Raw genomic sequence first — 56,042 nt, 5'->3', positions numbered from 1 at the left:
TGTTTTACAAATAAATTTAAATCAATGAACATGTCACAATAATGAATAGATATAAAATCCAAAAAGCTAATAAAAAATAAAAAATAATAAGCTAATAAATGAAACATCACTACAAAATAATTGTATATAACACTAATAGTAAAAAATTAAGTAATATGGTAATTTTATTTTGAGAATCAAATAATGAAATTTGCCTAAGTGATTTAAAAACAAATATTTCACACAATTCAACTAGTTAATATTTATGTTTAGTTTGTGGGTATTTAAGTAAAAGTTGTCATTATAACAATAATGTATTTAAAAAAAAAATATAGAAAAACTTAAAACCAAACAAAACTAAATAAATATAATTATAGTAAAGTCAGTATACACAATGTGTAATAACTATGAAAAAATCATAAATAAACTTAAAAATGCTATAAATATTAGTTAATATAAGTAGTTAACTAATATTTATCTGAAGAAAATTGTACTAGAAATGAGATTAATATTTATTATTTTTAGTATGGTAAATCATAAATAAATTTAGAAATACTATAAATATTTATCTGAAGAAAATTTTACAAGAAATGGGTTTAATATTTGTTCTTTTTACTCTCTTATAATAATAATAATGTATGATAATTATTATTGTACTAATCAGTTGTCACAATAATTATATTTTAACTTAATTAGAAGTAGTCTATGATTGATATTCTCTTAATATAAATCTTAAAATTAGGAAAATCGAATCAGTGCCAATAATTATATAATTAAAACAATAATCAAATCAAATATTTTTATGGACCATACAATAAATATTATTATTTTTTTTTAAAACACTGGAAAATCTCAAATTTGATTCAATATTATTTTTTAAAACTTAAAGTACTTATACTTAATTTTCTACTGTATATGTTTGATTTACATTCATATGTTTGGTAAGTTTTCATCAACCATTGCAGTAGTAGGTTGTTTGGGAACCATACATGAACGAGCCACAGATTCAAAAAGTCTACAAAATCAAATAGCTGGTATTATGATACATTTTAAAACAAAAAAGTATTAAAACAATTGAGATAAATTATCATGATGTTAAATTATTTTTTTTTTTTTGTAATAACTTACTTTTCAATTTCAGGTGCACAGTGCACAAATTCATGAGTCCAAAACTTATAAGCTGGATTTTTAATTAGCTCAATGAATGTTATTAATAAACCCCAAGGATGTGGCCGGTTTACAATTAATCTCTCCAAAAGAACTCTAGAAATAGATTTTAAAAGCATATTATAAAACATAAGTGATATTTAACAATACAAAATATACATAAATTAAATTTTGATCCTATACATATAAAACATATTATGCTGAATACCAACTAAAACTGAAAAAAAAATGTTTTATGATATTTTGAATAAAACATGGGAAATTGTAATAAAATAGTTATTAAAACTAATAGTTTATTCGTTATATACAATAAAATTATATGCCACTAAAAATATAATACTAACCTTGTTATTTGTTCTTGAATAACTTCACTATTAGCCTCAGCAAATAGGTACAACAGAGTACAGCTAAAATAATGAGTATGGCTATTTGGGTAACGTAATTGATTAGCAATCGCATTCAAAAACAAGTAACGACCTAAATTAAAAATATTTAAATTAATTATTTAATGGGTAATATTTGAAGCTCAAATTTAAATATGAATTTTGATTAATAAGATATTTTTTATTATTGAAGTATTAAATAGATTCTCATTTAATAATTTTTATCATATCTGGTCTTATTAATAGCTATATAATTAAAGTGAATTAACCTTCTGTATCAAGATCAACAGATAAATTTTGAAATATATCCATATGAGCGGAATGAGTAATTGTAGAAGTATTTGGAACTAAGCCTTTGCTGCGTATTTGCTGTATCGCTTGAGTTCCAACATATAAAACAATGGCATTTAAAAGTGACAGATCATAGCGCATGCCTGGTTCACAACAACTTTGTTGCATAGTAGTTCGGATTTCAGACAAAAATGTCACTGGAGATCGAGTTTTCAAATATAAGTCTAAATCCTATAAAAAATTAAACATTTTAGATAAAGCTGATTATTCAATTTATTATTTTTATAAACAATTACTTTTTTAAAACTAATAGGCTGAATAAAACTTTGGAAATCAGGACTAATTTTCGGTGCAACAGATATTTCTTGAAGAACATCAACTTTCAAATTTGGTGTAAATGGGTCTGGAAGACGCATGTTACGAGGAAACGCTGATAATATTAAATTTCTCATCTACATATATATAAAAATAAAAATAAATACTATTATAATTATCTACAATATTTATTATTTAATGTATTGTAACTTACTTGAATGCAATTAGGAGGTATTACATCACAAAAACCATAATGATACTCGCATAAGAATTCTGGAAAGTCGTGTAGTAATATTAATAGCAATCTCAATGTTCCTCTGTACAATAGATGAACAGGTTTGGCAAGTTCAGCGTTACGTAAAAATGGTGCCAGATATTTAAACAAGTCAACTAATAGTTGAGCATAGAAATTCCAGCCTTGAAGATCATTAGTTGATGTTTGTTCGTAAGAGCGCTAGTATAATAGAATAATATGTTTTACATATATGTAATAATATATCAAAATAAAACAGTTGTTTATTTCTAATTTTTATTTTTTGTTATGATAATTTAATATTTACTTTTTGTTGAGAACTTAATCCTAAAAGACGACCCATAAATATACGATGAGATATAAGTTCTAGCCACGCATATGTGAAACCTGGAACTTTTCTTGGTCGGAGAAGGTGAAAAGTATGACAAAAAACAGCAAGTATCTAGTAATAAATATAATTATAATTACATTAATATTTTTCTTAGCAGTTTTTAAACTTACAGGGTAGTTAATTGATTCAAGTACTGGATCAGGAGCGTTTAAGTCAAGAAATAGAGTTATTAAAATTCTATGATAGGGTAATTGATGAAATTCTGTTGTTTGAATTTCATGATCTTGGTGTAAGACACCCACAACGATTCCCAATACCTGTAAATTATTTAAATTAGTAAAAAATAAATAAAATATCACTAAATAAATATAAATCATATTAATTAATAGAAATGAATATTATTATACCTTGTTCAAAAGGTTAGTTTTGGTAGTAACAGCGTTTGCATCACCGGAATGTTTAATTAATAGTACTATGAGTTTAACATAAGCATCTATAGTATGAAAAAGTTTAGCGCGTATAGTAGAAGGAGATTGTGTTTGATCAGGTATTTGTCTATAACACAATTCTACCATCATCTGGGTACCTAGGCGGAAGAAACGAGTTATAATATCATCAGATTTCAAAATTCCTTGAACATTCATCTATAAACATAATAAAATAATATTAATAACAAATATTGAATAAACAATTATATAAGTTAACTAACTTGTTGAATAAAACTGCTAAATGTTTTGCTAGGATCTCTATTAGGAGCTGTATTATAAATGGTCAACCATTCTTTCAGTAAAAATTCAGTTTTTTCCAACAATCCTGGTGGATCATCTTTGTCTCTACTCTACAAATCAATTAATAATGTTAATTTTTCAAAATAACAATTAATAACTAGAAAAATATAAAAAAAAATCACTAGGAAAATATCAAATTTTTAACATTTGACTTGGTTACAAATATTAATAATAGTATTTATGAAAATAACTTACATCAAATTAGATAAATACTAAAAAAAATATTCAGTAAGGAAAAGTAAGTTATTTTGCATGAAAAAATTATTTCAAAAATTATATTAATAATAAATTAGTAAAAGTAAAAGCGAATTTTAATAAGTTTTGAACCGTTCAATTAATTACATGCATATTTCAAATTATAGGTAACATAAATATTCTTTTAGTTATAGGCTATTTTCAAATTCTATAAAATTTATCATTTCAATTATATTTTAATTTATCATTAATAACTTACTGATAATAAGTTATGTGTTGTAGTAGTAGATGTACTACCAACCAATTGATTTATAAGACTATTATCTGTTTGTGATGGTCTTATCATTTCCAAAAGAACTGTTAAACTGTAAAATTAATTTAAAATTCAGAAACAATCAAAACATGTATTTAAAATGAAAAATATACCCTTCTGGAATAGGACGACCAATAAGCACAATATTATTTAATGCTTCAATTGTAGCTTGAAAATGGCTTTCATTAATTGGTGAATTAGATCTATTATCTATTAAATAATGCTGTAAAAACTGTTTAACATAAACTATAGACACATAATTATTTCCATTATCCATTGACATAGCTAAATGCATATCATAAATGCCAATATTCAGCATTCCAGCACGAATAAATATATCAATTGCTTCAATATTAAAACGTATGTCTTCTCTAGATTCTACAACAGCTCTGAAAAAAATCATTAACAAAATTAATACAAAAATTAAATTCAATAAATTAAATTACAAAAGTATTTTACTTTGTTAGTATTTTATTAGTCCATTGCATATTGTAAGCTCGTGGATCTTGGAAAGCTCTGATTATATTAAGATGTACATCACGGAATCTAATGCTCATATCCAAATCTTGGTTTGCAGGTGGACAAAGTCCTTCTAGGAAACTTTCAACAACCTAAAAAATATATTAAGTGTTATTAATTTCAAGAATACATTACTACATTATAGATTGTATAAAAAGTTTCAGTCAAATTATACAAAGTTTCTATTTCATATCTCAGTCAGGTTTTCAAAATTTCGATATCAATTTAGCTAGTTGTTAATGTTTTTAAATAGATAAAAAAAAAACTAATCTAGATTTTTTTTTATTGAACTTTTAATAGTAATTTATTATTTATCATTTTATATTTTGTAGTTTTACTAAAAAAATAAAAAAATATATAAAATTATTACATTTCACACAGAGTATAAAATAAACCTAAATATAATAAGAGCACTAAAAAATACCAGTCATAATAATAAACTACAGTAACAAACTATTCTAAAAAAAAATGATGTTTTTATTAATTATTAAATATATATCAAAAAACAACTTATTAAATTTTCTATCTTTAGATAATAACGTTTAATAAAAAAATGGTTTATTGAATGTATTTATTTTTATAAATATTGGCAGAAACAAAATGTAATGGTTAATGCGTAAAAAAAAATGTATAATTATTAAAAATATTCAATACTTGTTAACTTAAAAGATTAAATTAATAAAAAATATTAGTATATAATACAAGTGCATTATGTATAATATTTATACTTTACTTTGTGAATAATATTTGTTGCATTAAGAATATCACGAGATCTTCTTAAAGAAATCATAGCTTCTAATACACTATGAAGATTTGCTGGTTGTGTTGTATTGGTCATTAGTCTTTGATTGTTCATGTATAACTGTAGGAGCACTTCAATCTCGTTAATAATTTTTTCATACAAAATTCCCAATTCATCGAGTTGAATTGTCTAATTAAAACAAAACTACAATATAAAACTATACGACAAATTTTTAAAGTGTATGTTTTAATAAAAAAAAAGTTACAGTTTTTGGCATGAATAACGATACAGCTTCTCTGTCAAGTGGTAAGAATCCAGGGATGTTTCTTGCAAATTCTTCATATATTCCAATCATTTGAGGTAATGGCAATCCTATTTTGTTACGAAGAGAATCTGGAAGATATTCAGCTTGGCCACTCATTACCATTGGATCACAATAGCGACGTCCTTCCATTCTTGATACATTACGTCTATCAAATTCCTATGTAATTGATAAAAAAAAAAAATTATTTATAATTATTTAAAAAAATTTAAGAAGTTATAATTTTAAAGGAATGTCAATAATGCTTACAGTTTTTAAATATTTATCAATTTCATTAACTGCCTTTTCAGTAGCAGTTTTCTGTACAAAAGCACAAGCTAATTCTAAATTATCGTTTGCACACATTGTACAAGCTTGGTCAATCATTTCTTTTTGATTTGGGGTAGGTGTCTAAATTCAATATGGAAAAAAATTACAAAAGCTCAAAATAATTTTAATCACTATTGTTAGCATACCATTAAGACACTTAGAAAATGTTGTTTCAAGTTGGATGTTAGTAATTGTACGATTTGTTCTCTGCAGGTTATCATTGCTAAGCCAGAAGTCAAATTTCTAACCATACAATGAGCTGCTTTTCGCAAATGAGATTCATCTGGGTCCATACCAAAATCCTGAAAATTAATTTTATATGAAGTTGTTTATGTTATAATATTAATAAATTAACATACTTTTTTAACAATATTTTCTGTTGTAGTTGCTGCTATTTTTACAGATCTATCCACTACAGGATTTAACCAATCTTGAATTGAACGTTCAATGACAGCTTGTACATAATTCTTTAGTGCTGGTTGATTAACAAATAATGGAATCTAAACAACACAATTTATATACAAAAAGTTTTGAAACTTAAAATAGTTAGTTTTTAGTTAATTAATAATAAATATACACATTTTTAATAAATGAACAATGTTTTCAATAAACTTATACAATCAAATTGTACATCAACATATTTTCAATAATTATTTTTAAAATTAAAAATGTAACTGCAATTTAACAGGAAAATTAAGATATTTTTAGGATAATAAAATTTTACAAATATTTATACATCTATATTAAAAACAAAGCGCAATATAAAATATTATTGTTAAATACAAATATTTCTGTATACTTATATGAAAAATACTAACTTGAGAATTTATGACTATCATAGACATTATTTGTGCTGAATTTGCTGCATTGAAAGTCACATAGTTGTATTTAGGCTCGAATAAAGGTAAAGTTGGAGACATTTCTGTCATACCACTTATACCAATACAACCATTTGATGTCATGGATGTAACACCACCTGCTGACACAACATGACCAACTAGTTCGTCATTAAACCGACTATTAGAATTCATTGATGGAATTGTTGAGATCAAATTATGTTGTTGAGAAGAAATAGCTAACAAAAAAAAAAAAAAGTTAAATTTAAAAATGTATCTATAAATAATGAAAAAAAAAACATCTAGATAACTTTATAAATACAAAATGTAGCCATTTGATACTCTTATTATAGATAATTTAAAAATAAAACTATTATCATAAAGGTTTTTATATATTTATGATGTTTAAAAAGGCAAAAACAATATATTTTGGATTATTTATTGTAATACTAAGATAATGAGTTTAAATTAAAATAATTCAAAAATTATAATTAGAAAATGCAAGCATTTAACAAATTAAGATGAAACTATAATAAAATGTTATGGTACTTAGAAATTATTTTTTGATTTATAAATTATGCTTTAATATTTTAACTTTTAATTGAGTCAGGAGTATTAAATTCATTTGACTTAACTCATTAATATGTATATGTTTAACTAAAGAAACTTAAATTTATTGTCAAGTTATAATTAAAACATATACATTCATCATACTAAACCACAAATATTTCAGTGGTCTTAAATTGATTCTTAAATAAAATGTAATTACTTTGATACATAGGAGTATGCTGCTGAGAAGTTGTTACTGGTTTAGGCAGATCTAGAACACTGTGAATTTGTGGTTTCGAATTTTCTTCATCAGAAAGTTGTGGTATTAAATTTTTGGCTATTTCAGGATTTTTAAGTACATATCCTGGTTTTAAATCCTGGAATATAAATTAATTATTAGACATATTTAAACATACATTCAATATTAAGTTAAATTATTTAAATTTAAATTACTTGAATATCAATGTTTAACGCTTTACATAACACTTCAACTTCAAACTTTAAAGTTAATTTTAATTCAGGCTCTTGATGGAGTTCAGCTAAACAATTCATTACAGACATTGTCCATGGATTTCTTGGCTTAAATATCTAAATAATATTTATAAAATTGTTTTAATAATTGTGCAAACTGTCATAAAACAGTAGCAGGAATATGAAAAACTAATTGGTTTATAGAATAAATCATGATACATAATAAAGGTGCACTCAACTTTTAATTAACATTTAAATTAACTGATTTAGAAGTCAAGAGTTAGTGTATTAAATATTAAACTTACATATTATGATCATATTACAAAAATAAAATTGATATATGTAGAAAACAATTTTGCAGTTTAAAAATATTAAAAAAACCCCCTCAACTATAATCAATAAGTTATCAAATAATATAATACATACTCTACTCTTAGCACAAGACTCAAGGATTTTAGCAATAAATGGAACTGTAAAAAGTAATTCTTGATGTCCTTTATTATAAGCCTCTACCAGTAGCATTTTGAGATTGATATCATCAAGTATAAGTGGTTTATTTTTGGCTAATGTTATCATACCAAGCCAGTGACCTAAATTTTTTAATAATGATCTGTCTGAAAAATTGTCCATTCCTTTGTCACTTTTTAATAATATCTAAAACATTAAAAATGAATTGAATTATAAATTGTTTATTAACACATGTAAAATTTCATAGTATGTTATGTATACTAACTCTGATATTTCTAAAAGTTTCCAAATTAATCAAAAAATTTAATTTTTCATTATTTAAACAGTCCAAAAAATTGGAGTATAACGAATGGAAGTTAAACTCAATGCTAACTCGCTTCATAACTAAATACTGAGAAAGCCACTGTAAATAATCATTGTTGATAATTTCTCTAATTTCGTCGCACTGAAATTTATATAATTTTATTATTTATATTATATTACACATTTTTATTAAATTTGAAAAAGCTTTGATTATACCTTAGTTTGAAGATTAATTTGGCTTAAATTATTAAAAATAAAAGCTATCTTATCTTGTAGATTTTCTGGTGGTACAATTAATTTATCATCTTTTTCAGTGGCAACCAGTAAGGTATCAATATTAGTGGTATTTGCAATTGAAGGCTGCAAATATAGAAAAAAAGTAAAAAAAATAAATTATAAAATAGTATTTAATGAGACATTTTTATAAAAACTTACTCGAGTTGTTAAAAGAGAGTTTGTGGTTATGAGTTTAGATGATGAACATGTCATAGAAGTAGTAGTTGTTGTAGTAGTAATACTTTGGGCTTTGAATATATTGTGTAGACTTGGTATAAATGTTCCTGGTGGAATTGGATTACTATTAACTCCAACTAAATCTGGGATTCGAGAAGTGGTTGGCGGCTCTTGTGAATTTTTTCCATACTCCACAAACTACAATAAAAAAATATACACGTTAAATTTCTTAAATGTAACAAATAATTAGTTTTTATTATTTAATGCAACTTCAATCAATATCGTCTGAAAGGTTGGCCAAGGAATAGTTAAAAATTCATTATTATAATTATTTTTACTCTTACAATTTTATACCACATTAACTGAGATTAAAACATACAAATTTAGACAAATTTTCCAGTACTTACCATTTTATTTAATATGTCACTATGGATCATATAAACTGTAGGTTTTACAATTGTAAAACAGCTGTTAAAGATTCTTAAATAATTTTATAGGATTGATAATTATATATGTTAAACATATTTTTGAGGAAAAAATTAATCAACAATTTTACATTAATATCAATGATGAGAGGTAAGTTAATACCATGGTAACATTTATAAGGTTATTTAAATTAATTTTGTTGGAACTGTTTTATACAATGTATATATGTATTGATATATAAATATAAAATGTTTACTAAGCACTACATTTAATTCTATTTTCTTTACGTTTTTAAGTCATGTTATATACTAATAATTTTAAGTATTAAATACTTTAATTTAATATTGTACTATTTTTATTTTTAAATACTGAAATAAATTTAAAAAAATTAAGAAAGCTCACTCTACAAATGCGCTAAATTTTCATTTTTTAAATATACTTATAATATATTTAACTATACTTCCAAATAAAGTTTTAAAAGAATTTAATATCTAGATCAGCGGTTCTCAAACTTTTTATTTCGCGTACCATTTAAGTATATTATCAATCAGTCGCGTACCACTGATGATTAAAAATCCTACCACTATGCGGCCTTCCGCAGTTCCGCGTACCATCATGTAGTCTTTCGCGTACCACTAGTGGTACGCGTACCACAGTTCGAGAACCGCTGATCTAGATTATACTTATGGGTAGAAACCTAAATAAATGAAATATTTTAATTTCTAAATATTTGTAAAACATTTATAAAATTCTTAAACTTATTTTTAGTATTTTCTACTTATAATAAATCAATATTAAAAACTTTCAGTACAATTATAAGTTAATTCAATTTAAATATTTAAATCATAAATTAGTTTAGTTCATTTATTTTTTATTTCTTACTCAGTTAATTTTTATATGACAAAAATGATCAATCTCTTTGTTTATAAAATCAAAAATTGAAATTATTATAAAAATAGATGTAAAAAATTTAAAAAGAGTAAATTTTTTTTAAAATTAATAAAATAATAGATAAAAATAAAACAAACTTGAAATTCATTATTTTAAAGTTAATTTTAATTGCCAAGTGTTATTTTTAAATAACAATAATCAACAGTTAGGTTTATTCATTTTTTTTTTTTTTATCGAAGGTTTTTATAACAGTTATATACATTTATTGTTATTATTTATAAAACATACATTTTATTAAAATATATTATTAATATTAATTTTAACATACTTCAATAAGATGTTGAGGAAATTGATGAAAGTGAGGAATTGCTGTTATATGAGCACAATATTGATGATAGTCCTTTAAACGATTTTTAAAACGGTCCAATGCAGTTATTCCAAAATTATACATTTTTGAATTGGGGCTTTTCTTTAGAGCATCCAAAATGAAACGAAGTGCAAGTCCCAAAGCTTTATAATTTCTTAAAAAAAAAAAAAAAATAAAAACATTTAGTTAAATTGTTTACATAAAAAATTTAAAAAATTAAAATCACTTACGAAACTAGATTGTGTTCAATAATACCACCAAAGAGATGAGCCGTTGTAATAAGTTCTTTTTCAGGATATGCCGGAAAAAATCTATACTCTTCAAATAAGTTTCGAAGCATGCAACAAAATACTTCCTGCAATTTCAAGTTTTCAATTAATACTTTAAATAAAATATATAAAGAAATTAAATGGAATAATAATAACCCTTTCACGTTTAACAGGCGATTCTTGGAATCTTTTAAGAGTTTCAAGTACTTCATCTATAGATAAAGAGTTATGAGGAGCCAAATTGTAAATACGTTGAAAATAACTATTTGCTTCATCCTCAATATCCTTGGGTACTGAGACTGGCATATTACCATCCATAAATAAACTGTTATCAACTGAAAATATTTATTTTTTATATGATTGATTATTATTAAAATTAAGTTAATATTTAATACTTGTGTGAGTAGATTTGCCAATCACTGAAGGCAAACCCTGTTGTTGTGGTAAACGGCCCAACATATTGGATGAACCAGATAATTGACTGGATATATTTGGACCTGGAGCATTTATAGTTGAAGGTGTCATAATGGAAAAACCTCCTAGTCCAGACACATTACTAACGAGATTTCTAGAAGGTGACCCAGGTGTTTGAACTAATTGTCCCAATGACCCTGAATATTAAAAACAAATTGTTTAAAAATAATGTAAAATTCATAACTTTAAAAATTAATATATTATAGTAACCAGGCAATGTAAACGTAGAAGTATTTTGAGTTGTAGGATTAATTCCAAGACTAGCCAAACTAGTAGCAAGTCCAGTAAGCTGGTCAACCATAACTTGAAGTGCTGGGCCTTCTATTTGTCCAATTGGTCTTTGATGAGTAGGACGAAAAATAGGAGTGGGAGGAGCAGCAGGGTTAACACGAATGGGTGGTGCTTTTGGCATATACATATTGGTGTAATTAGAAACCATTTGAATAATTGTTTCTGTAAGTTCTTGTGAAATTTTTCTGTAATCAAAACAAATATGTTAACTATAGCATAAGTTAGGTTATAATTTATGTAGTTATCTTAAAAAAAATTTGAACATGATTAACTTAAACATTTAATCAAATTTAAGTTCAAATAAAATTCTAAGAATTTTTCAAATTCTTTTCCAATTTTTAGTTTTTTTAGTATACACAAAAATATTAGTTATAATCAAATTACATTTAACACTAAGAAACTAAATAAAGTGTAGTTTTAACTTACACATTAACGTTACGCAAGCAATTTAATATGATAAGTAGAGTTTCTGATGACAAAGGAGTATATTTTGATGTATTTTCTTCTTTAGCTGATGATCCACCTAGTTGAGGATAGCGTTTCTAGAAATGACATGATTGGTTTATTATAATTTAGTTTAAAATAATGGCTGCTGATTTAAAATTACTTAATTATTCAGTACATAATAACTTAAGTATACTATGAATAACACACCTGTATAAACTTCACACAAGCTGATACAAATCCTTCACCTTGTTCATGAATTTTATCAGTCAACCATTTATCCAATTTTAAATATTCTCGTCGTGATGCTAAACAGGCTAAATCTATGATAAACGGATATTGCTGAACACTCAACAACAATGATAACGCCTGAAATTATAAAAAAAAATCAATAAATATATAATGTAAAAAAATAAATAATTAATTATTCTCACTTTTAAATCTTGAGCAATATCTAATATCCGAGATAGTTTAGCATTATCACAATCACTTCGCATATACCAGTCACTCATAGCCTGTGCCAAAGTATGTTTAAGTCCAACATTCTGAAAAAAAACAGTATAAGGCACTAAATAAACAACTAAAAGGTATAATGTTTAAACTTAAATCTTTTCTTAAAATTAAATTAATAAATTGGTTAGTAATTTTGACAACTACTCCACTTTATTATCGTCTAAATTATTAAACCTAATTTTACTAAGTTTTTTGAACACATGTTTGAAAGACAATGTTAAACTAACTACATGATAAACTTGCAGACTTAAAATAAAATCTAAATGAAATTTATACATACTTTATGTAATAGAGTAATAATTGTACAAACTATTAAACAATTAAAATGTGTAACGACTATTGAGCCACATTTAAAAAAGTTGCATAAATATTCAAAAAAACATAAACCATGCCTGAACCACGACTATTTTCAAAGCGTTCGGTGCAGTACTACAGTTGTCCAAAAAATGGTGAGGAATGCGGACAATATAATGAACAAAAAATGTATTGCCAACATAAAATTTTCAAAGGAAATTAGCCAGCGTTGCCACTCACTCGCACGAACAAACGAAAATATTCCTAGAATTGTTATATACAATACCAACAAAGGTAGGTCACATGGTTAAAAAATAATACACATAATTTTGGTAACAACGGTTGGTAATAATTTTCGATTATCGTATCCTCGAGTCCTTATCATTTTTCGGACAAGTGCTTATCACTGTTTTCAAATGTTATTCAAGGAGAAAGCAGAAAGCTATATGACATCTGGTCTCTTTATTAGATAATGTTTTAAGTAGTATTCTAGGCTTTAAGTCAAAAAGCAAATTATCATTCATAAGCAACCATAATAGTCTTTATTATGGTAGAGGAAAAAACTATCTCTGTAGTATAACTCAATTTACAGTAATTCAAAATAAATAGATGTATTTTTTTTTTATCATATTTATATGTTTTATTCTAATAAATAAAGATGTTAGACCAATAATATTTAGATGTTACTCTGAAAATTCTATAAAATATCATAATATTAATTTGTGTATGATAATTTTAATAACTAATCCAAAATTTTATTAACTATGCAGGAAAATTATTTTTGCTTATTTCTCAATATTTTTTAGAACTGTACAAATTTTTGTAATCATTGAATTTTAAAATTTTAAACTAAGATAAATAACCAAAATTAACCAAAGTTTAAAATAAATAATTACATTTTAATATGATAAATACCTGATGGTTCCATGCATGATGTAAAATTATAGCAGAATTACTGTGATTTCCTAAAAATATTGGCATCAGACTACTGATTATTTCATGTCTAACAATATTCAATGGGCCATTAGACTCTATCAAGGCAAGTGCCAAAATATCAGGGCATTTTTGAGCAGGAAACTTCAAACATTCTTGTACTTCATAATAAAGACCTCGTTCAGCCAAATAAAGCAATAAATCAACAAGTTCAATTGAACGCCTAAAAAAAAAAAAAAGAAAAAAATTATATAGATTAAAAATCATTTCATAGCATATTTAGTACAGTAATTATTAAAATTATTATTAAGATACTTCATTATTGACTAAAAGCTAAAGTTATGAATATTTTTTTTTAATATCCGAAAGACGAACATTTTACTGCAATAAATATTAAACAAGTAAAACATTACATCAGAACAGAAGTTTTAAATTTAGGAAAAATAAAAACAGAAATAAACCAGGTTAGGGATAATACAATTTATATATTTGACTAAATCTTGTACACTCTCGATTTAAGAACATCAAACAAATTTTTAATTAAGTAGCATTCTTTCAAGCATGTATTAGTTAATATATTTTTAATGATGTATTAAGACTGTACCAAGTATTGATGTCCTTATTATCTGCATCTGGAATAGTTTTTAAAGATTCAATAGATACTGATCTATAAGGATAGTCAGCAAAACTAAACACATCAGAACATCGTAGTATATGTTGAATAAGAGACATCTAAAAAACAAAGTATGATTAATTTTTATTACAACATAAAAGTAAATTTTAACAAAAAAAAAAAATAAATAAATAAATAACCTGTGCATCAGAATTTTTCCAGCGTCGATAAATCATATTTATAGGGAAGTTTTCTATATGGTATCCTGGAGAATTTAAACCAAGTCTCAAAGCCAAAAAAAGAAGGACTAAACCTTGTCTATCCTTAACATAAAAATGTTCATGATCAAGTTCTCTTATTAAGTCCATCCAGGATAACGATGGGTTCTAAAATAAAATAAAAAATGTTGCAAGAATAATTTACTATCAAAATAATAATATAATAAATATTACCAATTCTTTGATTGTGTTAACAAACACTTCAATATTCCATGTAATGGAATTTGAAGATACTTTGTCTTTGTCGTGATCAGCATCATCTTCTGTCCAATAAGGTAAAGGTAATTGAGAATCCAGACCGGTATGTGTACGTATCATCATTGATATTACTTTAGCAACAGATTCAGGACCAAAAGTTATTGATGGGACACACCCATTAGTAACAGATAACAAGTTTCTTCGACATTCTTCCAATGATGAACAAACGGAATAGCCCATCTCCATTATTAAATTGGGTAATGATGGATTTTCCTAGTAAACCAACAAATATACATTAATATAAGTCTTAAATATTAAAAAAAAATATATTACCATTATTTTAGGAATAGTAGATGTATCTGAATTGATTTTATCCATTGGGTGGTCTGGCTTATCAGAATATATTAATGGTGCTAATAATACTGGAGCAACCTCAAGTGGAAAATCACGACGTAGATTAAGCAATAGAACTTTTTTTACTTCTTTACTTATTCCTAGTAAGAATAAAAAATATAATTAGCAGATAATTTTTTTAATTTTTCTTTTTTTTTGTCATTTTAAATGAAGTTGATAATACAAAAATTTTATTCAAAAAATAAATAATTTGATTGTTTAATCATCTTTATTTGATTTTTAAACACAAGAAGATAACCCTAATTGGGTTTAATTTTTATACAACTTCAAAATGTAATTTAATTTAGTAGAATAAGACAGTCAAATAAAAACCTCAGCTTTTTAATACTAAGTACTTAATTTAAATATACACATTTTAAATATTTATTTACACACCAAATAATTGCTCGTCGACATTAAATACGTGGCTCAAAATCAGGTGAAGAACTTCAGGACTAGAATCATGTAAGCCACCTTCAACAACTTGATTAGAATTGGTATCTAAATTAAAACAAAATTATTATTAAATATTGCTTATATGATATAATAAATTTTATTTAAGTACCTGAATTGATATAATTTTTTATAAGAAGTGGTAACTTCTGTTTAACAAATTGTAAAGCGTAAGTAGAGTAATTTGTTGACTCTAAGCAAACAAGTCCAAATACAACTTCTTGAACAGGACTTAAATGCAGAATTCTACTCAACTGTGTAAACTGTTGTATTGATGGTTTTTGTGTCTATTAATTAAAGCAAATTAAATAAATACATCAGAATATTAATAAAATAATAGTATAAATACCTTTTGAGAAAATAGTGGATTATCAAGAGCAAAGCACAATATTGAAGTAAGTGAAGGTTTATTCAAGAGAGTTGTACACTGGTGTGCTAGTAGTTGAGCTTGATAGTAATCTTTATGAGATGTATTTCTTGGTCCTTCAGTGTCTTTTAAATCAATGTGAGAAAACAGGCAACGTAATAGATGTCGGTCAGCTTCAAATCCTTGCAATTGAATCACCTTAAAAGTATAAACCAATAAATAAGATATCATACAAAAAATCATTAACAGCATCTATTTTAATTTTAAAAAACAAAATTTACTTAATTTGGATTGGTATATATACACATCAAGTCAAATAATTTAATTAATCTTTAATTATTTCATATAATATGGAATATAATTTTTTATTATCTTAGTGTAATTTAGAGAAACACGATTATATTGAAATATGTATCATGGAATGTTATACTATCATACTATACATAGATTTAGTATACACGAAAACATTTGGTACTTCATTTTATTTATTTGCCAGACTCATACATTCTTTATAAACCATAAACAATTTCAAATAAAAGTAATAATTATATATTTTTTATATTTAATAATTAATATTTCGTATTTATATGTTAACAATAACATTGCAAAAATGTAATTCCTTTATTTAATATTGTGGTGCATTACCATAGTGATATTTCATACATATACCAAGTGAATTTTTAACAATATACCCAATTTAATAAGTTAATAATATCTGTAAGATAAACACACACTTGAAACTACAGAAAATATTAAAGTGATGACTAAATACATAATAACGCGATTAACATTTAATAAACTAAATTTAAAATATTAAAAGAAATATTTACTCTTTTTCCACAAAATATATATTACATACTAGACTAATATAAATGTAAAATATTGAGATTTTAGATTCAAAACTGTCAATGTAAGGTTGCTTAATGTTTGAACAATAACAAAAATGTTTAAAGTATCAAGAATTGTTATTATGCTTTTGAAAATGTTCTCAATTAATTTGTTCTTATGACAACATAAAAAAGGTGTTAACTTCATTATACCTTTATAGATAAAAAAAAACAACTATCAACATGAAAGTCAGTATTAGATTTTAAAAAGTTTTCACTAATGTAAACTTACTAACCTACATTTTTTAATAATTTAAAATTTAAAAAAAAATCAACTTAAAATAATACACTTAAATATAAAATAATAAATTTAAATACAAATGCATATTAATATTTCCAAGAATATAGTTATAAAGGTATATATTTAGTTGTTAAGACAATTATTTGTATAAAGTATAGGTATTCTTGTTCTAATTTGATTAAGAAAAATAATTAACCACAGTATAACTCATAATCAAGTCAAGCATATATTTTCCTTATTATTAAATTTAATTGGTAGATAATTTACAAGTAATATCTTATACAAATATTTTATCATACTTATTATTTTTTTATCTGTTGAATTATTTAATTATGTCTTGTTTGTTATGCAATATTATTATTTATGCTTCTAGTATTAGCATAAAAAAATATAAAATACAATTTAAGTACAAAGGTATTATTATTTTTAAATGTACATTAAACATGTAAAAAAAAAAAATCATAAATAATAAATAATTTCATATTATCCAGCGGTACACACTTAATAAAGTTTAAAAACATTAATCCACGATAACTAAACAACTTATGATTAAAAAGGCTTTCCTTTCCCGTGAAATGTTTATAAGTTATATTTGAGATATATAATTTGAAAAATACAGAAGTCAAATTTATTATTATTTCTCTTGAAATTCGAGTTATCAAGACTTGACTATGATATCTAACCAAAATTTGGATGGCAAAATGTTTATAAATCTATCAACAATCCATATTCAAAATTTTTAACAAAATTTTATACATTATGTATAATGATAAAAACAATTTAAAGTAACTATGAGTTTAATACGTTGATTGCCATATGACCGTTGGTGGTTGTCAGACTGCAATAACGTATAGGCCACCATCATTTTTATTGTCATTCCAAAAGTGTTATGGGTGATATTTTTTGTGTAATTTTACCTATAAAAGGCTATTGTCTAACAATTTGTTTTACATATAAAAAATGTCATGTAAAGGTAATAAATAGACTATTTAAAACAAGTATTTTTTTTCTATGCCATGCTTACACATGTTCTAATAAATCAAGCACCAAATTCACAATTTGTACAAGAAAATATACATTATTTTGATAGCCTGTGGTTATATGACATGTAGGTAGTCAACGAATACAACCACCGACGGTCATAAAAATTATATTAAATATTTTCATAAAAAGACTGTCGGTGGTCATATGGCAGTCAACATGTTAAAGATCAATTAATTTTTTTGGAACCACAACTATAACTGTATAGGAAATTTCAAACGTTGATGTATAAATTACAATTTTTTATGAATAAAATCATTCGTATAATATCATTAACATGGCAGCAGCCAACGCCGGAAAATGGAGATAAACAAAAATAGTAAACGAAAGTTCAAGTAAAAATCTAATCTATCAGTAGTTATGTTCAAGTGAATATCCGTATGGAATGTAATACATGCCTATTTCGAGAGATACGAACATGAAAAACGAAAATTTTAGTGAAAAATGGCGTGTTACCATGTTAAAAACCCATCTATATAGTCGGCAACATGCATTATACTCACGTCAGATATTTCTTGAACGCTCGGCTTGTAGTTCTTTTTCGACAAATTGCTGACGAGATAACTGATTTGGGCCAACGTGTATGACAATGAATCCAGGTTCATAGTTCCATGAATACCGACCGAAAGCTTATATTTTTAAGCTTTCTTTGTCGACGCAATGGTGATCGCAGTATTAACTGTCTGGTGCACGTGGACGCCTAGTAAAAAGTGCACTATAGGATCGGAAAACACGATGTCTAGTGACAATCAAATGACCAATCGTCCAGCCATTACTAGCTATGGCGATATGGCGTCAGCGACAGATGGTATAATTCAAGCGACGGTCGACGAGAGACAACGGCGTAGCGTTAATGGAGGAGTAGGTGGCGCATTGCGCCTGTCCGAACAATATATGATACAATCAAATTTTAGAAAAATAATTCATATTTTACGTACATAATTTAAAAACAATACACGCGGATTATTCGTATGTAATAAATTATATTATGCCGTAATCAATGTAATTTTTTTTCTCAAATTAATTGTTTTGTGAGGAAAATACTCGGATGACGACGAGCGAGACGCGAGTAAACACTAAACAGTAAATAGTATGAGGTCGGTACTCGGTAGGTCGGCGGAAGGCTGCTCAGCGTTCTTCTTTTCTGGTAACGTCCCTGACAGCAAAACAACGACCGCGGTCCATGACATGCGCACCTCCAACTTAGCGTCTTACCGGCATTAACGGCATTAATAAAAAATGGATCTTGTTTACTCCATAGAATATAGTATAGATAGATAATGTATAAACGACAAATTTTTAGCTATGTGTTTACTCCATAGAATTATACACATATGTCTAGAATATTGTGTCTAAACAAGCTCATATTTGTGATAAGTGATAACGATTAAAGTCCCGCGTAGCATTATCGATTTATGGCGACCCACGAGAATAAAATTTACTGTTTTATATAGTATTTACTTACCGGCTACTGGTTACATTAATTATTCAGTGAATCAAATGCCATCATTAAATTGTGCCATTGCTACCCTTATAGTCTATACACAAATCAAAGTATTGCGTACAACGCAATCTCAAAAAAATATACTGTAAACATTAAATCACTTTTTAATATCTATAACTGTTGCCTGTTTGTCTGTTAGTTATTATTTCCAAGTCATAACTCTCAACGTTAAGTCTTTTACAATTTATTATCAAACCCCGGGCAACGAGACATATTCATACTTTAGTTAAGTTGTGATTGTAATTACTAGACATGTCCTCCATAGTAAATGCGGAGGTTAGAGTTTGTAAATAAGACATCTCTACCCACAGATACCTGGACTTGAATTAACTATAATTTTCTGTTATTTAATTTAGCAAACAAGTGCTACTGATGAATCTGCAATCAACACTAACGTTGATGAAAATGATGCTGATATTGATGCAAGTGAAAGTATATCAACAACAACAGGAAATACAGGTAAAAGTTCAAGTTAAATGCTTTTTTGGTATAAGTTATCATTTTTATGCTACCTTATCAATTTAAAATATTTTCTATTTACTAGAAATTTAAAACATTATTTTTAAATAACAGTCTTAACTTTTAAGTTGTTTGTTGTTTTAAAATTAGTTTGTGTACTTAACAGTAAAATATTTTATTATCAATTTGAAACTATTTAAATCAAATGTTTTGAGTAAATAGATGTATTTTATAATTTTTTTTTCTTTAAGTTTATATAACTAAATAATTAATATTAAAAATTGAAAAAAGGTGGATAAATTGGTCTTGCTGTGTTGTACAGTAAGTGTTGAGAGTGTCACTGTTACTAATATGCTACACTTGAATTCAATAATATATTATTATATAATATGAAAAACCACTCGGAGTGGAAACGATAGCTTATTTCATAAGCATACTACATGATAATATATTTTTTGTTAGTAAAATTAATCATTTTACTGTTATTACTATTGTAGGTTGATTTCACTTTTTTCAAGAATATTACATATATTATCATAGTAATTAATAACATAGATATTTATCATACTTGCAGACCCAGCAAACATTGTTTTGAAAGTGGTTCAGACTGTTAAGAGTATTGTCATCAGAACACAATGTGTATGTTAAGTTTCTGCAAATATACCTATATAGTTGCAGTTCATAAAAAAAAAAAAACAAACAAAAACAAAAAGCACTTTAATTTTTCAATTATCCATTATCCTGAATTTTCCATTTTTCTTTTTGTAAAACCTTATTTAGACTTAAAAATATTTAAAAAAAAAAAAAATTAGTTCTATTAATTTATCTGTTTTCTAGTTATGTGTTTACCAACAAACACCATTTAATTTATATGTTTATAAAAAATTATATTATTGTTATTAATTTATAAGTCAAATAATAGACAATTATTTTGGTCTTGTGACTGTCTGTTATATATAGGTTTCACTGTAGAACTTAAGTATAATAGTCACTAGTCAGTAATTTTTTTCTGAATAATACTTTTAATTCCAAACAAATTATAAATGTATTTACTAACAAATGGACTTATGCCATTTGGATAACCATGTTTATTAGATTATCAGGGGTCTGGACTATCGAAGCTCTACTGTATTTTGAAAATGTTATTGTATATAGTAAAATTTATAATGTACATAAAAATTCAAATCTTCTCTAATAATGTTTTTGAATTGTTACGAAATAATTATTCAAATTAAAATCTATTGTTAAATGTAATTTTGTTTCAATATCTATAAAAAAATATACTAGCATTCATACTCAATTTTGTGTGAATATATATATATGTATGTATGTATTTGAAACAACAGCAATAAAAAATAAATACATGAACTAAAATTTAGATTACTTACTAGAATGTTATTATTAATTTGTATTTATATTAATTTCATAGAGCTTTCTTATTCTAATTTCATTAAGCTTAGTATCTAATATTCTTTTTTTAAATTATATAATAGGTAAATTCACTGAAATAATAAACATGACGGAGTTAAATAAATTGTTAAGATAATTTTTTTTCTGATCAAATGTTTTTATTATATTGCTTAATATAAATTTTAAATATAAATCTAGTTTTAATAATGGTAAATTTTTTTTAGATATTTTTGGTTTAAGTTTAAACTATTCATAAGTAACCATGTGTTAAACTTTAAATCTTAACTAAAAATTTAAGATTTTATAATTTTTTTTTTAGTTTTTTGTCTAATATTGTAGATCAAATTTTTTTGCTCATATTGTTTAAATTTTTAATAATTCATCAAGAGTTGGAAATATTTAATTATTAGTTATTTTCGAATAAAATAATATTTAATTTAATTTAGTAGTATTAAATATAAACTATATATATATGTATATATAGTTATATAACTGTTATCTATTAGTTATACAATGTATTATTCATAAAAAAAAATATTCTTTATCAAACATAAAAATTGTATTTAAAATCTTATAATTTCTTTTATAAATTAATTTTTTCTTATAGGAGTTTCTTCTACAACTCCTGAAATTAAAACACAAGATATATGCATAGCAGAAGGATGCAATAATGCAGCTATTCAACATCCCGAGTGGGATAATGAATATTGTAGTGTTAGTTGCACTTACAAGCATTGCAAGTAAGTATATATAATCTCATTTTAATAATATACATTTTAATAAACTGTAATATATTTTATAGAGCTACATTTATAGCTTGGCTAGAAAACAATAAAACAGCAAAAGCAAAACCAGTATCAGTACTTGTGTTTCAAGAAAATTCAGTTGTCAAACAAGAAAATGAAGAACTAGAAACATGTTCAACGACTTCATAAAATGAAGTTGCATTTCTTCATTGATATAACATTTTTTGTAAATAAAACAATTATTTATACCATTTTGCATTATTATTGATTAAAATTCAGTATTTAGGATATTTATTTTATGTAATTCTTAAACATATTATCTGCCTACATTTATATTAAAACAAAATAGTTATATGAACCTCAGTATTAAATTTATTTTTTATTTTTTTATATTGCATGTTATAATATAATTACTGATTATTCTGATAAGACATTTTTCTACAATTAACCTCATCTTAATATTTAAAAGACAAATTTTTTATTTGATTGTTTATAAAACACCAATGGTTGTTCAATTTACTCAGACCTTACATGAATTATAGAAATTTTCCTAATTTCACTGCTTAATACACTATATCAATCATTTCCATAAACAAGATTTATTCCAAAACCTTAATTAATATTTAATATTTAGTTATAATTTTAAAAACAAAATGTATGTGTTCATATAGAATATTTTTCAATTATTTTAATTGATACATGCTACAGTGAAAACTGTCTAAAGCGGAATCGCATGGGACCAACAAAAAATTCCGCTTTAAGCAGTTTTCCGCTTTATTCAATAAAACGGAAAAATTCCGGATTATTCAATTCAAACGAATAAGAAATATCAAAGAATATTTCTCAATTTATTGTTTTAAATACATAATATAATTCATTAAAATTCATTAAATTTGATCTGTTGATATTTTTCATTTAATGAAAGATACTTATATTTTGGCATTTTAATATATTTAATGCGATGAACGGAAGATATAATAAAATTAAAAGTGTACGTACGACTGTTGGTGTAAAGCTGTTTCACAGTTACAAAGAAGAAATTTTGTCGTTCCGTTTCCGCGTGATGAAGGTTCTGTTTTATTGAAGTTGAGCGTCTATATAAAACTATAAGAACGTGCCAGGACCATAGAAAAATTCCGTATTGGATAGTTTTCCGTTTTATTCAGGGTCCGCTTTAGACAGTTTTCACTGTATTAATTTAGGTTCATATTACTATCTATAAATATAATATAATGGGCGTCTCCAGGAGTGGGCAAGCGAAGCACCTGCCCCCCCCCATAGAATTTTAAATTTATTTCCTAATAGTAATAATTTAATGTAATAATGACAAAACATAATAATGTATTAAAATGTATAAAAAAAATTTCATTTATTTTTTTAAATTAATTTTGCCCCTATCCCTCCCTAGAAAAATGTCTGGGAACGCCCATGTATAATATACATTAAATATTTTATTTTTAAAATTCTTTAAATATATTAATAAGTATAAACTAACAATAGATAACACAAATTTAGGTCAATAAACTTGTTTTTTAAAAATGCTGGTCACTTTAACCAGAGATTCCATGTCTGTATTTTCTTAGACTGTACTTATTGATTATATTGATATTCTACATATAAAATAGTAAATAAAAATTAAGAAAATAAGGAATTTTTAATCCCTAGCGGCCATTAAACAACTATATAAATATATTTTTTTAATTTTTGCCAAATAAAATATAATATACTAATAGAATATAAATTAAATAATTTAGTTTAATTAAAGTAAAAATAAATTCTAATTTTAATTAACAAACTGATGCATCCTTATATCAAATAAATTGAAAGACATTTTTGAAATTATATTTTTCTATTATGAGTAAAAATAAAATACAAATGATGATTTTTGGCAGCAAATTTAATTAAAATTAATGTATTACCCACAAAAAGTAAATTAATAATAAGAATTATACTTGTATTGTGATACTAATTATATTATATATTTTTTTAAATATTTACCTAGTATTTAAAATAATTTTATATCTATTCTTAATGAAAACTAATTAAGTAATATTTAAAAAAATAATCGTTTACATTATTTAAAATTTTCAAAAGTATTACTAAAATAATATATTTTATAAATATATTTTTATTTTTTTATTTTTATTGAAACAATATTACAATTTATTAAAGGAAGTTCATTAGAGTTAATTCCCCCTTACAAACATAAAATATAATTAATATTTGAGTGAATATCCAGATTTAAAATAAGAATCTGTGTTTGTGCATTGATATCACAAACTTATAAAAGTATTATTTTTGCGTATCTGTAGTTGGAATTTTGTAATATATTGAACTCTTTTTTTGTCAAGTTTCAAGGAAAACAAAAAGAAATACAAGATATCGAGAAAAAATCAAGATGTTGTTTTCATTGTTTTTTACTGTACATTTTTTTTATTTTTACTATGATAAGAGTTATATTTAAATGTTATAGGTTAAAAAAAAAGTTATAAATTTTGTATCAAACTATTAGGAGTAAAACACTATTAAAATATATAATGGTAGTTTTAAGAGGATTTACTGATAGTTCAAGATATAACTAAATTTAAAATATCAGAATTTGATATAAAAAAGAATCTACTGAATTATAAATACAAATAATGTTCTGACGTTTAAATTATATGATTAGTTAATCTTACTCTAATAACAAAAAATACTATTTTGAATACATTATATAAATATACGAGTATATTTTTATTGGACAGAGATAATGTAAGCAAATATATTTTCTTGAAAATTGAATCATAATTATAATTTATTCATCTCAATTGGGGTAGTCTGAGTAGTTTTCTTCATTCATTGCATTGTCAATATCTGAATTATTTAAGATAGGAATATTTTGCGACGATGAACAGTTGCCATAAACAGATTCGTGATCAAAATTTGTATTGAATTCATCAATAACTTTTTGGAAAGACGCTTGATCTAATCCAATAGATTTAACAAAATTAGGAGTAACTGTATTAGAGGTCGAAGTAGATTGGATTTTTACTTTATCAATATTCATTTTGCTTTCAGTTGTATCAAAAATATTGTCGGGCTGAAGTACATCAAGAAGTTTTTTATTTTTCAGATGATTAATACTTTTTTCATTCTGTTGTTTACATAAATTATTAGTACTTAAAAATGAATTTTTAGTTGTAAATGAATCAAATTTACAGTTTGAGGGTTTTGTTAACATATGTGAACATTTCAAGAGATCGTTAAGTTGTAAATCAGTATTCGAACATTTTGTAAAGTACATTTTCCTATTATGAACATCAACTGTATCAGTTTCAATATATTCTATATTTATGTTATCAACATTGCCATATTTAGAATGATTAATTTGAGTACTTGTGGACGCTTTTTCTTTTATACTTTTTTTTGTAACATTAATTTTACTCGTTGATTGTTCTCCAACAGAGAATTTTTGAGTGTCATATTTATTGTTAATTGGAGGAGTTAATAATGAACTTTTAACAAACTGATCAATTGTTAATTGAAAATGCTCACATTCCTTCAGTAAGTTATTACGCTTACCAAATACATCATTTTTATGTTTGATCAATTCTACCACACCATCTTTCATACCCATCTGAAACACACCAACAATTTAGAAATTAGTAATTTAGTATTTTTAATCCAAACAGTTAGTTATTATTAAAGAATATATCATTACCTATAAAATCAATGATATGGGAAATTAACTTAAATTATTTCATTTCTAAACATAAACATTTTTGATTTCTTTGCTGATAAGTAAACTTTCAAAGAACATAGTTATGTTCATAGAAACTAATATTTCATTTAAATATTAAAGGAGAAAATTTTAATTTTATATATTTATTTACAAGGTATAACAAAAATGAAATGGTGAGTATTATTTGCAAATCTTTACTATTTTGTATGAACTACAAATTAATAAAACTTGTATATAGCTAAGTATTGCTTCACAGTTATGTTCAGAATTCTTTATAAGAAAATGCAGTCATTTAATTTCCAGGTCCAGTATTTAATATTTGAAATATTTATCTATATACTCATACAAAATTAAAACTACGCACAAAGTCTACTAATTTTAAATTTTTTTATGGAAAATATGCTTAAATATAAAACTGTTTTATAATAAAAAATATTACTTAATTCAATTCATAAATAGTATTTTTATGATATCAATATTGATATTATATTAGATTTGATAAAAATAAATAACAATAATTAATTTACTCTTTTCTTAAAACTAATTGTTATTTTTAAAATATTAAAATATTTAATTACATTTTTAGTATTTACTGACATAATATTTTAGTAAAACAGTCAAATAATAACAAATTAAATAGATAAAACAGTTGGAAGGAATAATAATAATCCAATCATAAAGTTATTATTGTTTACACAATAAGTTGTTAACACTATATACAATATATAAGTTGTAAATAATAGGTAATTATCAGAGTTGTGATTTTGATGACTTTTGCATTTTTTTTTTTTTTAAGTGCTTTACAATTCTAACAAAAAACAAAATTTTTTTTGTTATATAACAATTTAAAATTTATAATTTTTATTTTGTATTTTAAGATTATTTTTACAAATTGTACATTAATTTTGTCTATTTGAACGTATTTTTGTTTATTTTAGCTTTTTTTAATATGTATTGTATCAGTAATTCTAATTACCTACTTTAGTCCATTGATATTAAAAAATTAATAAAATTAATTGTCAACTCAAATTTGAATATATTTGTTTAATTTACTTCTTAAAATAAATTTTTATTTATTTTGTGTAAGTATAAAAAATTAATGAATAATAATTATTTTAAAATAACATTTTTTTCGTTCATTTAAGTATATCTTTTGGTCATTTTTAAATTCATTTTTTAGAGTTTTTAATTAATTTTTGCATTTTTGTGTATTTTTTAGGTCAATAAAATCCAAGTTTTATTTAAATAATAAAAAATAAAATAATAATTAAATAAATATCGATTCATAAATCATAGGTATTATCAAGTTTAGTCATTGAAAATGTGTATCTTAATAAAGTATAATTAAATAATGTAAATAAATTACCTCTTGAAAACTATTCAGAATTGGATCAATATTGCTTGGATAAGAACTTTTTGATTGCATATCTAAATTGTTTTTCATAATATTTGCAAATTTTTTTATGTAATTGATTGCTTCATCTCTTAGAAGGTATAAAGTGTCTTTTGAAGTAAAATCAAATCCAACATGAGAGAGCAATGCTGCTAGGCTGACTAAGATTTTATCCCCGTCCTTGTGTTGAATATTATCACAATTTGATTCAGTAATATCTTCAGGAAATGGGTTACATTCATCTGTAATTATTTGTCGCCCGTGTTTCATTTCAGGGATTATCATTAATTCTTTACATTCATTTAACATCGTCAAGTCATCAGGTGTTTTTGAAACTTGTTCTGTTAAGAGTTTCATTTTTTTAAGATGTAATTTAAGTTCAATATTGTACATAATATCTGGATTAATAATTATTCTGTCTTCTACAAAACATTCAGAATTTTTTTGAACTTCATTGTTATCTTCTAATTTTACATTTTCTAATACATATTGAAGAAGATTGAGCTTAATTAATTTTTTTTTTTCTAATGATTCATTAGTATGATTACCCTTAACTAATGACAATATTTCAACATTATCAACATCTTCTTTTGTTTCGATCATCTCATTAGAACTTGACATTGGTTCAGAATTATCATAAGAAATTTTTTCAAAATAACTAAATAAAAGATCTTCTTTGTGGAAATTATATTCTGAATGTTCATTTGATGTTTCAGGCAAAGAAGACATATAAGAAATACATGACGGACTAGATGGACTAGATATGTTATTTGAATAAAGAGAACAAGAAAAACTGTCTGTACAATGTGAATCAGAGAAACTAGGTAAAATTATATTAGTATCGTCACAGCTTAAATTGAAGTTCTCAGTTTGTTTAGAAATTAATTTAAAATATTGTTCAGGTTCTAATTCATGGCTGGAAAAATTATTCAATTCTGGTATGATTTTAGTTTCACTTGTATCTTCAAATAATGGGTCACTTTTTAACTCTTGTAATTTTATCACATTAGCACAGCTTACATATTCATTTAAATTTCTTAATTTCGAACCTAATACTATATTACTATTATTTTTATCAAAATTATTATCTTCATTAATTTCTCGTGGTTCATCTATAGTATTATAACATTCTGTTAATTCATTTAATTTGACAAGTGACTCTTGTTTTTCTTCTTTACTTTTTATATCTTTTTCATTTTGATGTTCCATTTCAACATCAGCTTTATCATTTGATGCATTATCGTGAACTATTTCCATAGTATTTTGTTCCATTTTAGTATTAAAATTTATTCGTGTTGGCCTAAAATATAGTTATAATTTAATCTAATCCATTTCCAGTTTGAATATTCATGATTATATACTATAGTGAATCTCGGTGTATTTGCATTTGCATTTGTATTTAACCATTAGTTTTCCTAAAAAACACAATTATAATAATAATTTAGAATAATAAAATAAAATCATAGTCAAGTATTTAAATTACGAAAATATGAAATTTATTACCCTTAAATATATAATAATTAGGTTTATGAACTATTGAGTACTTAACTTTTTTTTAATTTCTAAAGAGAATTGCACTAATATACTTAATATAATTTTGGAGTATTTAATTTGTATATTAATAAATAGATAATCGATTTGTATAATTAATGATTTATACGACTCATATCCTTAATTTAAGTTTTGTTTCTTATATATTTCAGGTTTTATTAATTAGAAAATATGATTTTTGTGTTTTTAAAAAATGTTACAGTGAATTAACCTTAGTATTTTAACAAAAAAATTATAAAAGTTTATCATAAACTTTAAAAGAAACTATTCAGAAAACTAAAAAAAATATGATTTTTAGTTAACATTCAAATTTATGATAAAAACTAAAATAATTTATTTTATACATTAAACTTTGTTTACATATTGTAGATTACAGGTATACAGAAAAATACAAGAAAAATATAATTAATAATGAATTCAGGAGTAATTTTTAATTGCTATTTTATTTTAATATTAAACTTAATTTTTTTTGTGTGTATGTAACTCGATCAGAAAAAATGTTGAAGAAAATAAATCCCAACTTTAAATGATATATCTGTTAGTATTGAATCTAGTTGGTAGTTTGGGAGATCATAAGTAAAGCATAGATTTCTATGCAATTACACATTTCTTTCTTATCACTTTTTTAGATTTTTGTCTGTTATCTTTTTAAATCATAATAATTTGAATCAATTTTTTTGCATATTTCTGCACATTTAATGGTTAATGCATATTTTTACAAATGAAAAGTAATGCATATTAAAGCAAAAAATATGGAATTCATTACATTGCCGTACGGAAAAATGTATCAAAGTTAAAGCGAATCACATTGAATAACTTTTCATACTTAAACAATGAATAATGATCGTTATTTTGTTTTTATACAAAAACATTATAATAGTAGACTTAAAACTTTTTGTATATTATGAATTTTACTTAATGCAATTTTCAAAATATGTTAATTAATTTTAAGTTATTACCTAATTATATAATGATAAATCTATTTACATTGTTTTATGTTAAGATAGTATTTACTCAAAAGCTAATAAAAATAATATAATGAATGCAACATTTTTCTACATTGCATGTCAAAATATACAATATGAAATGTATTTAGTGATATAGGCTGACAGACTGTCTCATAATATGTTTTCATATACATTGATATATCATTGAATTTAAATTTAACACATTCATTACAGTGATCCACTCAACACCTACTATAAAACAGACTAGTAATTTACTCGTTAATCTTTTTATTTATTTAATTAAATATTCTGAAAAAAAAAAACAAAAAAACTATCCTAAATCTTAACATTAAATTATTTGAATATGTACTTAACTTAAAAAACAATAGGTACATCATTCATTATTTTGTTTTTATAGTCATATAACATAAAAGAGTTATTTATTTATAATATATTTTCAGATACATGCCAATAATTAAATATTAATACTTAATAATACTTTTTACTTGGAAAGATAATATTCTTTTATTACATAATTTACCATGTATAATTTTTACGAGTATAAATAGCTATTTTACGAAACTTAAGGTTTTCAAATGATTTATTTTAATTTCTAATAATAAGTTTATGATAGACATATTTATTATTTTAGTAAAACATTTGCTCATTTCATCTAGAGTCTATAATAATTCTGACTTCTGAGTACATTATACATGTTAATGTCATAACACTCATAACTCATAAATCATAATACATATAAAATAATAAATTCATTATACATTTATTTATATTTCAATTAAACTTGAAATGGAATTTTATTAAATAATTAATATATAAGTATATTACCTTTGTAGTGTGCAAATTACATTTTAAGTTTTAATGATGTCTTGTAGTCCACACCATGAAGTTATCTTATTATTTGTATATTATACATTGTAAAGTAACTATAAGATTAATATTACGACTTACAAGTATCATTACAGATTATAATACCATAACAATCAAAAAATAATATGAAGTTGGTTGACTGTTGATCATCTTATATTTTTCGAAGTTAACACTCGATATACTAATTGGCTATTCACTCTATTAAAGATAGGTACGTTGTAATATTAAAAAAATTCATGTGATAATGAAGTAATCAAATTCTGACTGATTCGAAACATCTGGTTGAAGTAAACAATAACCAAATTAAAAAATTAAAATTAAAAAGCGGTTTGTAGTTTGTATAAGAACCGTAAAAATTAAATAATAGATAATGGATAATGTTATAATTTTATAAAATTCATTATCATTTATTATCTATCCTTATCACAAAACACTTTAGAATCTCTAACTTTTGTTCGAAAATCATTTTATTCTAAGAAATATTTGTTCCACAATCTATTGATGCCACTATTGTAGTAATGTAGTCTCTTCTCTCTAAACAGATCACCATTAAAGTATTTAAAGTACCTAGGTACCTACTAAATATGATCTGTTCTGAATTTCCAATGGATTTTAATTACAGAATATAGAATATATTAATTCCCAAGTTTGATTCAAATATTTATTGGAAGTCTACACATGCTAGAACTCTTCGACTTCTGTCTTATGAACTTAATTTAAATTTATAACTTATGATAATTCAATACGAAACATACAACATAGAAATGTTTCTGAAGTTCTGAACGTTGAAAGCATGAATCGCTGTTGATATATTATTTAACGTATTCAATTATATTTTATCGTATCATTTCACATAGACACGTGAAGAATGTGCTTTAATGCTTTTACTCACAGGAAAATCTGGCGGCCTACCCTGATAAAATGAATATTTTGTGTGGAAATTGACCAACCAAAGACCATATTGTATAAATTAGCGGCAATATGTATTATACTGGTATTTTATAAAATGTCTAAGAACTCCCATATAATACCAACTACAGCTGGAAATCTATAAAATTGTTTTAATTATTATTATTATTATCTTTATTGACGGAAAAAAAACGAATAAAACCTAAGCATTACATGAAGTGACTAACAATGTAGGTACCTAGGTTAAGGAATTGATTAAATCAAATTTAACTCAAATATATAGTAAAAAGACTTGATATTCTGCAATAATTACAATAAATAATTTTATGATTATCTACTTCTTAATAATTCTAAACACACTTTTGATAGAAACGAATTCAATTAATGTTTAAAATGCTTATTGAGCAAATATGGAGTATTCACTTGTATGACACCTATGTATAAATGTATAAATTGTATGATTTAGTATTGTTATTGGCTTTTGAATCAATACCGACCTAATGTAGAACAATATGTAAACTATAAATAGGTTTGGACCGTTTGGGGAATAGGTATACAGGAAGGCTAAAGGGCGATCGCCTCCCGGGCCCACAATAGTGTCATAAAAATAAAAATAATAAACATCATTCATATGAAAATAAATTGAATATTATTTATTAAAAATATTTATTAGTTGAAATATGATAATAATAGATGATTTACCCTCCGAGCCCCTTAATATCTAGTCTGCCCCTGCATGTATAAATAAATACTGAATACCAAAAACGAATTCAAATATTTTGTAAATGTCATTGGGACATTGTATTTATAAAGTATAACATAAGAAAAATATTTTTGAATTATAACAAAATAAATGAAATTGCTACTTTTTATTTAAATATCTAATTTTATAAAAATTAAAATTTGAAATGTGTATAAGAAATTGTGTTTAGAAATTTCTTGGTTCTAGTATGAGCCACTTATATAAAACTTTGTATTAAAACTTCAAGTCTTAGCCATAAACCTTTCATACATTTTTAAATATCCAAAATATCAAGTATCTATTAATAGCTGAAAGTTTAAAGATATTGAAAATTATACTTTGTACAAAAAAAAGGTAATATAAAAATTAAAAATGTTATAAGTATCTAGCTACAGTTACTTGTTTTTACGTCAGCAAAAGAAGAAAATTGTTTGATGATTTATCTTTATTTTATGTGTGGACTGTGGATATCCAATTTTGTCGAAAATTCAGATAGCCATGTCAATTTATTTTGGAATTACATTTATCTTTTCTTTTTTTTTGACTTTCAATATTATCAACTAGTTAGATTTTTGCATAAAAATGTAATAGTTTAAACAAATTTTTATTGTGTCAACATAACTATACTAAAATATAATTAGCTTATTAATATACAGGATATATTATAGGTTTATTCCTAGTTATATGCTAAACTCTATGATTAACGTTTAAAGGATTCATCTTATCATTAACTATAAAATAATTTTCATTATGTATTGTAAAAAAGGGATATAAACCCAAGTAGAGTAAAATTTAATTTAGCTGACGCAGAATATTATATACCTACATTAGTTGTACCACTATTTTACGTTTATTAAACATTTAAATATTCAAAAACCATTAAAAACCAGAGTAATTGCCTATAAAATAAATATCATTCAATACTTCTAAAAAATTGACAGTAGAGTTATAAATATATTTTTTATTAATACCAATGAAAGTTGTTTATTTAGTGTAAACTATGTTATATATTTAAATGAATAATGAATAAAAAACTAAAGAAGTAATTTAATAATTAGCTTTATTGCAAAATATAACTAAAAACTGTTATAACCATTGTGATAACTTCAGCAGAAAGTATAAGTGTAGGATACAAAGTTAATTTTTTTGAGAGAAATTTGAAATGAACTGTACTAATGCTCGGGTTGGTTTACCAGACATGCCACTGGATATATATAAACCATCTTCTCCATTTGATTTCATTACTCCAGCGATGTCCATATGAATCCAATCGCCTGGAGGAGCGAATTCCTGCAAAATATACATCATACTTATAGATATGGTTCCTTATTTCTAAGATATATCAAACTTATTTTTTTAATATAAGATCATATACCTTTAAGAATGCTGCTGCTGTACAAGCACCACCACCTTTTCCTTTCCCAATATTGTCTAAATCAAAACCAGAATAACCTGTGGAGACAATAATAAAACACATATATATATAGTCAACATACTGTACTAGGTTAATTAGTTTAGTGACAATTTCTTAGTATTATTAACTAGCAGTTATATCATATCTATTAGAATACCTTTTAATAATGAAGAATAATAGTTCCACAAAGGAAATCGCCACATTCTGTCACCTGTATAGAAGCCAGCTGACTGTATGGCAGCCCACGGTATGTCAGATGAACTAAATACTCCAGTAGCAGCTCCCCCAATTGCAACCATCATAGCACCTATTTAACACCACAGGCATATTTTTTATGTACTTATTATGATGTAATTATTCTCAACTACATGTAACTTGGAATAATTATATTTTTTTACCTGTTAAAGTAGCAAGATCTATAGTGATTTTTGGCCTAAATGTAGCTGCATAACAAAGAGCATCTGCAAGTATTAGTCTACCTTCAGCATCTGTATTGTCTACTTGTATAGATTTCCCGTTCATGGCAACAATAACATCTCCAGGCTTTACTGCACTACTGCTAGGCATATTTTCACATAATGGAGTTAGACCTAAAATATGAATAGCAATAATGGTTTTATATTATAAAATTTACAATAAGTTATAACTTTTTATATGGACAAAGAGTACCATAATTAGAAAAACAAATAAATATTTTACAAGTAATCAAAACATGTGAGAAAAACAGGACAGAACAATAAGTGAGAAAAATATGATTTGATTATATAATTGATAGCTAATATCTTGGTGCTTTATAAAATAATAATATAAAAGAATATAAAATCAGAACTTAGAACATTTCAACTTCTTTAGCGGATCAAAAAAAAAATTAAACTTTTATGAAATTACTATTTAATATAACTCTTATTTAAATGGGTAAAAACATTATAATTTTGTTTTTGTGGTTTTACATAAAATATAGGTATATAGCGGAGAGTATGGTCAGATATATTAAGAAATATTTTGGCTAAAATCTCAAGATAATTAATTAATTAATTTAATAATTAAAAAAGAAAAGATCATTTATTAAACTGTCTATGGAGATTGAAGATTTAGTTCTTTAACAAATATATTAGAAGAAGTGGCAATCCTCTTTAATTTATGATCCACCATACAAAGAAATGGTATTGTATTTTTTAATTTGTACAATATGATCAGATTTGTAAGGACTTCATATTATTGAACTGCATTCAGCTAATAAATGAGCCTATGAGCATTATTTAGTTTTAAAACAATAGGGTTGATAGATTTATAATTTAAGAAACTAAACATTCATATTGTTTTAATGCAAATGAGTACAATATGTTCATTAACTTCACTAAATAAAGTTATACCAAGACCTTTAATATGATATTTAATTCTTAGTTTGCTGTTCTCATTAAAATAATTTTAACTGATTGGATTTTATATTTAGTAAAGAAAATGTATGAACATTTTGATAATTTAAAATTTTCTTGTAATCATTAATATAATTAATGTTTGAATATATTTTTAAATCATTTATATATAATAGACATTAAAAATGGATAAATATATAATAGAGACCATTGATAAATAATATGTTAAATGAAATGGAAGATAAAATAACTTTGATTGGGTTAGGTGTAGAATTATTTGTTTTCATTTGTTATTTCCTTCTTGTGAACATGAATCAAACCATAATAAAATTTAATCAGTTACCTCCAAATGTAATAGTATGTTATTTGGTAAAAAATTATGTTGATTTTATCTTTAGGGAATTTTCAAAAGTTTTTGGGATTATTTATAAACTTTTATTAGTTTTTATTCAAACATTTAGTAAAACATTGTTTTGATAATAATTTAGTTTATTAATTAACTTATAAAGTTTAAGAGACTTATTTTTTTATTATAAAATGTATTCATAATGATCCAATTAATATTGTTGAGATATTTATTAAAGTTATTATAGTCAAAAATTAAAATATAGAGAAGACCAACTGTGAATATTATTAAAATTAAAATTAAAATTTGGCTGAGTGATAATGATAAAAAGGTACTAAAATGTGATTTTGATTAGAAGAATTAATAGTCAAATACTTGTCAAACATTAAATCAAAAATGGAATCAAATTAATTTATATAATCATTTATTTGATATGAATTAAGCAAAGAAAAACTGGCATGTATCATATTGGCCTTTTGCAATTAAATACCACTATATTTAAGCCCAAAGTCATTATTAAAAAATTTAGTGCTTGTTAGGTTATATTACTTGAATAATATTAAATGAAAATTGATATCAGCGTTTGATATTTCTATTGTATTTATATGTTTCATGTACGAATTAATAATAATAGACAATGGTTTAAAAGTTAAAACAAACTCTTAAAATATATTTTTATTTGGCATTTATGGTAAAAATTATATAACCCTGATTAGTATCATTAGATTGGATATATTTTTGACAATTAACTTTTATGTATCTATATCATAACATTTCCATCTTTATTACATGCAGTGGTGCTATAAGTGATAATATTATATAAGTATTTCTAATTAACTATAAATTAATTTAGTTATTAATTAAATTTGTACACAAAAATATCCTAAAAAAAATGCAAAAATTTCCTAAAAACTTCAATAAAATTAATTGAAAAATGAAAAAACTTAATTCGAAAATAATTATTATTGCAGATACGAGTGTAATAATGGATGTCAGAGTATTTTAAAATATAAATTGTAAAATTTTAATTAATGATTTTTAATAAAAGAACTGTAAACTTGCAGTTTGTATTATTATTATTATTTTTTGAATACATACATTTTTTTAAACATTCCTCAAAGTACAAAACTACAAAAAAATGTTCTAGAATATAAAAAAAATAAAAAATGCAAAATAAAATTTGTAAATTCTGTATGAGAAGCATGACATAAATTTTTAGTTAAAATAGTATTTTATAAGATCAAGGAAAAAAATGCAAGTCACCACCAAGTCAAGTTTCAGTTAATAATAAATAATATGTTTCAACTAGAGAAATATAAAAAATTAAAACTATATAGTTGTGTACACAAATTAAGAAAATTTTGATTATAGTTGGGAAAATAAAATTTCCTAAGAAAAAGAACACATTTAAAGATTTTACATTTATTATAATTTGAAAATAGTTATATATTTTTATTTCTTGAACTAAGGAAGGAGTTTCTAAAAATTTGATATACAAATTATGGCATTCTCTCTAATGTAATAGGTTTTGACAGCTCTTACATTGTTGTTTAATTAGGTTTGAGTTAATCTTAACACGACTCAATTTTTTCAAGAGATAATTATTTTAATTTTAATAAAATCATAAGTGTGTTTCATTGGAAATTTGATCTTTTATTAATTTATTGATCTCTTAATCTTTATTGTCTGAAAGCAAAAAGTTAAGACAATTAAGTATAATTTTACATGATCTGGACATCTAGTTAATCAATTTTGAGCTTGATTGATTTGAAAATGTATAGGGTTAAAAATTTATGAACTAGATGGGTTTGATTTTAAAATTTGAACATTTTAACTTGGAACTTCAGTAAATGACTCACAGTATTAAGAAAAATAATATATAATTTAAAATTTGTATTGAATTATTTAAATCTCTAAATTACTTATCATGTTTAGTTAATTAATTTTGTATTCATGTATTAATTTGAATTGTATGTTAACCAAACATTAAAACAATATTAATATATTTATAATTTTTTCCAATGAAGAATCTTGGCGTTCGTTGAAGTATTTAGTAAAAGATGTTTATTTCTATTGTTTTTTAACTGGGGTATCCACTTTAATTTTGATTATATTTATTATATTAGATTATATAATTTTAAAAGTATTGAAATTTAGATTGAATAAATTGAGATAAATGAACAATATTTACAGATATCTGATCGGTACATTGGACCAAACTGTATTTCATATTTACATATATGTTTAATATTTTTTCCTCTAAACTATCATAATAATAATTTACACATATAGACTGCGTAAAATTAATTTAACTATTATAAATTAATACTTATATATTATTTACTTACCAATTACATTGACTGGAAGTTTTAGTTCTGCTATTGCAGAGATGGCAGCTACTACATTTGCAGCACCCATCATATCAGCTCGCATTTCACCCATAGCTGCTGATGGTTTGATTGAAATGCCTCCACTGTCAAAAGTCACACCTTTGCCTGTCAAACATAAGAAAAATATTTGTTTCTTTTCGTTATGCACAACTTCAGTATTTATATTAGCTTACCAACTAAAACTATAGGTCTGTCGTTAATGGGTCCACCCGAATAATTAATTTCCAAAAATGATAAAGGTTGTATACTGCCTTTGGCCACATTTAACAGGCCTCCCATTTTTTTTTCTTCAGCCCAACATTTGTCCCGCACTATTACATTAACATTATGTTTTCCAAGTACTTCTTGAACTTCCTAAAAAAACATAATAATTAATTATTAGCAAAACTTGTATACAGGACAAATGACTTGAAAAAATAATTACACATTACTTTAGAGAACATGATTGGAGTCATATGGTTAGGAGCAGATTCAGTAAGCTTCCTTGACCAATTTTGAGCATTGGATTTAATTATTCCCTGACTCCATCCGTCGCTACTATTACATAAAAAGAAAATTCCAATATATGTTTTCACCAGGGTTGGTATATACGCGTATAAAACGTATAAAACTAAATAAGGACTAAGATATACTAAATTTCCTTAAATTTAGAATAAAATTAAAAACAAGATTAATTTCTTTTTTTGTAATTATAAGTTTAAAGTTATAACAAAAACATATATATTTTTATTAATATAAAAAATTATCACAAATATCTTTTTTGTTAAAATAATATAAATAATAATGCCTTTAATTACCACTTATCAATATCAAATTTATTATCAATTGACAATTATTATTATTTATTATTTTATACGGTATAAAACATATAAAACTAAGTTGTTTTATACTGTACGTTTTATTTGTTTAGTACGTACGTATAATACGTGTTTTATACTGTACTGTAATATACGTTCCAACCCTGGTTTTCACTTATATTAAGTAGCATAAAAATATGGTGTTATGGAATTTTTAATATCATAAACATACAAACCTTGACATATCTTCAAATAACGATATTTTTGGAATTATGTCTTTTTTGTTTTTATATTCTTGAAATTTCCAAGTTCCTAGAGTAGAACCTTCTGCAGCACTTTCTGAATCACCCATAGCGGACACAAATATATCTTTGATACCACAATCTACAAGACTACGACAACCATCTAGAATATAATTTTTTCAGTATACACACAATTAAAACTAACAAATAAATTATGTCTTTGTATTACTAGCTGTTGCGATGCGTATATTTTCTTTTTTAGCATTAATGCCATCACCATTTTCTTTATCATCTAATTCTTCTTTACCAATTCCCACTACAGCAATTGTTCCATACTTAAGATTAGAATTAAAAAATAACCGAGATTTTCCTTTTTTCATAAACTCTTTTCCTCTAGAAAAATATAATTTTATTAAATTACTATATTACTAAACTAAATTGTATTAAAATGGACTGGAAATAAGAAATTAACCACAAAGTTATAAAAATTACTATAATCATATTATATAATTATATAAATATATTTCTAGTAAATTTGCATTCACATTAAACTGTTTATCTACATAAAATATTTTCAACACAATTATAATCAGCTAATAGTAATAATAATAATGATAATAATAACCATAAAAATATAAATTTATCTATAATATAAATACTATATAGGACATTGGACATTTGGCTTATGGAAGCACACAAATTCACGGATACTTAATATTGGTATATCTAAATTTATCAATATAACATAAAAATATTTAAACATACACTTTGTCAATGATGTACATATAATATAACACAAAATATCACACTATTCCAAAATATATTGCATACAAATGAGATAAATAGACAATTTTACATACAAATAAATAATAAAATTAACTAACTTTTAAAAATGTACAATTTTATGGTGATAATGAAATGATTCATAGAATTATTTAAGTTCAAGAACTTTAATGATTCCTTGACTATTAGCAGCCATGAGTATGTTGGATGTTTGACGCCAGCAAACAGCCGAAACAAATTCATTAACGTCATCATCTCTTCGTCTATCTTTTTCTTCTTCTGATGCACTCAAAATTGGGTTATTTGCTTCAAATTTAAATGTAAATAATTTTCTTTGTAATCCCTTATAGTAAATATAAAGTGAATTATTTTCAGACCCACAAGCTATGTAATCACCATCGGTAGCTAAGCCAACAAAATTTTTTTCATTTACATGACCAATAAAAGAACGAACACATCCTTCGTGGGCTTCATTAACATTCCATAGTTTTAACTGACTATCAGTTGATGCAGAAACCATTTCCTTACCATTTAAGAACTTAACATATGACACGGCTTTTTTGTGCCCTTTGAATATAGCTAAAGCACGTTTAGCATGTCGTAAATCATAATAATGAACACAATGATCAGCAGAGCCAAATGCAAGGTAAGAAGCACCAATTGGATTGAACTTGACACAACAAACATTGGCTTTTGCTTCAAGACATGCAACGGACCGTTCTTGATTAAGCGTCCAAAGTTTGACACGTGCATCATCTGATCCAGAAGCCATTAATCCAGCATCAGCTTTATTAAAATCAACACTCCAACATCGTTTTTCATGTTCTCGAAATATTCTGGTACGTTGACCTGTACCTGCATCCCACACACATACAGCCCCTTCATAATCACTACTGGCAACAGTGTTTTTTCTGTAAGAATTCCAACTAACACAAGATATCTTAGATGCAGATATCATTTCTACACAAGGATAATGAATATCAACACTGTCCCGTAATACACAGTCATATTCAAATACTTTAATGCGTTTAGTTACACCAGCAATAGCGAAATATTCATCATCTTTATCGAATTCAATACTTGAAACTATAGTTGAATTATTGAATATATCAGTGCCATAATTTAGGGTAGCTATAGGTCTGAGGGCATTAAACTTAGAAAATTTCACTAGATTTTCTCGAAACTCGTCCAATCCCTTTTCATGATCTTTTTCTTTAATATTTCCATCTTCTTCTGTTGAGTGTCTATTACCAAATACTAATTCTTTTGCTCTTAATGAAAAATAACAATCAACAAAATCATCAAAATGTGAACACATACGCCTACGTTGAATATTACCTGGGATACAATTATTTACACTACTTATTGAAGGAGTGCTATCAAATTTTTCATTGATATTATTGTGTTCTATATCAGTAGCTACTGGTTTCTTAGCTTCCCATTCTTTCAAAATTTTTTTTACAAAAGCTACATCTTTTTTTACTAACTCCACTTGTCTTCCAATCCGGCGCATTTGTGATTCTTTATCACATAATAACCTTTCAAGGAATTCAAAAAGTAACCGATTTTGAGCCAAAGCTGACTCAGCTTCAAGTTTACGCTTACGTCGAGTTAAAAGTTCCAACATTGCATCAACATCAGATAATGTCAATTTCTTAGATTCCGCATTGACAAATCCTCGTAATCCAGCAATTAAACCTAGTTTACTAGAGTTTTCTAATTTACGTCCTGGGTTTACTAGTTTATACTTTGTTACCAATTTATCAAGTGCTAAGTTAGGAAATATATCACAAATGCCTCCTGATAACAAGTTGCCACATTTTGGGCAAGAAGAATTTGTTTCTAGACTTTTAGAAACACAACTAAAGCAAAATGAATGCCCACACTTGGTAATATGTGCTTCATGGATAATATCATAGCATACAGGACAAGAATAATCAGATGAAGAGTTTGATAATGAAATATCAGTGGAATCCAAATGTTGACGTTTGATTGCACGTGATCCGGAGTTCTCTTCCTCCGTCATTTCAGACATGGTTTTTAATTTTATTTTAATACATTTTAGTATGTCGCAAACTGAAACAATAAGAAATAATGTGTTATATTAAATACTAATATATCATACAGGCATAAATTCAAAATCTTAAAGAGGAATTATCTGTAAACTACTTTAAATAATAAACTAATATTTTACATTAATATTAAAAATAACAATTTTTTTAACACTAATAAAAAAATTAATAAAAAAAATAAGAAAGAAAAATATCTATCAAATTTGTATATAATAAGAATCTGTAAATATGGCTTCAGCAATATAGAAAATAATTAACTAAAAAAAGCCAATTAAAAATGAAAAGTAATGAAATATCTATAAAATATATCTATTGGAGAAAAGCTTATCTAGAAGGTTAGGATATCTTTAATGCCACAATAAAAGGAATATGATTTATTATTCATGCCTAATACTTATGACACATTAATAAGTACATAATCATCTCTTATCATTTCAGTTTACGAGGAGCAAACTTAAAACAAATTGTCAAATAAATATAAAAAATTATCAGTTATAACAATAATCTAAGTACACGTGAAGTACCTAAATTATTTTTCTATATGTAACACATTTACATAAACATAGAAATATAGGAAATTAAAACAATAATGAATTGTGTATAAAATATGTACACAAATATATTTAATTAGTTATAGTACTTTTAAATAAAATTGACTTTTATTATACAATATTAGTAAGAATATAATTCTGATTTATAAACATATTTTTAATGAAATTATTCAAAGAAATAAAATTTATATTTCTGTTAACTAAGGAATTTGAATAACAGTATGAGCTGTCATTATTTTGTTAATATTTAATTGATTCAAAGATAAATTATATTTTAAAAATTAGTTAGTAAAATTAAATATATCTAATTGTCCTTTATATATTTTGTAATGCTTTAAAAAAATGTTTACACTGTAGTTGAAATCAAGGACCACTGGCTTATATTGACAAAAACAGTAAATCTTAGTTTAACAATAAATTGATTATTAAGGTTTACAATTTGTTTTACTTTTACTCTGACTTTTTACAATTTGTAGGTAGGTGTGAACAATTTTTTGATAAATGATAAGTTTGGTATGATAGTAATTAATTTATAATTGACCTAAAATTATTATTAATTTTATAGTGTTTATTAAAAATTAATGATATGTATTTAAATAGATAATATAGTATAATGAAATGATGTTAATATAAGTTATAACTTAAAAATATTAAAAAATTAAAATAATAAAATAAAATAACATGATATATTTTAGATAATTAAATAAATTGTAGTTTTATATGGATTAAAACATTAAAAAATACTTTTAGCACTCTTAAAGCTATTAAATTAACTTTAATACCATGTAGATACTTACATTTTTAATGCTTTTAAAATTGTGCCACCACTTTCTTGATTTATTTGGTCAGCTGCTGGTGTGAGTTTCACGTTATTTTCAGAATCGTCAATGTAAACACCAACGACGAGACCTCTCTGTAAAATAAAACAATTAAAATTATTTTCTGTGAATTCAATGAAAAATAAACACCAACAATCTAAATGAGATAATATATTTTTCTTTATAAGTACCTGACTAGAAAGACAACATTTAAGTGTATGAATTAGTCAAAAGACTTATCAATATTTAGGTAATGATGTTGTTCTTTATTTATTATAGAAGGTTAAAAATAAAAATTAAATGAATTTGAAATATAATATCAGTCAAATGTTTCATTGTATTAATCATTATTGATAAAATATGATGAAAAAAAACCCAGCTTTTAATAATTTAAAAATAATAACATTTTATAATTTCTATAAAATATCTCCCTAAGTACTTAACATAACTAGTGATATATACTTTTAAATATATCATTATCTAATATTGAAAACATTGAAATGTCAGATAGATATATAAAGCGAAAAACACAAATTGTAATTTAGATATAGGTAGTTAAGATAAAAGATATTTTAAATGAAAAGTGTATTCGATAAAACATTAAATCTGCTTGTGCAATACTGCCTATGTTTAATAAAATAAATGGGACAACGGACGAGACAATTAAACACAGTAGGGGCATAGCAATGATACTGATGACAGACACTACAAGACTATCTGTTATGTTCGAACATCCATCGGTAAACACCTCACCTTTGCACTGTCGACGTTGTCGCTGTAATCTCTACGTTTGACAACCGCCGGCGAACTACGGTTGGCGATGGCGGTGATACGTGAGAGCGACGTTGATGCACGTAAGTACATGGTTGTTAGTACGACGCCGGAACACTCGAACGGCGCATTCAGACGGGCCGGATGCTGCTGAAATGGAGCCGGACAGGAGCTGGAATGGTCGTGCAACGGCGAACAAGATAGATACGCAGCTGATCGTCGAAACGGTGTATAACGTGATCGCAACCAGATAGACGAAATAATAATAAAAATCTATATCAGCAGCAGCCGACGGGACGGAGATAGTAGTTCGCGAGGACGCACTATCTCTGTCTCTTTCCACTCGGTTCTTGCAAGCTCCGTAGACGCGGACCGATTGACCGGAAAATCGTTATCCGTCGGAAGTCGCTTGCTGTCTGGTGGTCGACGTGAGAGGACGTCGTTAAAAACTTTTGCGTTTCGAAGTCGGCGGGGCGCAACGCGGACGGCGGCGAGTAAAAGTAAAATAAAAAAGCCCTCAAAACACTGTGACTGAGCGGGTTAGAGAGAGAGCGAGTGAGCGAGCGAGAGTGGAAAAAAAAAATCGACGATCGTGATAACCGCAGGATTTATCCAACCGTATCGGGTCTCTATGGTGATAACCGTGATAACTACCACAGCGACGACGACATAGGTGATAATAGCGTTTTAGCGGCGGCGATGTTCATACTATTATTATTATTATTATGACAATTATTTATTGTAGAGATCGTTGTGTACAGATCACGGACATACTACTAAGGTCGTGGGCACCGTGGCGACCTTCGAACGATGTGCTGGGTCAAGGCACTACGACGGGTGTATTTTATTATTAATAGCGTGCAGTAGTCATGGCCTTAAATCCTTTCGTCGATGGCCCCCGTGGACACGACGACTTTAACGTCGCCTCAGCACCGCCCTCTAAGAGTCCGTCGCGACGTCGACCGACCGCGGCCGACAGGTGTTCGGGACGGAACGACGACGAAAACACAATACCTGAACAATAATAATAATAATAATAATAATATACTGCTTACTGCGTCTTCTTCTTGTTACTTACGATCGTCGCACACGTTTTAAGCGGTGTAGTAAAAAAAGAATAGTGCGCGACAGTCATTTAATTTTTAAGGAGTATGGTGTAGGCAATTTACGGGACGAATAGTATATAATTGCAACCGGTCGTTGGCCGCCGGTCAAAAAAATTAAATCCATAATTGTCATTTGATAAATAAATTATTATTGTCACAGTCATCGAAAAAAACATCAAAACTTATGAAATATTATGCATTTATAATTTTGTGTTATAGATACCTACACGCAAAATACAGAGACGCTAATATCTTACTGACAATATACTAATTAAAATAATTTGCTACAAATAATTAATAATTAGCATTATTAATTGTATCTGCACAGTTAATGTACGTTCGAAATTCTGATTAAAATTTTAAAATATACTTCCTACAAAGTTGATTTAATATTTTAAATTTTAATATAGGACTTTTGAAACAGAATTGAGAAATTTAACTGAAAAACATTTTACTAAAAGTGTTATTTATTTATTTTTTCACAATAAATTGTATGAAATAAGCGACAATTGAAGTTTTTGTTATCTACGGACATTTCTGTTTGAACGTCCGATACACAAGTAATCTGATGGTCTATAGATTCTATTGTCCCTTAGGATTCCTGCAGAGTGCAGGTGCATCTTACGAATGAATCGTTCTCACTGTCCCTGTAGTTCAAGTACATACGTTTGTGTCACTTTATAGTTTGTATTGAGTTAACGGAAAATAAATTGCCATTGAAAAAAAATGTGGAAGTATATTCTTCATTATGTGTTACGTAGAAGAAGAATAATTAAATTTAACAAAATTCAAAAAAATAAATTTATACATAGTAATACATAAATAATATATAGCCATGACGTTGGAGAGAGTCTAGGCCCCAATCCTGAAAAGGAAACCAACACAATTGACTTCTTCAAAAAAGCACAAATTTACAAATTATTATAAGATAACTACACTAACTTTACCATGTACATACCTATTTATAAGAGCTAATTGTTTCATTGTATATAACTAATTTAATTCTTTTCTTTTTCCTTGTAACGCTAATGGCCATGGATGTCGAAGCGGAAATATTATTTTTCAAGACCAATAAAAAAAAAAAAAAAATAATATATAGTGATTTATAAAAGAATTATACAAATATTATTTATTTTAAATAAATTCATAAAATCAAATTTTTTTTATTTATAATTTTTTTAAACAGATTTTATCCTTGTATGCCCTTTATTAAAAAATACAATTTTAATGTTTAATTCTTTGTTGATTAAATTTTTCATATGAATCCTAACCTGGTTTGTACGATGTAGGTATTTTATAAGTCAATTGTTCAATTTTATTTAGTGACAGAATGCAAATTTTTATTGTTACTATAAAGCTGTAGCCAAATACATTTTTCTTTTAAATTATTGTAAAATGTAAATTTCTTCATAGAAAGTTTGAATAATGCAACAACGAATTCATGTTTGAAACTTTTATTTTGCATTTTTTGACATTTTTTATTGTGTTTTAAAATTAATTTTTATAGATTTTCAGATAAACTTTTTAAGGATTAATAGTGTATTAATATTAAATGTGTAGCATTAGTAACTTCTTATTAAATACTTACATCCATATTTCAATCAGCCAAAATAATTTAATATTAATGTTCATTTTTTTCTGTTTATTTGGTTCATGCACATAGCTATATTATTGCGTAGTCGAGTCGATATTGGCAACGCCGTATAGTTAATTAAATAGGTATTGAAGATTGTAAAATTGTAATCAATAGTCTAGCCACCGGGTTGTTCTTTTAAGTTTTATTTATAATGAAAATAAGGAATAATCTTGCGAAAATGAGGGATATGGTATATTATATAATTGGCATATTTCAACTACATTTTTTTTTTTTAATAGGAGATTAAAAATACGTTTTTGTTTTTGATAAAGTTATGGGGGTCTATACAAGCGAGATACTTATTGTATCATAATATTATGATGATATTATATATAAATACCCATTTTTTTATTTTTACCATTGTAGCATTGGTTACCTATTATACACTGCATATCATATTTATTTACATACTTATGTAGACCGAAGCTTTTATTATTGATATATTTTAAGTTTTTTTGTTTTCGACACTTATTAGTTAATATTATATTTATGTACGATGTACCAATACTCTATCTTTAATATACATATATATTATATGAATAGGTATTTCATTTATAATTAAATTATTAAAACATCTTATATAATTATATATAATATATATAATCGCTGGATGATGAGTGCCCCGGTGAAAACGTGAAATCGTATTATTTTTAACAATTATAAGCTTATATTTTTTATCGAAATATATCTTACGGGAAAATTGAGATGTACCTACAGTGTATCTATTATCTACCAAGATTTTTATAACACATACTAATAACTTAGATATATATTATACATAGCAGTTTGATTGAAAATCGGTCCTAAATGCATTAGTGCGTACTTATAAAGTTATAACTAACAATTACAAAAGAAAAATGTATTAGATCAACTTGCTCCGCAGTCCACACCACATTATTAGAAGTTATTACTTTTAATATATTACACTATATACTATAGCCTTATAATCTTGTATAGGTAGGTACATAAATGTCACAATAAATAATAATTTACACATTGCAACGATAATTTGTCTAGAAATATTGTTGTATTTATAGGCTATATTGTTTATATTTAATATTTACGACATAAACAATAGTTAATGCGACTAATATTGCTCTGAATTATTTAAGAAATGTAACATGCATCGCCAAAAATAAATCTATCTACTAACTTGACAATTATAAAATATCATATATTATGAAATAAAATTAGAATAATGTTAAGTTTAAATTAAAACATGAAGACTTTATCATATAACAATAACGAATTCGTAATATAATTCAAATTTACGAATTTTACCTTATATGAGTTATCAGTGTTATAAGTTAATAGTTATAACTATAATTATATTATACATATAGTGGTAGTGTATAAAATGTTTCCTTATATCTGCTATAGTGCTATTTGATTAATCATAAACGGAATTCGATGATCAGTTAAAATAGGATTTAAGGACTATTTATTCAGAGATGAACGTGTTTATTTTTTATGTCTAAAGATACCTTTTATAGTAAAAAAGGCTTAAATCTTTGTAAGTAGTTCAATCTTAATATCTTTTGTGACAGGGTAGTAAATCTATTTAGTATTTTGCATGGTTAAGGGAGGGGTAGTCAAAGATAAAAATTTTCCAGTATTAGTCAAAACTATTGTTGAGGCAAAACTTAATCAATTTGAATTGATAGAAAATCTATACATACATGAGACATTATAATAAGTATAATAATTTATAAACAGAAAGATTTTTTTATCAAACAATACTCATTATTTTAAAATGTATTAATGTTTTTTTACATAATTTCCAGTTGAAATAAAATAACATATTTTATAGGTACCGTTATAATTTTGTAAGATTTTACTTTTTTAGAAGGCAATATATATTTTTTTTAAATTTCATATACTGAAGCAGAATATTTTTCAGAGCATTACGATACATAAAAATTGAAATTGGGATGAGTAGCAAATACATTTTAAGTATTGAAAGTTTAGGTAATAGTGGAGTGATGAGGTATAGTTAGATATTCTGTAAAATATTGGTTTACTACTCCGATTACATAAAATTAAAATACTTATGACTCATAAACTACTCATCAAGATTTTGATTTGTATGTATTGAAATCTGAAAAATATTTTTGTAATGTATGATAGAAACATTATACAGTATGTAGTACACAAGTTAATCTAAAAAGTAGGTATTTTATATTTAAATATTATAGTATATTTGACATTGGTAGTAATGGTAGTAAATATTATGGTAACCATAACTTATAAGCTACGAATATCTAATTTTCAAGTTGAAAAAACACTCATTTTTATAATAGTTTGTTTTGATTTTTTGCCATGAGTATTATGTGCATTATAATTAATTCGATAAATAATTAATTAATGTTACAATTAATTGTTGAACAATCAATAGTGTCAATTTTGTATTTTAAAGTACCAATTCTGACTTAATTTTCTTTAATATTTACTATTGAATCTTCTATTTAAACTTAGTAATACATAATTTATAATGTGGGTTTGTTCAGTTCGTGTTAGTGTTTTACTAATAATTGTATATTAATTTTGTGTTAAATATGTTTTTAAAATTGGAATAAAATATAATAAATAGTAGTTTACATGTAAGTATGTAACAAATAAAAATAATGTTTAATTTTTTTTTTTGGATTAACAATTTCAATGCGAGAGACTAAAGAGTCAATCAAATATGCAAATGTGTGTAGTGTATGCTAGTGTTCCAACAAAGCAAATAGACTATTTAATATTTATTTTGCATTATTTACATTAAGTTTCCTGACTTAACCAACATTCTTTTATAAATAAGGATTATGTGATTAAATAATACAGAATATATTTTAAGTTTCTGAAATAATATTTTTATACCTATCATGTTGTAAAACTCACGTAACTAGAAAATAAAATTACATAATAATAATTGATATAGGTACTTAAAATACGACTTGAAATTTATAAATATCAAATGATACGTATTAAGTATGTAGATACACTACAAAGTCAAATCATATCATAAAGTATGAAATCATAACCGATTTTAAATGGATAATATAAATAAAATAAAATATTGAGTATCAACACTAATTAAGTACATTAAAAAAAATCGGTAATCATTATCGGTTTTATTATATTGTGACTTATTCTATCCTAATTTACAATAAGTAATTATTAAAAAGTAGGATTATAACTAAATTTTTTTTTGATTTATCATAATTGTTATACTTGTAGTAATAATTGTTTCAATTCATTTTTATAGATTAATTATGTTGAATAATAATTTTTTTTAATAATAATTTTTATCTATTGATACAAGATTTTCTTTTACATTACACTGTAACACAGTAACACACTAATATATCACCATAATTTGTAACATGTATTCTGTAGAGGAATATGGATTTTTTTTTATATGTGTAGGTATTTGAATTATTACTAGACACAATATTATAATATACTTTGAGGTACCTATCTACCGTTTGAAAATGTTAGAATGTCTGTAGTACCTAAATTTTATTATAAAAATGATTAAACACAAATCAAATAAGTTATCTAGTCGGTCGGTGATTGAATGCCAATGTCGATTTCCTGATTAAAAATAATTGTCATTTCTATATTGTTATTTCTATATTATGGTTAATAATAATTCACATTAATATTTAATAATATTTACTATAAGTCTATAAATGTATATAATCGTCATGATCTATTATCAGAAGCGTTTGTCGGTGCCGAGTGATAACCGACCCATGAGCTCGCGTTTCAGTCGTGGTTGAAAATCACTCTTGGTGTTGTGGGGGTAAATCGTGGCTACCGTCAAAACGCCAAGTAGGTGGCAGCACACGATAGCCATAAAAATTAAATCAAACGATGTAAACATGTATACGTAAAACAAAAAGAGTAATAATTTAAGAGTAAAAACACCTATAATGAATTTTATAGAGAACAATATCTTGGAGAGAACCTCATTGGGGTTTTGAATTAATCGAAATACACAGATCGTAATTAAACAATTAAAGGCACAAAAATCTTTTTTTTACATTTTATAAACAACTCTAACTTTTTTAATGCTTAAAATTTCAAAAAAAAAAAAAAAACCAATGAGGTACCCTCTTAAATATTGTTCTCTACAAATTTCATAACAGGTAATTTTACTCTAAAACCACTTTCTGATGCCGTTTTGTTTGTTGTCCGTGGACAAGTTCTTACCGCCGAAAATGACTATAGTGTGGCGTCCTCTTAATCAATTATTTTATTTGATTATAGTGATAATACGTATTAATGTTATAAATATTATTAAGTACAATATTATTACAACTAAAATTAATAATTGTTATATGTAATAAAGTTGGCGGGAATGTCTGAATTGATCAGCCTGAGAGAGCAGAGTCAGGCTAAAAAAAATTGAATTCATCGAATAGCCGAAACAGACAGAAAAGTGCTTCGTCGATGGTGAAATTGAGTCCCGCGGTACCAGGGTCGCATGAACTAGTCGCTCTCGTTTCTCAGTTTTGTCGTTGTCGGTATCGGCGGCGGCGGCGGCAGCTACTAGTTCGACACCGTTCACGTCACGCATATGTTCCTGTTACATATATTTCAACAATTCGCGTCTTAAATGGTTAAAACGTTTTCTATAATATTTCTACAACGTCAACACCATCAACACCTGAAGAGTTGCGTTTACTTTTACGATTATTATAAAAATCAAAAATATAATAAATTAGTAATCTGCACTTATTAATTGAATACAGTAGAACCGTAATTACGGTCGTAATTATTTATATATTTATATATTGGCCGTAATGACGTACAAACTACAAACATCGAACAAATATTTTTATGTCTACGCAAGTCGTTATTTCTAACTGGGCGCAACTAGACCAATATTTTTGGAGGTGAACAAATCGCAGAGAATTCTTAGAGGTTAGGTGTTATTATGTTCTCAAACCCTTTACATTTCACATTGTTTATGTATTAACAATAATTTCCAATGCAAATATGTATGTAAAATACTTTGAACATTTACGGCTTAATAAAATAAAATTGGTACAAATATTTCAAAACTTTTAACTTAACATTTAAACTCTCTGTTCAGTGAATTGTATTTGTTTAAATTACTTTTAGTTCAGGACGACATGGCCCTCTCTTCTGACTACTCAAACCATTAAAGTCTTTACAATTATTTTTGTTATTATTCAGTTATTGAATTTTTAAGTCTGACTGGTTTGCACTATTGTAGCAAACCGGCTTTGTGACTTCAAGACCTGACCGTGAATTTGTTTTTAAATATCTTTTGTTTTTTAAAAGTATTTTTGTGTAGTACATACTGACTCAGTTACGACTGTGGTACTAAGGTATATTTTAATAAATTATTGTTATTTATCAAATACTATATACATAATAGATAATATTGGTGGAAATATAAAATATGAATACCTAAATATTTAATTTTCATAAAAAAAAATCATATATTTGTAAAAGACTCAGTTTAATAAATTGACTTATTTGGGTAATAATGAATTATAAACATGGAAACAATGTAAACGCGTAAGTATTCATATGTGTCATTACTGTCATTCTATATCCTGCTATAACGCCATGAAGAAAAATAATATCGTAAAATTGTGTATAGACATATAGTTATAGTTATGATTTATAACTCATGTGTTTAAAGTTTAGATGAGCAGAGTAGTAAACCAACACATTATGGGGTACCTCTGTATCACTTCACTTCGTGTATAATATCTATGTATTAAATTACTCTTAAAAATATTCTGCTATTAATTAAGGAATTAAAAATGTATGTTATCATTTAAAAAAATAAACATCTAAAAAATGAAATACGGTTAAATTATTTTTTTAGAAAAATATTGTTTTTATTGACTTAAAATTATGTGAAAAAAATTATTTTCAAAAAGTTTTACATTAAATGGATCACTCGTTTAAAAAATGTCAAGGGCACCTGGAATAATAATAGGCAATAATTATTGTACTGCAATTATCATAATATCAGTTAATATTTAAAATTAAATTAAAATATTTAAGTATATGTCTCTCTCTATCAACAATAAATTATAATATTTATTAAATTATTTAATACTTAATCATTTAAAAAAATAATAACTTACTATATTTTAGATAAATGCCAACTCTAAAGGTAAAATAAATTAATAATTAATATTTTATATTAGTTATAGAACCTTAATCGAGATCGCTGATTTCTTAAGCATGATAAATTGATAACTCAATACTATTATACGTAAAGTGTACTATAATAAAAGCTATTTTATTAGTTATTATTCAGTTTCTTTTTTATTAATATTGACTATTGATACCTTGTAATTTATGTTATGAGAAAAAAAAAATACGCGAAATCTATGGGAAAAAACTAGTCTAAAACTATTCATTATTACTACAGCAGAGTGCGGAGTCGTTGTCTCCGACCACTGCTACGTTAACTTAGGTATTAGTAAACGGCTAACAGGGAATTTATCGATTTTCCAATGGCCCAATATGTTCCTAATGAAGGTATAAACTCTTAATTTTATTATTATTATGTATTATGCACTATAACCTGTACTATCAAATAATCGAGAGTGTTCGTAAGGGGAAGGAGGAAATCTAGGGGTCATGGTCATAACTAATAAATAATAATGGTATAAAATTATTACGATTTACGTAAATTCAAAATCAATATTAATTTACACGGGATTCAGGTATAGAGTGTAGAACGTTTTTATCATTTTTTTGTGTTTAGAACTAGTCTCCTCTACAAAATATTTGTGTCTCTGAAATGTTACATTATTAAAAACGAATCATCATAGTCCTCATATTATACAAATTTATTTTATTGATTTATACAACAAAACAGCTACTAAAATTGTGTATAGTACATTAGTACGACACACTCTGTATACAGACTACGAAAAGTGAAGTGTGAAGTATGAAATTTAAAAGTGTGCATTAAACAATAATATTTATTTTTGTAAAATATTACTGTACCTACTTACTATTTTAAGTCTTTGATTTATTTGTATAACTACTTACTATTTGAAATCTTTGATTTATTTATATAAAGAAACTAAAAGGTTATAATATTATAGGTATATAATACGATATGTTAATAATATATTAGAGTAAATTAATAAATTAATTAGTAACAATTTAATTTTGTTCAAAATTATAAAATAATACATTTTATACATATTATTATTTAATTTATACTACCATTGGGCATTGATTGTAGAATCAATGGTACTACCTATGCGTTTTTGGTTGAAGAAAGTTTGGATATTTTAGAGGCTGTAACAAAATCTTTACATCTTTTGTTCTTAGTAAAACGGCCTATAATTTTTTCTCTATTTAATGCAATCTGCCTGTAAATATGTAAAAGCGATAAACTTGTTAATCTTGGCTCATTTAATTTCTTATTTAAGTTTTCAACCTATACTATAATCAAAATAAAGAAAAAGCATACTTTTAAATTAAAGTAAAATCATATTATTTAATATTGTGAATTATTGTTATTACTCGTACATTTGTTGTTAAGTGCAATAATAGTATATTTATTAATTTTATAAATACTGTATTTAATCATACAATTATGTCTAAATTATAAATTTAATATAAGATAGTAAAAATGTTTTACAGTTGTATTAAGCAACTATCAAGTATTAGCAAAAAAATAGCACTTATAGTAAAATAAAATAAAAACGCAACGCCAAGTAAAATGAATAAAGCTACATTTGACTATATTCAAACATACTAAAAATAAAAAAAGTTATGTTTAAAAAAAAATATTTAAAATGTTTGTATTCGTTAGTTAAATGTAAATTTGTACATAATCTTATAAGAGAGGAAAAACAACGTTCTGCAATACAACGCTGATAGGAACTGTACCTAAGGCAGAAGACTAATAGTTTTCTTATAAAAGGGAAAAATTTTTCAATATACTGATCAAAAGCAGAAAACACTTCATTTGGAGTATTTAATCCTATTCGAACAAAATTGAATGAAAATGTTAATTGTTTATAAAAACACAAAATAATTAGGTTAGTGTTAAATTAGGTACCTTCATTCTTTTGTGTGGTCTATTTAGTCTTCCATAGTTCTAATTGACTTCTGAACATGAATATATATTAACATTTAAAAATGTATTTATATATTTTATATTGAGTACGTATTTCTTATAAAAATATATCCGGACTCAATTGATATAAAAAAAAAAATTTAAGAAATTTAATTTAAATTGACAAATTATTATGTATCTGAGTTAGTCCACTTCACGAGGAGGGCGATTTTTCTCACCCCCCTCATAAAGACGTCACTGGACGAATGCACGGCGTATTTATATTTTACAATTAGTTATACATAGTTCAGCCATGTCCATAACAACTACCAAGTGTAAAATAAAACATTAAGTGCACTGTTTAAAAAATGTTATGGTTATTTATCATAAATCGAGCAAATCTCGCGCTAATTGGTGGTAATCTTTTATTTGTTTTATTAGGAAAAAACTGAGTGTCTATCAAAAAAGTGTAGGTATAATTTGAATCTTCGTTGTGTACTTACCTATAAAATTATCAGTTACATTTTATACTTTTATCAATACATAATTATTATGTTTACTGCAGCCTGAAAGTTGTTCTATCAGAAATCAGCCACGATTTAACCAAATGTAATGTTTTTATTTTTTATTTTTTAAAGCGAAAAACATTTTTAAAATTACCATTCGTATGCAAATTTTGTCAGTTTTTGTTTTTCTAGCGATCATTGGTGGTCCAGTGGTCTGGCACTGTACATCTGTATTATAATATTAAAATTGAATATATAGTGATAGTTTAATCATCACGTGTGTATACGCACTACACACTTGGTGTTATGTAGAATATTATCGTCTGCTCTCGCTCTCTATAATTATTGTAGCTGTAGTTCGGCCGAGTGTTTGAAAACGGTCATTTGTCAAAGCTATAGACAATATCTATATATACGCTGCACACGCTTATCTTCATTGGGGGTCTGAATGATTAAATGTCCTATGCAAAATAACACGAAAACTCTCTCTCTCTCTCTCACACACACACACACACACACACACACACACACACACACACACACAC

At 25.2% G+C, this 56,042-nt stretch overlaps 4 protein-coding genes across 8 annotated transcripts; 1 reads left to right on the top strand and 3 right to left on the bottom strand.

Annotated features, from left to right (window-relative positions):
• Positions 1–811: 811 nt before the first annotated feature.
• Positions 812–19,318, bottom strand: LOC112591446 (CCR4-NOT transcription complex subunit 1-like). The gene is made up of 42 exons (XM_025335265.1): positions 18,864–19,318; positions 16,174–16,389; positions 15,937–16,111; positions 15,768–15,872; positions 15,312–15,472; positions 14,955–15,251; positions 14,703–14,888; positions 14,494–14,621; positions 13,872–14,112; positions 12,584–12,694; positions 12,360–12,518; positions 12,132–12,247; positions 11,625–11,890; positions 11,336–11,551; positions 11,097–11,275; positions 10,902–11,026; positions 10,633–10,825; positions 8,970–9,185; positions 8,751–8,894; positions 8,497–8,676; positions 8,190–8,417; positions 7,746–7,880; positions 7,513–7,669; positions 6,726–6,982; positions 6,267–6,407; positions 6,054–6,209; positions 5,848–5,988; positions 5,542–5,757; positions 5,268–5,465; positions 4,475–4,626; positions 4,129–4,404; positions 3,962–4,067; positions 3,429–3,557; positions 3,127–3,363; positions 2,890–3,036; positions 2,696–2,830; positions 2,350–2,589; positions 2,117–2,272; positions 1,799–2,051; positions 1,491–1,623; positions 1,108–1,242; positions 812–994 (listed from the first exon to the last, which is right to left on the bottom strand). Exons 1-42 carry the CDS (start codon positions 18,963–18,965, stop codon positions 910–912), a joined length of 7,329 nt encoding a protein of 2,442 aa, XP_025191050.1. The 5' UTR covers positions 18,966–19,318; the 3' UTR covers positions 812–909.
• A 446-nt stretch (positions 19,319–19,764) lies between these two features.
• On the top strand, positions 19,765–22,730 carry LOC112591448 (TOX high mobility group box family member 4-like). Its single transcript, XM_025335270.1, has 4 exons — positions 19,765–20,140; positions 20,221–20,323; positions 22,341–22,473; positions 22,536–22,730. The coding sequence occupies exons 1-4, from the start codon at positions 20,117–20,119 to the stop codon at positions 22,666–22,668; spliced, it is 393 nt and encodes a 130-aa protein (XP_025191055.1). The 5' UTR covers positions 19,765–20,116; the 3' UTR covers positions 22,669–22,730.
• A 2,477-nt stretch (positions 22,731–25,207) lies between these two features.
• On the bottom strand, positions 25,208–31,329 carry LOC112591447. 3 transcript variants are annotated; one of them, XM_025335266.1, is made up of 3 exons: positions 30,938–31,329; positions 27,567–29,008; positions 25,208–26,095 (listed from the first exon to the last, which is right to left on the bottom strand). In XM_025335266.1, the coding sequence occupies exons 2-3, from the start codon at positions 28,863–28,865 to the stop codon at positions 25,283–25,285; spliced, it is 2,112 nt and encodes a 703-aa protein (XP_025191051.1). In that variant the 5' UTR covers positions 28,866–29,008; positions 30,938–31,329; the 3' UTR covers positions 25,208–25,282. The 3 variants fall into 3 exon arrangements, with proteins under 3 accessions (XP_025191051.1, XP_025191052.1, XP_025191054.1); XM_025335267.1 differs by having other exon boundaries at positions 30,958–31,329; XM_025335269.1 differs by having other exon boundaries at positions 31,061–31,329.
• A 2,343-nt stretch (positions 31,330–33,672) lies between these two features.
• LOC112591416 (E3 ubiquitin-protein ligase COP1-like) lies at positions 33,673–44,815 on the bottom strand. Of its 3 annotated transcripts, none has more exons than XM_025335228.1 (11): positions 44,173–44,812; positions 43,399–43,514; positions 39,425–39,588; positions 39,190–39,358; positions 38,588–38,693; positions 38,330–38,510; positions 38,115–38,261; positions 34,443–34,634; positions 34,202–34,351; positions 34,006–34,082; positions 33,673–33,920 (listed from the first exon to the last, which is right to left on the bottom strand). In XM_025335228.1, exons 1-11 carry the CDS (start codon positions 44,281–44,283, stop codon positions 33,768–33,770), a joined length of 1,566 nt encoding a protein of 521 aa, XP_025191013.1. In that variant the 5' UTR covers positions 44,284–44,812; the 3' UTR covers positions 33,673–33,767. The 3 variants fall into 3 exon arrangements, with proteins under 3 accessions (XP_025191013.1, XP_025191014.1, XP_025191012.1); XM_025335229.1 differs by having other exon boundaries at positions 33,768–33,920; positions 38,588–38,690; positions 44,173–44,815; XM_025335227.1 differs by lacking the exons at positions 33,673–33,920; positions 34,006–34,082; positions 34,202–34,351; ... (5 more) ...; positions 39,425–39,588; positions 44,173–44,812 and adding an exon at positions 40,066–42,054 and having other exon boundaries at positions 43,399–43,487.
• Between the last annotated feature and the right edge of the window lie 11,227 nt (positions 44,816–56,042).

This window comes from Melanaphis sacchari, unplaced genomic scaffold, assembly GCF_002803265.2.
Source record: "Melanaphis sacchari strain LSU unplaced genomic scaffold, SCAv2.0 Contig134_pilon_pilon, whole genome shotgun sequence".
NCBI lineage: Eukaryota > Metazoa > Arthropoda > Insecta > Hemiptera > Aphididae > Melanaphis > Melanaphis sacchari.
The sequence above is the reverse complement of the archived record's forward strand: the minus strand, read 5'-3'. Positions and strand labels throughout refer to the sequence as shown.

What these genes read in the sequence shown, in the direction of transcription:
- LOC112591448 (XM_025335270.1), top strand. Translation starts at nt 20,117, where the DNA reads ATGTCCTCCATAGTAAATGCGGAG. An exon ending in AACAACAACAGGAAATACAG is followed by an intron (nt 20,324 to 22,340) that starts GTAAAAGTTCAA and finishes TTTTTCTTATAG; the next exon opens with GAGTTTCTTCTACAACTCCT. An exon ending in TGCACTTACAAGCATTGCAA is followed by an intron (nt 22,474 to 22,535) that starts GTAAGTATATAT and finishes TATATTTTATAG; the next exon opens with AGCTACATTTATAGCTTGGC.
- LOC112591447 (XM_025335266.1), bottom strand. Translation starts at nt 28,865, where the DNA reads ATGGAACAAAATACTATGGAAATAGTTCACGATAATGCATCAAATGAT. An exon ending in TTCTGAATAGTTTTCAAGAG is followed by an intron (nt 26,096 to 27,566) that starts GTAATTTATTTA and finishes GGTGTGTTTCAG; the next exon opens with ATGGGTATGAAAGATGGTGT.
- LOC112591416 (XM_025335227.1), bottom strand. Translation starts at nt 42,013, where the DNA reads ATGTCTGAAATGACGGAGGAAGAGAACTCCGGATCACGTGCAATCAAA.
- LOC112591446 (XM_025335265.1), bottom strand. Translation starts at nt 18,965, where the DNA reads ATGAACCTGGATTCATTGTCATACACGTTGGCCCAAATCAGTTATCTC. An exon ending in ACTCTCTTTTAACAACTCGA is followed by an intron (nt 8,895 to 8,969) that starts GTAAGTTTTTAT and finishes CTATATTTGCAG; the next exon opens with CCTTCAATTGCAAATACCAC. An exon ending in CGTTATTCATGCCAAAAACT is followed by an intron (nt 5,466 to 5,541) that starts GTAACTTTTTTT and finishes TGTTTTAATTAG; the next exon opens with ACAATTCAACTCGATGAATT.